Raw genomic sequence first — 56,112 nt, 5'->3', positions numbered from 1 at the left:
TTTTCATTTGAAAAAGAAAACACTAGTCATATCCATGTCTTCTTGGCGACGCATCATTGTAACTCCACAATTATTCGCTTTTGCTATGTATCCGGTGTTCATATTTAAATCGTTCGTAATTTATGGCATAATCGGCAGGCTCATTACGTGTCAGTTCGAATCTGCGAAGAGTTTGTCTTTTCCGAATACCAGATTAAAATGTCCGAATACTCTCCATATCGCAGTGTTATCTAGTTAGATTTTCAATAATTTGGCTTGAAAAAATGATACGTTGTTTCGCACTTATACCGAATTTGAAGGTTGACGTGGGCCTATCTACCCTGTACATTTTTTTTTAATGATGATTAAGCTAGCCATAAAACACCCGGCAGCTATAGAAACGAACTGATTACGAATTTTATTGCTGTGATACGAAAGTGACCCGGCCGATACGGAGACGCAAGGTGTCATTTTATTTTAGCCTTAAACTACTACTACTACGGTATCTTTGATGTCAAAATATTCTCATTTTTGTTGAAAACTAATACAATTAGGGTAATCAGGAACTGTAGTCTGCTTCATCAAAATCAAACATTGCCCTTGGCCACTGAAAACCGGTATTTTTGCTTTGATACAGATGTGGCTCAATCAGCATCATCATTTACAACATCCCAGACGGTTTACATAGCGTAATTCTTGTATAGAAAGCCTATCGTTTTGTTTTATACTTTTTTAGTTTTGGAGAAAAAAAGAATCGTCGATCAAACATCTAACGTTCAAAGTATATATTATTCTATTGCCCCGTATAGCTAGTTCGAAGATTTTTTTGCGTCGAAAAATTCATGTGTATCTAGCACATCCTGGGTGAATTTCGGCTTTTGTAGCTACCGTAATCAGGTAGGAACCTCAATTCTCAACTACCTAGAAATCGGTTAATCTGGTCTTCAGCGTACATTTCATCAAACGCGTGCTTGGCCACTCTTGCAGAAAAATAAGTATTTGGTTCGATACTAATGTAGCTCAATTAGCATAATCATTGTAGCAAAGACAGTTTCTGCTATGTTTTTTTTTTTGTATAAAAATATTGCTAGCGTCCGCCATTTTCAACTAGGGTGGGTCGGTCGGAACTACATACATGTGCATAGGTTCGCTATTCGCCGCCTATGGTGCGGTCTAACGGACGTTCAGATTCACTTAGTCCGTAAATAGTTGGATAATCATGATAAACCGAACTTTACCTCGGTGTTTCCTAGCCCTGCCCATTCAGTCCTTTATAGTGTGATCTGAGGCGATACATGTGTTAATTCGATCAGCCGGTATTTTTTCTTAATACTCCAGTCTAAATTATACATGTTTATCTGAGGCAGTACATGTACTATATCACCCAGTATTTGTTTTAATACTCCCGTCTAGATTATACACGTATATCGCAGTGCTACATATCCGCGGAGCTGCCAACAACCGTTCCTGATATTCAGTATTTGTTACCATTTTATCCGGAGAAATACTTATTTGGTTTGGTTGATGTGCAAATGAAAAAAATGTTAAGGTCTTACTGTTGATTACTGATTAATTTTTGAAAATTCTCTTTCATTTTTCAATGCAATGTTACTGAAAAAAATTCAATTTGTTACTGGCGGCCCAGGATATGCATATTATTTGTGCCGATAATGACGTTGAAAGTGTTTTGCTGTTTTGCATATCTGTGATTTACCTTGTTATTTTTGTTAAATTATGTACGTTGTGTAATAGGTGTCATTCTTCAATCTGCTGCCTGGACCTATCGGACATTCGACGCTTATATTCTAAGCTATTTTTCCAATATTTTTGGATCGTCCCGGTTTTACCTATGCCCGGTTTATGTTTAGGATTGTTCCTAATCAGAAATTAACTCGTCATAGATTTGAAAAGAAAAATGGCTAAACACGCACTCCACAACCTAACGAGTCATTGTCCCAAAGCAATGACTCCACACAACAATGGTGAAATGTCCGGGATGGTTTGAGGCTGCAGGTGGTACGAAAGAGCATAGAGGCCGTATGATAATTATCTCAAAATTTCATATGGTCGCAATGCTCTTCCGTAAGATTCATACCTGCATTACATGAACCTATTGTTATTTATTTATTTGAATCTGATCCGTGTGTTATGAAATTCGTCAAATTCGTTTCATGTGGCTTCGTTAAAATGTACTAAAAGTATCGTGCAAATACCATTTGAGAAGCGTTGATGTACGCGCGCGCTCATGTGACTTAAACTGAACATTAGCTCTCAGGAATTTCGGTTTAAAAAAAAACGAAAGATTATAACCAAACCCGGTCCTAACGGGTTATTCATCTTATTATTAAATGAGTGTGAGATTGCAGCATAATCTGTGTCACCAAGTTTGGGAAACTGTTAATGCAAATTCGTGAAAAACATTCCATAGAGTGGACTGCTTTTGAAATCTTGTATCTTCCTTTTCCATTTCCACGATATGCAATTGAACCCTGTGCCAATGCGTGGTTGTATCGAAAATTGTCATACAGGACTCGGTTCCACAGTTGTGAGTTACAGTTAACTCCGAGTAAGAATTAGTTCATTTTCGATGTTTTCGACTCTGCTTCAAACCTTGACTCCGAACTGTGAAACTGGATCCAGTATAACTCGGTTTGATAATTCGGATCGGTTTTATCCGGATTTTCATTTACTTATCGGACTAAAATTCCAGTCGAGTCGCCGCTAGGTTATTTCTATTCAAATGAGAGCGCGTGATTCGGAGATTTCGAGAAATTCGGACGAAGCTTTCCAGTCCCAGGTGATCCGAATTAAGCGAGTTCTACTGCATTGGCTCTTCTTCGTAATTCATAAGATGTGGGAAAAAAGTCAATGCAAATATATATATTATTATGTGATCTTATTTACATCATGCATATATTCTTGAGAAAATAAAATATCGCCGAAACAAATGTGTATCATCAATAATCACGAACGTGTTATTTATTCTGAATTATCCGTAGAAGTGTAGAAGTTGATTTTAACTTAATTTGCGGAGAAGTTCGGGGATATCGTTTTATCCTCGGCTGCATCGAGAGTTGATTCTGGTGGGGTTTTATCTTTCTCGTTTGAAAAGGTTTATTTTTCCAGAAAAAAGAGGAAGGGTAAACTAAAGGGAATAGAAATTTTGAAAAATTCCTATGATAGGCGTTTTAAAATGGAAGGAAAAGGATAAAAATAATTTTATTTCATTTAATAATTATTTAATTGTTGTTATTTTTTCCATATAAAACCTCTCAAGGACTGCAGAACAAAAATAAAAATGGAGCGAAAATTGTGATGATTTTTTTTCAAATGATGGGAGAAATGAAAAAAACCCTACTTTTTTGCAAATCATGAGATAGAAAATTGTGATGAACATAACGTTTACAAGTAACTAGATTGAAAATCAAGATGGACATATTACAATAAAGTTTTCATCGAAATATTTTGATGAAAACACGAAGGACTAAACCTTTTTGTTTACTTGATGATCAAAGCAGAATTCTGGGAAACGGATCCGTACTTCAAGTTATTAAACAAGGCCTTAATGAAGATGTTGGTAGTGTTCTGATGCCCGGTAGTATTTACCAAAGACTGTGTTACTGTGACTAATGCCGAAAAATACATCGACACGTGTGAACAGTTATTTTCCCGTAGATTTCTTGATAGCATACGACCTCAGCTGAGACCATTATCATATTGACGACTAATTTAAATAACGACTTACATTTTAGTACATAAAATTCATTGAATTCGAAACACCCACACGAACTGCGACTCAAACGACACAAGTAATGTGACGACTTATCCCATGAAGACTTAAGGAGTGTTGAAATGAAATTCGACTGTAGTTTTAGTTTTTGTCATTAGATTATATACGTATTTTAAACCGAGCTTGTGATCTGACGCGAAGTCGTATATGAGTATAGCAATATGAATCGAGGTTCAAAAACAAATGTTTTTGTGTTTGCTGTAACATGTTTTTGTGGTACTTTGAAGTATTTCGTTTGTGGCTATAACTCACGGCGAATCCGTGTACATGTACAGATAACAATATTTACGGTCCGGTGTCGGTTAAAAGCCGTGTTTTTGGCACTGATCGCAAGGTGACTCGGCAATAGAAACGAGCCGTCTGGCGATCAGAGTTTAAAACAAAAGCTTACTAATCAATCCGCTGCCTCCTAATAAGAAAATGTCTATCGACGGCATTTATTGCACCGAATGCGGCTTTGACTTGGCTGCATTTCGCAAAGCAAATCATTGAAGAACGTATTATCCTAGTGAGCCTACAATGCTTTTTCACCCTTCGTCAGAATGGTTCGGCTCCGACTGTAAAGACATCGAGATTTCAACGGCTTATATTACCCACAAACAGTAATGTCTCGCCCACACTACATAATAGTCATTACATTCTTCATCCTAGTGTGCAGTTGTCAGGTCTTCAAAAATTGGGCAATCACTTAGCACGCCATCGGTTTACATGAATAAAACGATATTTCGATACCTGCGCCTGCACTGCCCTGTCTCCAACGGAATTAACGATGAGGTTTGAAAAATTAAGTGACGAAACGCGTGCACCACGAGAAGGTCGCCTAACCTGGCTGTCACCAACCGAAAACATCATTATATACACCCCCGGTAAAAACGATTGCAAAAAAAACATTTAATTTTTTGGTAAAAATTTGTACATTTTCTTTATAAGATACACATATTTATATAACAAAGCCTTTATAACATTTCAACATGAACATACTCATATAATATAAAACAAACAATCATATAGGCCGTTTCAGAAAAAATGCTTCCATAGATTCGAGATTATTGATGGCTCCGGAACTTCTGAACAAACGTCCTTCAAGACGATGCATATAAGGGCATGAAATCCACGAATGTAAATGATTGCCCAGTTCAGGCACCAAAGCTAATTGGGAACCAATTGAAAATTCATGATGCCATATAGGGACTTAAGAGGCGGCCAGTTTTATAAAATGGCTCGTTATCTGGTATCTGGTATTCAGTGGAAACGTCACCTTTTCTTCATGATGTGGGTTTTTCTTCAACTGAATTTCAGACAGTCAGTGTCCATGGAAGCCAACGAGGAAGCCATCTTTTCTGGAAAGGTCTATATTTTACATTCATCAATTTTTTAACGCGAGCAAAAGTTAACACAGAGAAGAGAAAGACGCGGATAGGGCTTATTGAGGGTTAATATGCGTATTGAAGAAAAACTTCCGTTTAAAAATCCGAAACAAAGCTTAGATTTTTTTATTTTTAGATTGGTTATGTATTACGGACTGAGACTGGCCTAGGTCCGATTTTGAAGATATACCCAAAGGGGCATTTTTAATAAACGAGCTATAGATACCGAGAAAAACCATCGAAATAAATTGTAGCTGCGATCACACGGAGACGATTTGACCCGGGCCAAATTAGTACGGATCGGGGCTGGCCCGAGTCAAATTAGGCCCGTGCTCTAATTCGAGAGCACGTTCACACGTAAACCACTCACTTGATACTAAAGAACCAGTTGCAATCCAATCGTTTGCCCTGGTTCGACGTATCTGGTCGGGCCAAACAGGCACGGACCCTATTTGGCACCCGCGTGTGAACAGTTGCTCCAAAAAACGCTCGTGTGATCACGGTTTATGTGGAGTTAAGCAAGGGTTAAGCAATTCCGATACCCTTGATTAAGTAAAAGCCCGATCTTAAATCGGTAGAATTGATATTTTTTCCGTATGGATTTGTCATTACGCGTATAGTAGCAATTATGAAAAGAACAAATGGATTAATTTCAAATGGCGATTTGTTGCAACGCATACACGCAAGAAGAAAACGTTTTTTGATTGAATTTTTCCTAAACTAACGGTCTTTAAAAACAAAAGTCGTCCGCCGTAGTTTTCTGAACGTGACTGAACGTGTGAATATGTTCGAATATTTTTCTCGACGAGGTTATGAAAAATGAAGGCAGATTCCTCGGCCTTGACACTCTGCAAACGATTTTCAAAAGCGACATTGATATCCGTATACGTTTACTCGTCGTGAGCCTACAAACTATGCGCATATATCATTCGAAATTTACACCTACAACATTGTTCAACGCGGTGGTTTCAATAATTCTCTTCAGTAATAACTATCACATTTAAAAAACTAGTTATGATAACGCATTCAGTACATGTGTACATATGTATTTTGATATTTACATTTCGTATTATTATCACAATTAATCAGCAACCCCGCAAAATACACAGGATCCAGTTTCACTAGTCGTGAGATTTATGATTTGACTCTGAAGTCAACAGATTGTAAACGAACTCTTATTTTAACTAAAAAAAAATGAAACTGGTTCCCGTGCATAAACGTACTTTGTTTCTCTCATCCTCAGGTGTTCAGCAGAAATCCCGGACTATGCCGAGGCCTATCTATTGCATTGACTTTCGATTAAACTAACGTCAAGTTTCATGAATTTATGAACACTTACCTTAGAATCCGTTCTTTAAACATAATTAAAGATTATTTTCTTAAGTTTCTGGTAGTCTTTGCTGTTGGATATATATTTTGTATTGGGAAACGATACGTTAAAATAATTAGTCCGTCTTAAAAAAAAGATTTGAGTTATCTTGTCCAGGATCGGGGCCATTATGGTACGTTTTATACTTGACTCTCAGTTCCACAGTTCCGAGTTAAGATTCGACTTTTTATCCAGTCAAAAATATTCAACTAATTTCAATACCGGAGTCGAACTTATTAACGACTATGGAACTGGGGTTCCGTATCTCAATCTCGAGTAAATGTTTTCTTCTTTTTAAATCTAACGGATTTTCGAGGGTCAAGCCAATATCAAAATATAGCGGTTAAGGATTTAAACCATATTCGTAACTTTTTACGTAGAGGAGGATTTAACGCCGTGTTCTCACCGGTGTGATAAGCCTATGGCGTAATGGTATCCATACGTCCTCGGACACACGAACAACCCCCATAAAAGACAACGAACCAAAAATAATGAACAATTGATAAATCGCTAGAAACGCATCACAATGAACGGGGGCGTATATATAGATCGGGGGCGACGCACGATTCGATTATTTTAACCAGCCCTCCTGAAAAAATGCAAAATTGCTCACTTAAAAACAATTTCTTATGGATCAACGGTTTAGCTTTTGCGCATACGTAAATTTGTAATTTTAACTTATAGAATTGCTCTTTCTGGAATACTTATATTATAATGGAAATTTACCATTAAAACAGCAATTTCAAATTAATTGAATTATTTTCTTATTATTTACTATAAATCTTTTGATGTATTTCAAGTATCGCCACTTACTTGTTTGCCTCGAGTGTCGCATTTCCAAATCTAATAATCCAATCGTTGTCGGACTGGCATATTATGGAGTCTGACTTTTCCATTTTTCGATCCCATGGCGCGACGGAAGCTTTACCGCGTGGAAAGCAAAACGGCCAATAAACGGGTAGGTACCGCGCGGTAAGATAACCGCTATCGCGTAGTATCATTTTCGTTGATACGATCATCTTGAGGAATGGCAGAGGAAAGGTGATAATTATTGAGAACACGATGGCGCATATCAAGGATACTTCGTATTACGGACTCTCTTGTTACAGTCTCGTAATGCGAAACACGCACAAAAATATCGAGCACACGCGGGAAGCCAAAGAACTATTCACGACGTTGAACAGCTGAATCTGCCAAACGGAATGGGAAGCGCGTACAACACGTTGATTATCTCCGAATTCGTTATCTCCCTACGCACCAATTTACCCCCGGCGTGTCCGCGTGAACATTACTAACGAAAAGACCGACTGATGTGTTCGAATCGCCCTAGAGCACCACCGGGAAGGATGCGGCACTGGGTATCCGTCTGTTTGATGATACCATAAAAGCACGATGAACGCAGGGACACGATGAACGCAGGGACGCAGTATATAGCACCGCACGACTCGAGAGAAAGCATTCAGCAATTTTGCCCTGGCACCGGCGTGCATCCCTAGCTCTTTGAAAGAGCTACTATCGGGTCATCTTGCGCAAGATGTACACACCTATATCATGTAACCGATCTTTCAAAGACAAACTCACATGGTAATTCACCACAAAACAAGGAACTACACATGTGCTACTGAACATAATCAGGACTGACAATTAACAAATATCTACGGAATCGTTCTACTCTAGCTAATCGACACAAATAAAATCACCTTCGTGAAATCAACATAAGATGCATAATTGATGCTAGAAGAATGGCCCAAAGTACTCCGTATCTTAGAAATCGTAAATGTTTCAACGAGTTTAAACGACCAAGGAAATAAAAAACTTTCCAAAGAAGACGTCAAATTCGCAGACGTCAGCGGTTCCCGAGTTAGCGAGATATCGGAGCGGAGTCTATGGTCCGTAGAATTTCGACCATCCTTCTATATAAACATCATTACAATTATAACGTATATGATATCGAATAATGCACACGCCACAAACCAATGAAATAAAGGACACTAATATCAAAAACACTACGAAATCACAGCACAAAATACATAATTTGACTTAAATAAGTTGAAAGCTAAATTATTTTTCTGGCTTACATTGTTTGGCTTGAGGAGAGGTAATTTGATTTTATCATTATTCAAAAACATCATCATTATAAAGGCTTACTAGTAAAATCGTTGTAGTGGAAGGTTCTTGATTCTACGCAAAAATGTCGTACTTGCTTATCAACACAACATTATCACAGATTATCGACTAATTCAACAATTGCATATAACGTATTGATGTGATGAAATCTTCCAACATCCATTGATGAATAAAAGAAAAAATCTTCATAATATCGATTACAAAAGTAGCGTGAAAAATCATAACGAAATTGCATACGCGCAAATCAAAACTTTGAAAAAAAACTCTGGTTGAATGACCAAACGACGTCGATTACGTCGACTATTCGTTTTGTGTTTATAGTACTCTTTGAAGGTATACAGTTATAGGACCCGTATAAACGAAACAGAGGCAATGGGGATTACAATACACAACGAAAGGCGAAACAGCGAAGTCCAGGTTATGAGGCTACCAATTGCCAGTCGACATAATGTTACTAACAATCTCACCGCACAGGCAGGCGATCCTGTCCTCTCCCAAAATAATCACATATTACGGATACATACTATTTCAGATAGTTCAAGGGTCGGTTGCTCAAAAGTTGGTTAAAGATAACCGGCGCATAAATAGTAACAACGAATGTCTAATTGTCACTATATCCACTGGATAACTCTACCCAACTGGCAACTGGCCCCACATTTTCTGCGAATATATCACGAAGAAAAGCAAACCCAGTCATAAAATCTGGGACGCAGTTTGTCAAAACGTCACGATTCATATACGAAACGCGTGGTATATATATATATATATATATTATACACATAGGTCATTATGCAAAGATATTACTTAATTAACTATACAGACATTACCATATATTGTACCGTTTTGTCATGTAAGGCTCGTACTAACAAACGATTTCGCATAAAACATACATGTATTTATCATATAAGGAAGGCTATAGTGAAAGACGTCTCGGCGCTTTCGAATCTTCTACTATTTTGTACACAACGATTTTGAGCAAATTTAAAATTCGAAAATCAATTATGCAAAACGTTTACACGTCACATCATTATAAATGCGTCTGCATCATTATTCGTGTGGTAAGAGAACGCCGAAAAAGAACTGGTCGGAATGAGAGATCACAAACAGTAATATGAATGTAGTTTTTCCATTCGAATTTAAAAAAAAAGGTTCAACGGGAACGTGAATATAGTAAGAACGCAATTTGTCTTGCAAGTTCGTTATTGGCGATCAACATTAACGGAATGCTTTGATTCTGAATCGGAATTGGCTTCAGATTTCACCTTTTTTGATTTTCTACTTTTTCGTTTATTTTTATTGGCAAGTTTTTTATTTCGTTTACTGACGAGGCCTATTTTTCTGCCCAACCACCTGAACTTCGCCCTCACCTCCTCTTGCATCAATTCGAAACACATTGCTATAAATGCTAAACCGAACAAAAGATACATCGTACACAAAACCTGCTTCTCCTGTGAGGACCAGGAATCTACGTTAGCGCCAGGAACAAAATCGCCGAAACCAATCGTGCTCAGAGTTATAAAGCAAAAGTACGAGCCCTCCAAGTAGTCCCATTTCTCCCACAGCGAGAAGAGCATCGCACCACTGAATATGTACCCTGCCATTAGTAAGACGCAAAGCGAAATCGGAACCGTCACTTTTTCGTCGGGATCAGTCTTCGAACTGCTATCGACGTCGACGACGTCATCGTCGTCAGCTTCTTCGAATATATTGTCGGGGTCGTCATCGTCGACTATGACGGTAACCGTATTTTCGTTGAGCGGTGTTGTGGCAATCGGTACTACCTGCGAGTCGTCGAACCTGCCCTCTACCGTATCAATCGGTTCTGGCGATTGCGGCAAGTCATTTGACGATATGGCAGTTACGGTGGGCGAAGGTGGACAGATAGTTGAGTAAAGAGGGGGTGGCTGAGATGACAGTGAGGGAGACGTTAACGACGGCGAAGTTGTGCTATTCGACGGTTTTCCGTTTTTGTTCGAAAACGTTAACCGAAACATCTTTTTGTTTTTCTCTTTTTCCGCTTCTGCGGGCTTCGTTTTCGGGTTGTTCTTTTTCTTATTGATCGTTTCCGTCCGTTGTTTGACGACTCGTTTCGTATTTTTGCGTTTGTGTTTCGGTTTGGAGAACTCGGCGCCTTTGCCCTTGCACGGAACGCAACACAAACCGCAACAGACGTTCTTGTACAAAAAGCGAAATATATCCGCCATCAGTCCGCCTATGTTCGCCAGACAGAGTAACGTCAACGGGATCCCGATTAAGGCGTAGAAAATCGTAGCCACGCGTCCTGTCGCCGTTTTCGGAGTAATATGTCCATATCCTAAAAAAGAAAACAGAGCCATCTCCATCGTTGAAATAGTTGAAAACTAAAATCTTTTTGGTTGTTCGCTCACTCTCTCGAATGTTACATAGATAAAACCGAGAACAAAGCTCATTTCCTTCCTTTAATCAATATATGCAAATTAAGATCATTGAATGCCAATCACGGACTTAAGTCTTTAATGGAACCGTTTCCACTGTCGGAACTGTAGATGTAAGTTCGCATTTTTGGGAATAAGTCATCATTTTTGTAAATCGGCCACTACATGTACAAAAGACTATCTATCATCATATCTTTGAAAGAATAACTGTTCACACAATAACAGACTTTAATCTTGGTATACTGGCACCGTTTCTACGATTGAAACTGAAAATCTAAGTTCGCCTTTTTTGGCTATAAGTCATGATTGCAAATCGAGCACTACATTACGTAGAAAAAACTATCTATCATCATATCTTCGAATAAATTACTATCGACCATGTGGCAAACGCACTTACATAAACAAAATGTTAATCATTTTAAGCGTGTAACCAAATATTGAATCTCAATGAATATTCAATATTGCATGTTCTTTCCGTTTTGAGTACGCAACAGGTGTTATCAGCAACGAAACACAAATATATATACGAAATCGTTACATTTTGAATTTGTCGATTCAGCCAGTCATAGAATCAAGTATGTATCATTCATTTGTCTATGTTTCAAATATAACGACTCTATACGTTTGAGAAGTCAAATTCGATTTCATTTCAATCGATCAATTCTTTTTCTGTACGTATATCGAAAGAGAATTAGCCGCGATCACACAGAGACCATCACTTGGCACGGATCAGGCCCGAGTCAAATTTGGCCCGTGCCTTATTATAGATAGTTGCGTTCGCACGCAAACCACACTCGATACTAAACAATGCTTAAACAAGGCAAAGTGAGGCTCTTCCGGAACTAGTAACAATTCACACGCAATTATTTGACCCGCGTTAAAAATTGTATCGTGCCTGGTCTGACGTTTATGGCTGGACGGATACGGGCCCATTTGGCACCCGTGATAACAGTTGTTCCGGAAGAGTAAACTAAAAACGGCAAACGGCTAAAAACGCTCGAGTGGTCGAGCGTTACATTGTGATAAATCAAATGAATCTGATTCAGGCCTATAAATGAGGTATATACAGTTTAGGAAACGACAATGTACACGACCAAGAAATAAGTTGCGTCTAGCATATATATCACTTGAATGTAAAATAAACAGCTTATTCTAGTCGTTAAACCGGTCGTTTCTATTCTCGGAATCTGATCAAAACCTGATTGAATTTCTGCCGTAAATCAACAAACGTATAATGCGCGCTTGCTAGAATCATGAACGCGAGACGATCTATCCTTATCTAAGGTTATCCACCCATGCTATGTCGAGGTTGGTTTCTCGAGGCTGGATGAGAATTAGAGTGAAAGTTGTGATTATAGATTTATCACACATTCAGGTCGGAAGATGGCATTACTGAAAGGAACGGGGACGTGTATGCGCTTGTTGAAAGACGCTTATCACCGAAGTAAAGCACCGAAGGCGAAGTACGTCTAACAAGCCAAACCGCGACGGTAGGAATGACGTCTGTAGCGCCTCGCAGAATCATAGCTATAATTTACAACCGTCTCCCCGAGGACAGAAAGATGATGTAAAATACAAATTTATTATCAGCGGGCGACAATATTTTGGGCGGTTTGCGTGGATGTTGAGTTCGGCAAGCAGGTTTATGGGTTGGTTTTTATAGATCTCATAAATAGTGCGATAATTCCCTCGCAAAAACTGATTATTTCGTGCACTTAACGATGGAACTGGGTGGCTAGTTCGATCTTAAAAGGCTAATCCTTTTGACGACGAGGAACATTCGGCCCGGCCGGTGCTACATTGTCGCGACGGCGTCGACGTCAACTAAAAAGATTTACCGAATTGGATGGGAAATGCCATCGGACTGATTGAATCGGTGAAATCGGAAAAAAGGATTTTAGATCTCGACCGATGATGAATTAAATTGAAAAAGTGTGTTGACGTGGCTTGGACAATCATTGCTCACCAGCCGAGTTTCAAAACAAATACGATAGTTTGTTAATCTACTTAAACGGATTTATATATATAGATGGTGTTTTCAAAAATCCAGATGCAGTAATTTAAATCGAAAATTATTTTTATTAGAAAAAAGTACTGATATCTTTCCTAAATTACTTTCGTTTCTGGCCTCACTCTATGTATCTAGGCTCTATTGATATGTTACGAAAAATAGGCATTGATACGTTTTTTGAACCGACGCACTATCGACCGTTTGACGCACTATTGTGCCATTTATTTATTTCAAGAGAGATTATATATATATCGATGTTCCAGATGCCAATTTTAGCTTATACCCATATTTTTCTGCTAAATTTGACCATTGAATGTAGGCCTATTATCGATCAGCTGATAAAATGTTGAAATGCCAAACTTAACGTATAGAAATAAATCTTAATACGCTAACTTGGAAAACCTTATATAAAGTCCCTAGAGATTGAGGGTATTTCAAAAACAGGATGTAGGCCCAAATGTAGGCCCAATCCCATATACGGAAACAAGAAACTCGTTTGCCCTGCAGAATTTGATCCCCGTCTCTGCTGCAATATTTCATTTCGTTTCTGACGTAATGCGCACTTCACAAAGAAGTCCTGCGCAAAAAATGCTTCTGGTCCAATTAAGGCCCAGATCTGTTTATCGCCGAATGTTGTGTTCGTCTTGCAGAATGGTTCGCGTTTGAACCGATATTGCCATCGGTGATGTATTACGGCGAGCGGAACTAATTTGTTTGCTTACCAGATGTTTTTAAACGGGTCTCAAGAACCGATCGTCGACATAACGGAGCTCGCGAGCATTTCCCCGTGGTTCATTTTGTGGAAACACAAATGCATCCGTTCTTTGTTGAATTAAATCGTATTTGCACAGGCATTACAACGATTGATTTCACAAGCGCTAAACAACATTTGTTTTATACAAATTAATCGACTGCAGCATTACATATCCGTCAACTTTGAGCCTGTTTTGGTTATTGTTAACCCGATCCTAAAAAGTTATCATTACAAAGGGACGGAATTAAGCATTCTTCTTTGGCGAGATGTTCGCTAGAAAACGGTTGGCTGTATAGATGAATCATAAAACAATATGTAAGTTGGTTGTTAAATTCAGGGGTCAACTATTGTATCTACCGATAATGCTAATGAAGAAGTCAAACAATAGAAATTTACACGATGAAATTTACTAAAATGAAACCACAAATCAAGCATGGTGGTTTCATTTCAAATATAAGTGGTTTCGTTTCATAGATATTATCTTATAAATTTCCATCATGGGATTTCGCCATTCACCTATAGAGTTTAAACGGATTATAGTGATACAATATAACATATTTAATTTGTCCTTGAATGCCTTTACTCAGGAGAATTAAAAAGTATTTTAATTAACACACTGATTGCCAACATGAGGTATATTGCGTTTGGTTGCCATGCCAATTTCCAAAAAATAGCCGGTTCTTGATTTAAGCTGTTTGATACGCACGTACGTATTGATAACAAAATAATCGTATTCCTAAACGCGTCTGATCAAGGCCCGCTTAATCCCGAACTTTACTGATTTTCAGTACGGCATAAACGAAGAGCTATCTCTAGCTTTTTTTTTTTATTTCATGTGAATCGGTGACGGTGGAATATCTATTTCGTACGCGAGCATCCCGTCTAAATTATAGAAAAATTGCCGCGAAATTCTTATTTATCTGCAAATAACGATAAGCTATATCCGATAGCATCAAACTTGCATTGGGCGATTGCCGTCTTGTTTAAGAAAATGACAGCTTTTATAAGCCGGGCTGATGGATGCATGCTTTCAACGAGCGTCTAACGGCTACAGTTGGCGGTCTCAGCATCCATCTCGTCAACAAGTCAACGAACATTCTCCGCATCGGTGCCCCTTCCCAGGTAGGATTCGAACCTGACGGTACCGAGACTCGCCACGGCACGAAATCCTGCCACACTAGCCAATCAGAAATGTAGTTATATTCTAACCAGGACCTAGTTTCATAAAACGGTTAACTCTCGATTTAATTACTACATCGATTCAGTTTATCTTTAATCGAATTAGGAGTTCAAACGTTTTGTGAAACTGGGCCCAGGGTTTTTCCTTTATAGTTTATCCGTGAAATTTGCCTCAACGATTATGCAGCAGGCAATCTGATTGGTGCCGCAAGTTTTCCTGAGGCAAACCTGCGCATGTACCTGAGCACCCGGTCTAGTGTGGTAGGGTCTCGTGGCGTGGCCGAGTCTAGCGATGCCATCAGGTTCGAATCCTTGTCGAAGAGGAGTAGCGGTGGCGCTCCTCCGCAGTGCAGCCTCCTATATGAACCGCATCCCGTATAAAGCTTTAACGATATTTCTACTGACCATATACCAAAGATGAAAGCTTATTACATATCCCAATGATGATAGACCAATGGTTTTTAATTCAATCAAATGCGGTAATCTTTGTTTCTGTCGCGTCATGTGTGTATAAGGTATACATCATGTGTTTCTAAAAAACGAGAAACCTACTCCTGATTTAGAATTTAGGTTGCATCAGCATTCAACAAGTATTAAACCGAATCGGTATCAAATACCATTTATCATCTTGCCATCGATACGAACTATACTTCACGCTGGATGTGTCACATGTCCAGGATGGGACATTACTCTTTATCACTAGTAAACAGAAGACTAATTTCACGACAAGACAGATTGTGCGGAAGCTGTACCTTCGTCTCCGGGGTCTTGCACTAAATGGACTGGAAATTGTAGATAATGGATTGGCGCTTTGTCACAGGATCTTGTTGAAACATGTCAGCGATCGTTTGTACCCGTTTATGGAGGTATTTATCTATGGCAGCGACGCTGCCGCCTTCGCGAGAGATCTCGGTATATTCTTCGACCGCGCGGAAAAGTTGTTTGTCCTACGCAGACGATGATAAATCTTGCGAACATTTTCATGTTTACTTCGAGATAGAATCGGTAATTGCCAGAGAGATATTGCTCATATATATATATAAGTTCGAGTGAAACGTCCGGATAGATCGCGACGTCGTGCATTATTTGATAAGGATATATTGGCTTCGTATCTTTCGAATATCGACACAAAACATAAGTCACACAAATCACCATTTTTTACATACACATATTTCGCGAGCGTGGGTAGCTTCGAGACCATCTGCTTACCGAGTTTAACCGGTAACAAAATTCAAATGATGGAAATTCTATTTGACACCAGTCACGTCCGCCCATGAGCCACTCACTGATGGATCCGATCGTCCGATTTGGTAACCTAACTCCACATGCGATTATTATCGATGTGGTAAGATAATGACCAAGTGCCGCCTTTCAAAGAATCAAAACGTGACTTAAAAATGACACAGCCTCTAACGGTCACGAATGGACTCCAGAGGTGACCTATACTATAATGAAAGTGATTTCATCGCATTCTTTTAAAAGTTGAATCTTAAGAAACTTTGAAATGAGATTTCATCGCCTTACTGAATTGTGAACCCTCTTAATGCAAAATCTTATACACATTTTCCGAATAAAATATCTTTCATTATACGAAGAACGCGATTTCGCCAAGTGGTGATATTCATTATGTAAGTATTATTGTTTGTAAAATACAACAAAAAAGTTTCTTTTTTTAGAAAAAGCTAATGCCATTGGTAGGCTCTTGGCAAGGTGACGCGGAAGAAATCGATCACGGGTTGTCAATTTCATACCGATATTCCGATGGATTCGATATTACCAGACGAATTCAACAAGACAGAACTAAAAAAAGACAATCGACGCGTACAGACTTTTGATAACCGACGGCGACACCAACAACCGTCTGTCGTAAGTCTCGCGTTTTGATAATACGCTTCGGCGATGAGATTCGCTGATGATAAATCTGCATGAATATTTCCCCAACCGCACAACCGGTAAAACATCATAAGATTAATCATCCTCGCTCTCGGCGTACGGAAGATGATGGCGATGTTTGTTCTTTTCGAGCTCGAAGGTATGACGCACCGTAGGCACGTGCAACGTCGCAAAAAATTCGTGTCCTTTTTAACCTTTTTCATCCCCGAAGTAAAAAGGGCACATTTAGTCGTCCCTATCAATCGCAAAAGTATAGAGAAGGGCACATATCTACAAGACGAGGCAAAAGCACACCATTAATCAGGATTTTATTTTCATTGCCTGAAAATTACATCTCAATGCAGCAAATTTTCTAGAAAGCACTTAGCATACGCACTTCATTTATTGCTTTAAGAATTGCGATACCAAAAGCAGTAAGTTTTTAGTGGATTATGCCCTTTCTAAGTTGTGCTACCTTTAACAGGGGTCCCTAGATCCGCCAAATGGCTATGGATATCAATTACACTATAAACATAATTTTCTTTCCCCCTTTATCTTCTGGATAGAGCTTGTACTTCAATTTTCCAACTTGATATGATTATTTATAAATCTTAAGTCGTTTTGAAAAATTGCCCATTTGCGGCGGACGCATTAACGATATGAATATTTGATGAAACTTTGCATAATTCCCAAAAAAAACTTGAGTCAAAACTGACTTAGGAGTCAATGGTTATACGCCAAGAATGAGCGTGCATTATTTCCTCATGTAATTAATCAACACGTATATGTAACTGATCGAGCAGCAGCTGTGGGATCATTGTATTTGACAGGACGACCGTTTCCAAGTCCCGAGTGCTCTCCAAACGCCGGATTTTTCGAAACGTAGATAGAAACGAGCAATACTTAAAGGGTCCAGTAATACCGAGTTAACCTCGTTTATCACGACTCGCGGCCAATAACCGCACGCTTGTCGCAGACGAGAACATACTCTAGATTAGTAACCGAAGTGGAATCGACGGGTTGTACGATAGTTTGTAAACTTGTACCGGGAATCGTATTTCCCTCCCGCTTGGCCAAGCTAAACAAATATATTATATATAAATAGGCTCTGTATCTAACCGAATAATGTATGACGAAATGTGCAATGGATTTAACATAAGTGTCGACATTCCTGGACCATCCGGAGGCGGATTTAGGGTCCGATTCGGGGAGGGGTGACCCGAAAAGACTCACCGGAAAACATTATCTCAGTTTTGGAAATACAGAGAACAAAATAACTAATTTAAACTTTTTTCGGTATCAGTTCAATATTTTCATTTTCCCATAAAATCTTAGGGCACCTTAACATTTTGAGTGGGGTGCGCACCTCTGCACCCTCCCGTTGGATCCGCCTCCGAATATAGTAATCTGCAAATCAAATCAACGAAATTCAAACAATAGTCAGATGGAAAAGAGAGAATGGGCTCTATTGAGCAGTCCGTGCACGTTTTCAAACGCAACCTAAGACTTGCATGAACAGCAAACATCCTCTACAAGAAAATTCCAATCGCGTATATCATATGCGTAACCGGCGATCTTTTAAGGTATATATATTTCCATCGAGAGACGGGGCCTTGTTTATAGGGCTTTATGAATAATTTACTAATTAGATTCCTGCATGAAAAATATACAATCAACAACTTCGTGCGTGATGTTTTTTCGTGCTCTTTGCCGCGACGAAGAAGCGACGACCCGAATATCAATACGACGACAAAGGAGTTTTATGGTACATATGTGGTTAATAGATAACAATGCGCAATATCGCACCACCGCAAAACAAGCCATTTCGCGACAGAGTTATCGTCCCAGAAAATGGAGTTTCGCGCGATATATGATATAGAGATATATTTCGTAATAAATATATCGCGTGTTCTCGATTTTTACCAAGTGTGTAACGCCACGACGCATACTTCACCAACGTCGCAGCGCGCCAATTACAAGACGCACGGTTTCAATCGCATCTAAGTCGCTACAAGTCGCTACAAGTGATCTCTTCATCATCAAAGTGTGTAAACTAAGTTCCACCAAAATATTAGGATCGTGTGTACACATAATTTCAAATGACTCGGCGCGCGCGCTATTTGGGGCGATAATGGCAAAAAAGATGGATCGATGCGAACGTTTACAGCGATGGGTCAATTTATTTATGTTCAATTAGCCCACATCCGCGAACTGGCCTTTCCGTCGGGATTCGAATATGAGCGGTAAATACAACGAATACATAAACCTATATATATATCCTCAATTAATACAAATGACTGAATTTTCTTTCGAAAATTCCCGGAAAACAAATATTCAGCCACGCACGTCCTTGACAATTACACTGTTGGCTGTTCGATAATCAGCTTTTTGTACAGTTACCCAAATCAGAATTTGGCTCATGTCCACGCCGACTAATTTACGAGAAATCGTAGCAAATCAATCACTTGGAACAGTTAACACCGAGAGACATTGGCCGACCGATTGAAACAATAAGCATGTAACACAGAAAATGGTTGATGAATGGTCGACAGTTTGAGCCGGCGCGGAGTCCACTCACGTCGGTCGCAACAACTCGACGGACTATCAGATTAGTTTCTAGACTCTTTTGTAGCAATTTGTCGCACCGCTAATGACCCGTATTGCGTCTTCCCTCGCGGTTGATCCGGCGTATATTTTTCTCGTAGGTCGCTCGTTGAAAAGTATTTCACCGTCCGCGCGGAAACAAATTAATTCGCGAAGAGAAACGCATTTGATCGGCGTTGCGATTAATTTAATTTCTGTTTAGCAGACGGCGTGAGCGCCATAAACAACGCCGCTGCATCAGTTGTATAGCCGAAAAACATATATCGGCTGCTCTATGAGTAATAGATATGTGTTTTTTCATGCGCTGTATCATCTTCGTACCAATTTTCACCCAAGGGCATTGGCGACATGTATTACTAACCGAAGTATCCGATGGCGATAGTTTTAAGAGGAAAACCAATAAATCCAATGGAAACAACAACAAAAACGAGTGTGTGTCCCGAACTCTGTGATAGACCGTGCAACAAGCCCGTAGGCAGCTTTTAAAAGGGGACATACTATATCGTCGCCGAAAAGTGCAAAAAACCTTCTTAAAAACTTATAAAATGTACAAACTAATCATAGAATAACCACATAAGTTAAATAGAATAACTTAGTCTTAGAGCCTTATTGTACGGTTTAAAAACGAACGCTCTGAAAGAATTGCACAAAGTGTATATTAACAATGGTCAAACTATGGGTCAGGGGGATCATGCGGGCCCGTTTGAACTTAAGACTGACTGTCTGGAAATAATCCAGATAAGGGTCGAACATAATTTGAATTCGATAAAGCGGGCCGGTTTGAACTTACGATCGTCTGAAACTACTTCGAGGTTGCCTGAACTCCCATAAAAGTCGAAGTCGGCCTAAGAAAAAAGGTCGAACATTAATATTCGAATTCACCTGTCATTATATATAATACCAAGAAAAAGTTGGTGGCGTACGTCCTTAATTTGCCTATTAACAATTCGAACCACAAAATAAACCACATTATCCCGAAATATAATGAATGGATCAAAAATGTTTGCAGACATTTTGACCTGGCGCAGTTCGGGTTTATTATATATATCTGCGATTGTCATTAAAAATCGAGAGAACAAACCCCTCGAACCAGAACCAGGTGCGATTCATGCGGAAAAGTTGATGAAAAGTTCATTAAACTCCCATTCAATTTTTGCTATTAGTATTTCGTCCTCCGATTGTGTCAGAAATTTGCTGTTTGAGGTTGTGGCGCGCTTCCTCCCGTTCAGTTACAGATCTGCGCACACGCGAAGAAGGTAAGAATTTTCAATAGAAAATACATTTTTTTCTAAAGACTTGTGTAGGAAAGACTTGTTATTATCCTTTTTGTGTGTGGATATTTTGGATAAAAGTTCTACAAGTGAACAACTAAATTGATTCACGATACACATGAAAAGTGATGTTCTTACCTTTTCTTCACTGAGCAATTGGAAAAGTGCAAATAATGCATAATAATAAATAAATTATGATAGATAAACTCATAGCAGTCGTATGCCAGATTAGGCCTACATCTCTATATATATATCGACGGATTAATATAGATTCCTATTATATCCTACCACCATGTTTATTCTAATTATCTATGTCTTTACTTTTACAGAAACGGTTCGACTTGAATTGGAGCTGTTACTAATACACGATGACGAAGTCGAATATAATTGCTGTCATTTTGTTAGCAGCAGTGCTCGCTACGCATTGTAAGTATCACTTCGATCACAGGACGGTGTCTCCTGATGAAAAACGGCCATTATTTTAGTTCGGGCGGAGTATTCTTATCCGTAGGAGACCATTCTTCCAGTCTGGACGGTGTCTCCTATTGCGTGACTGGGTTTAGTTTGTTTGTAGCGAGCGCTAAGATCATGCAATACGTTATAACATGTATTGAAACCTACGATGATACTACTAACCGGGTTGATATAGTAGACAGTCGTTCCTTGCTAGATTTGTTAATCTATTTTATTCTTGTCAATTTCAGGTGCAAACAGAAATGAACTGCCACCGCGTCGCGCTAAAGTATTAATCCTAGGAGCTGGAGCCGCCGGTATATCAGCCGCTAAATATCTACACGATCACGGAGTCAATGACCTCATCATCATTGACGCCGAGAACCACATCGGCGGAAGAGTGAAAGCTAAAAGATTCGGCGATAAGAAAATCGAACTCGGAGCCAATTGGGTTCACGGTACTGACGGGAATCCGCTATGGGACCTGGCCAAGAAATACAATCTATCCGGCATAATTTCAAACCAAGGAAATCTGATTGTTCGCGATGCGACCGGAAATGACGTAACACGCGAAGCGTTTAGAATATCTGCGAAGTTGAATAAGGCGATGGAGGGCGCTAAGGTGCTCGCGGAGTTTATGGTGAAAAACAGGATGGCTGACATACCAGAAAGCGCTGCGTTACATTTTGGAGGTTGGCCTATAAGAAGAACGACCCTTGAGACGGTGCTCGAGACTGCTCATCTGGCGTACGGAAATGCCGCCACACCGGAAATGACATCGACGCTTCACTATCAGACGATGCAGGACAATTTCGCGCACAAAGATTTCTTCGTAACCGATCAGAGAGGGTTTGGGTTTGTACTTGAGCAATTAGCAGATGAATTCCTAACAGACCGTGACAGACAGCTCGTTCTTAACGAAAGGATCAGCAAAGTTGCCTACAGCTTATCAAGTCGCGGTGTCAAGGTCAAGACGACGTCTGGAAAGATTTTCATTGGTGACTACGCCATCTGTACGTTCAGTGTTGGAGTCATGCAGAGCGACGCGGTCAAATTCATTCCCAGATTTTCTCCGCAAAAACAAGTAGCCTTCGACAGTTTCGGAATGGGAACCTACACGAAAATATTCATGCGATTCGACAAGGAGGTTCAACGATTTTGGGACAACAAAGAATACATCGTCTTCGCCCATCCGACGAAAGGTTATTACACTCTATGGCAGAGTCTGGAAGCGGAAGGTCTCCACCCGGCTGGTACCAATATGTTGTTAGCTACCGTGTTCGGTGACCAGGCTGATAGAGTGTCTCGTCTGCCCGTAGCGGTTGTTAAAGCCGAATTAACCGCGGTTTTGAGAAGCATGTACGGAGCAAAGGTGCCCGAACCCGTTGAAATCATCGTCCCCGACTGGCATACTAACCCGCTCTATTACGGAGCCTATTCTAACTGGCCTCCGTGGATGTCCGCTGAGAAGCACGCTCTTATGGGCGCTCCTTTGAATGATAAGTTGTATTTCGCGGGTGAGGGGTACTCGGCTACAGCGTTTGGTTACGTACACGGAGCCATGCATTCCGGAAATCAGACGGCGCAACAGGTTCTCGCAAAGATTAACAGTTATTAGATTAGTTGAAAGTTTCCTCAACTTAATTCCAATAATGAGGCAAAATTCCAATAACAACCTTAAATTAAAAAAAATCACTAAATTCCTTCAAACAGTCATTCAAAAGTAATAAACTCTTAGAATACTGAATTTCAAATAATTATTTACTGTACTAGTATGTTGTGTGTGAATCTGTGAATGTATGTATGCTTGTGAAGAATGAGCGTGTGTATTGTGGGTGCCCAAACCAACAAGCATTTGCTTCACTGGGTTCCTTCATTTGATATTGGCACATTTTGTACTTGTATTTATATTTATGTATGGGTATCATATTATAAATTGTTTCAATTTCTTTGAAAAACCAATATTATTATCACCATTAGATCAGCCTTGATGAATACCAGTTCCTGAAGCTGGAAACCGCTCGTGAAAACAACCTGCTTTTATTGATTTTGGGTGTCGTTAAAAGCAGAGGTTTCCGATTTTCATTGAAAGTTATAGAATCAATTATTTCATGAAAAACATATCTTGCTTCACAACTTTTTCTATCTACCGTTATTCTTTTTTTCTTTCGTTCGTTCGAACGTACAAACCACCTTCCACCGGGTTTGCCAGCAAGATGGCAAAACGGTACCGACAAACAGGAATTAAGTAGGCCTATACGTTTATAAATGCGACCCACAAATATACAAAATTCAATCGATGTGGATAAGGCGATGTTGATTCTATTTCTATTTTCGAATTAGGTTGAAAACCTATCTGAGAAGGCTGGGAGAACGAACTATATTCCTCAGAGCCAGACAAATCCATGCGGATTCCTTCCGAAAATGAAGATCAATTCACTCGACGAAACCGTTCGATTTCAATTAAGACAGCGAAAGAGATACGTTTGGTCGATGATGGCCGATTAAAGCTAATAAAAAGACGCTATTTGAGGACTCGCAGAAGAAATCAGTTTGTCTAGACGCGGAAAATCATTGGAGACGTTGCCAGCGGCGTGTTCTAAAGATTAATCCGTTTCCAAACTCGATAGGATTTGCATTCGTCGAACGCGCTAGCGCCATATTGAAATGCAAATCTTCTTTTCAAAGACAAATAAATTGATGGATTTGACACGAATTATCCTCGGCACTTTCGTTTGTTACTTGGTGCAAAAGTTTCATTTCGATATCGTCCATCTATTTATCCTCTTTTTTTATCGAGTTCGCAGAAAATTACACCCGACTGACCGACTTTTGACGGCACCTCATACCCTTTTGACCTAAATGCCGGTATACGTAGGTACAACTAAATAACGCAAATGGACAGGAATTCTGTCGCATGCCTATTTTCATAATTGGTTGGCGGTATCAGTGTTGAAATTCATTTCATATCAACGAACATGTTTCAAGACGTCCATCAGACAAATTACTGAATGCCCCGGTGTTTTCTAGATTGTATAACTGGAAATATTGCAGCTTATGCAGCAGCAGAAACTGAAATGTACATTTACGATCTAGCCTACTCCATTTATTCAACGAGCGGAAACATAGTGCATTCAGTTTTAGAGTTTTCCGATTGCTTTTTACGATGCTGCGAGTCTCACAAAACGAAGCTACGAACAAGAAAATTATTGTTTTAGCTTTAGAGGCATTATAGCGACAACGATAATAGCGTACAGACTAGGGCTCGAGCTTTTGAAACTGTCGAGCGTCAGCCTTCAATTAGATCTTCCGCAACCCAACGGTTAGTTTCAGTGATTTTTTTGCTTTTGACGTCACGAATGTCCGTGCAATTCTCAGTCGACAATAGCCGTACACGAAACGGGATCACGTAAAGCAGCGCCGCTAAACGTAATTTTTAAAGGCTCCTCGTTTTAAGTTTTAAACAAATTATATCGAATAATGGTTTGTTTCGAGTAGTAACTAATAGTTTTCCGATTGCTTATTACGATGCTGCGAGTCTCAAAACAAAGATACAAACAAGAAAATTATTATTCTAGCTTTTGAGGTAATATAGCGACATTACGATAATAGTGTACTGCATAACCGACGAGGGCTCGAGCGCTTGAATCTGTCAGGCGCCAGCATGGATGAGATCTTCCGCAACGTTTGCGTTTAGGTTCAGTGATTTTTTTGCGTTTGACGTCACGAATATGTCCATGAAATTCTCAGTCGCCAATAGTGTTGTACCGTCATCATAAACGATATAGCGGCGCCGCTAAACGCGATTATTAAAAGGCCCCCGTTTTGAGTTTGGAACAATTTCTCGAAGAATGGATTGTTTCAAGTGGTAACATAAGTTAACTTCACCCTGTTGTAATCCTGGACCCAGTTTCAAAGTTGTTAGCTAGAGTTAACTCTGAGCTAAAGTTCGTTCATTTTCAATGAGTTTACTCTGAGTCAAATCTTAACTCGGAACTGTGGAACTGGACCCCGGGTATCGAATTCTATTGCAACGTTGCTAAATTTGAACAAGAAGTTAGGTACATAGCCGCCAAGTAGCCTAGACCACGAGACACCGATAGGCCTTCTAAATTCACTCCCAATGCGATGTAGATGTTTGGATAGTTTTGTGCCCCATTTATATACCTACTAATCCCCTGAAGAAATTTGTCTTAACATTCTGTGGAAATTAATAATTCCCGTGTTTGTCATTTTCATAGACAGTACTGGTTTACTAATTTTGTATGTCAGGAATTTGAATACTGTTCGTTTTTAAAGTAGGTGCGGATACATTGGGTAGCATCAAGTTTTTCCAGTTAAGGAGTCCAACGGCCCAAATTTTTTTGAATGTTTATCATTGGTTGAAAGAAACACCAATGTTTGGAAATTGCATATCCAGGGGCTTATTATCGAAATCTTCCTGGGGGAGGAAGTGCCTCTGCAATATTGCCCTTTTCTATCAGGTGCCCTGGATCCGCCCCTGTAAAGGTAAATGATAACATTCATTTAAGCAAAAAATATGGGATTTTTAATCACAATATACACATGTATACGTATATATCTTGTTTTGGTAATGATATTCGTCACGGTTGCGGTAGTTCTAATTATCGCGTAACGGTTTCGAGCATACGATTACGGTTTACTTAATGCAAACGGACCGTAACCGTCCGTCAGGTTGCGGAAGTTGTCTCTATTAAGGCAGAAGTACCGGGACGAGCGTTTAGCGGCGGAACGACGATTATGTTTAATCTGACTGGACGCAGGCGGTTCGATAGCCGCGGTAAGCGAAGACTTGTGGCGGGTGATCTATGGTAATACGGACGCGAAGTGGCGTTTCGTGATATTAGCTAGAATCACGCGATTATTTCTTAAGTAACATAACATAGCATTATCGATTATTATGTGACCACGCGTGCAGCAAATTAAATTTCGCTTTGGACGCCTGTAATATAGGCTATGTTGAATAAACCAGTATCATATTTGATACGTCGTTTTATATTTTCGATCTTGGAATAGGGAATTGCCCCTCTTATTCAAATAGTCGATTGATTTGTAAGTTACGCCAGTTTTTGCTGTGGGTACATAAAACCTGCCGGGAATGAAACACGGGGTTTGATTTCGGAAAATTCAAAATCGGAAATCGAAGTACTAATATAGTGTAGGATGGTCGGTCTCACATGAACTATAGTCCGTGGTCGAATGAACACAAATTTTTGTTTTAATCTAGGTACGTACTTGGAAATTTCGGTTCCAATTGTCACCCTCACTTACCAGGGTATGATCGTCTCTCGCCTTAGCTCACGTCAACACAACGGCCGTCTATTGGACCGATGAAGGAACTGGGGCCAGGGTTTGTATTGGCATGAGCTACTGCGGGAGGCAAACAAACCCTGGTAAGCGAGGATGATTCGTGTAAGCAATGTTCCATCTAGCCTGAACCGACAAGCGACTTATTTGGGTTGATTTTTTTGCCGGCTCTCCAATTCGATACATCGAGATTTGAAATTAATCATAAGCCTATAAGATTTCATTTCCATTTATATATTTTTGTCATTTTCCGTGTGTAAATAGCCCGAAAGTATTTTGTAGATTTTCTTTTCAAATATTGATGTAAATATGTTAGCAATAATAAAATGATTTTCTGGCATTGAAATCAATTAAGAAATAGAGCACGGACCAATATAACGTTATCTTGGTTGCGGCATGTGTATATGGAGCCTGTATTTTAAGTGCTCTTCGGGTGTATGCAGTAACGTGATATGCTACGGAGAAAACGTTTTCTGAGACAAAGATGAACGAATGAATAACAAGTAGCAGTTTCATTGAAGAGAAGTGAAAAAGAAATTGACTATACGTTCCGAATAATGAGTACAAAAGGGGCGAAACCTAATTTGTAGACGATTTTTTTTTTCTTATCGGAATCGTCGGCAAGAGTGCACAGTTCGCAAAATAGCTGTCGGTTCAGACGACAGCAGAGTAGTTGAGATAGAACACTAATAGTTTTGCTAATTTTTTTTTTGTTATGTACGAATCGAACGTTCTACGGATTCTTCTAATGAAACAGCAACGTTTATAGGCCAGTTATTTCACAATATGGGTACCGAATTATCAAGGCTACCGTTTTGTGTTTGTACATACCGCCACCCCCGATATCGCCAGGATTTCTCGATATATGTATCTATACAAATACATAGTAAAACACCCCCGATATACCGCCATACTCTCTATACCGCTTAAATCGTTCTGCACCGACGTGGGTGGTATATCGGGGGTTGGTTGACTGTATATTAGAACGATCGTCTGGTATTGATAAAGCTTTTCATCAAGTAAAATCGAACCAATTTGTTGCTCGAGGCTGAAAGCAGTCTTTGGCTATACAAAAACATTAGAAATACCTATAAATCTCGGGTTCAATCGTGAAGCCCGTAATGGCGTCGTAAATATTTCACTTTTAATAGGAACACGGATGGATGGATGGATGGATGGATGGATGGATAGACGTTCGCCTGTCCTCACTATAGCTCAAACCGACAGCGACAAATCACCCGGTAAAAATAAGAACGATGGCGATTGCTCGAAAAATCCGACCACTAATCACGGATCGGATTTATCGCTGCGCCGACCAAACGATTCATTTGTATATGAACACAAATTATCCATCGAGGTTTTTTTTCGGTTGATAACGACGGACAATAATAAGACTTGTGCGTCACGGGAAATCGTGTTCAGTACAATGCTTCCATCGTCATTTCGATAACAGCTTCGAAGAAGCGGGCAAGCCGTGAAAATGTATTAAGAGCTGCAGATAGAAATATTCTATTCCGAACGGGCTCGGGTACGTTCAGCGTATTACGATTTCATTGACTGGGCAAACAGATAATGGCGAATATGGCTACGAACCTCGTACCGCCTGCTTCCCTATCATCACCTCCTTAGAAGCTGTTTTTTTTTCATATCAGTCGTAGGACTCAAAATTATTCTCTAATTGCTCACGAACCATCGCGTGGCTACAAGAAAAACTCGGCAAACTTGTGATGATTTAAGCATCAATAATTACGCGCAATATTTGCTTTAAACATAAATATATATATTTTTTGTTAATATACGAGTATTCGAATAGTGCACATTGTATGCAAAGGGACTGTGTGAGAGCATAATCAAAAGTGCTTTTATTGGTCATGTGAGACTGGGAAATTTTCTAGCGCGCGTTCACTTATTATTAGTAATTATCTCCTGACGATGCAACAGTCGTATAGTCACATATTCGGTCGATACATATATATTATAACTCGAACTGCCCCGGTTCATTATTTGTTATCGTCATTTTCATTGCGTCGTTCGGTTTCATATAAATTTTTCATCGAATATGATTGTTATGTTGCGGCGTTATACATTGAGAAGAATTTGGCGTAGTTCTCGCTTCAGTCGGGCCGCAATCAAATGAGTATTATCAGTTTGAATACATTGCTTTTATCAATTCTCTTATCACTTTGTATGACTAAAATCAGCCATCATACGAATCAGCCACCATATAAAGCGTCGATAGATTTTGATATGTTGTCAGACCTTATTCAATCCAATAGATACAAGTTATACCAAATACTGAATGAAGCGAAAGGTGTGGATTCTTACGAAAAATGTTCTTCATATGTTCAATAGAATTTCCAAGTGTGATTCATAAAATAATTTTCAAATCAAATGGTGATTATATATAATCCCTGACTTACTATTTATTGAAGCAATGCCGTCAATTCTTACAGAGAATTCGACACTTTCAGACCAATTGATTTCAAAACAACTTTGAAATGTATAGAATAAAATGGCGCCTAGTAACAATAATAATTACTAGTTACTGTAAACCTTTTAATTATATTTCTAAATCTTCTATTCGACAAAAATAGCTACACTACTGAATAATCCCCTCTTCCTTGCAAATATATATTTCATTTCTGTTAGAGCTGACAAAATTCCGATTTTTCTGACTTTTTGACCTCTATGATTCAGTCTATGATAATTTCTGCCCAGCTTAAATGCCGTACCAGCCGGCCGCCTTTCTACCACTACATTACTTTTTTGTGATCACGATCAAGCTAACCATAACAGACTCGGCATTTATTGAAACGAAATGATTACAAATTCCATTGCAGTTTACAAAGTGACCCGTCTAATTAGGAGAAACGAGAAATGATTCTCATCAAGTTTATTTTTTCTTTTTGTTGCCGTACGCTTTTCGCCGCTGAAACTGCTCGTTTCATTTCATTCACAAATCTATGCGTGCTATGGATGACGGCGGCTTTCGAATATGACGTCTCTGTAGTAAATTAACTTACAGAACGCATTAAAGGGAGGCATTAATTTTTATATCCGATCAATTATAAATACCGTACATTTTGTTCCTTCATCGCAATCAGTTCTTGCTTGATCGATCATCACGAGTCTTAGTGACTTTTTTTCAGCGATTAATTGCAATTATCTAATTTTCTGGACGACCGATGAAGTTGTTGTTTGCGCGACCGAGCGAAAACATTGCGACTTACTACTGAATGCACGTTATTCGCGAATTATGTATACAAGCGTCCGTTTTCAAACGTTCCTTTTTTGAGAGAAAATGCCGCAGTTACCGATTGCCGATTTCATGGCGACGTTGATGCGTACGCGTGCGCATAGACAGCTCTCTCCTCAGTAATGCGCACATCAGCTTCGAATCCCACAAACATCAACTTTTAAAGAATCGATTTTTACTGAATCTAAGATGACGTTAAACATTGAAATTGGCCTCAGAAAAAAAGAATCTCGATAAGATACTCCTGTTTAACGAATATTGAATAAGGTTTTTGTACGAAAACGTTCCGTAAACGTTTCATAAACCGTAGCTTTGAAAGTTTTGAAAAAAGTTTTCTAAACGTTCCATATTAATTATTCTTTTTTTTAAAAAGGAGGTTTCTGGTGTAGAATAATAGTAGAATGCATGAAAATGTGTAGTTCTGATGTTTCTTATGATATGCATCATATAAACAGAAAGTTAAAATTTCGATAAGTTTTAAAAATGTTTCAAATAACGAAACGAAACCGAAACCAAAATGAAACGTCTCATGAACGTTTTGTGTAGCTGGGTTTGTGCGAGAATCGAGTAGTAGTCGTGTCAAGCCTCACTCGCGATATTTCAGGCCCGAAATACATCGGCTGATTTCAGTTTCTGCACAAGTAGGTGTACAGCCATAGCGGGCCTTCTGAAAATGCCCCCATCCCCAAAACGGACAGAATATTACATGCAAAGGTTTTTGATTATCTATAATTTTCATGCTGCCCTCCTTTGTGCCCGACTTTTAGAAAATTGGTTAACTGAATCGAAAGGAACGTAGCACATTACCTATGACCACAGCGAGCGATTCATTTATTTACGCTGAAGCTATAGCTCATTATATTGGGGTCGATTCGTGTGAGGAACAGTACCAACGTTAATGAGATGATCCCCTTAGATCGCTCGAACCTCATCTATCATTCAATATCAGTGATACGGTTGATAATCCAGTTTACGCGGCTCTCTGCGCGAACGAAAACGCGGAAATTAGCGTTCCTAAGCGGATTAATGCACAACCTTTAACGCCGCAAATGAGCATGAATTTTTCAGAAAGGCAGGGAGCCCATGTTCGCTGTTCGCTGTTCGCTGAGTGCGTTAAGTCGTCACTGCCTAATACTGTGTGGAAGAACGTGATTAATTTTACCAAAAATACATGAAGATAATAACATAATCCTCATTATTCATTTTTGATTTCACGCATCGACACGGAGAAGATATACAAATACTATAGCAAAATACTTGTATCTCAGTTAAACTTGGTCTTATCATTACCAAAGTTGGTATCTAGATTCGTCTCATAATCTACGATCCTACAATCATTTAGAAAAATAGAGCATACGATATGATACAATACGATACGATACGATACCATCGGATATCAGTAACTCATTATCGCTGCTTTGCGGCTATATTTCCATTTTTAACACTTACCTTCAGAAATGACGCGATTAGAAATTAAAGAACATTCGTCAGAAAAACAAATGAAACGTGGACATTTTTGTTGGCATCTTTTAGCCATATTTCAAATGTATGCCTAACACGTAACTTTATTTGGCAATGCTGACCACGTGACTATACTGACTGCAACAGACATCTGCTATGTAGTCATATGAATAAAACGTTACGTTGACAGCCCACTGTCTTCTCCTACGCAAGTTTTAATGACGTTTCTTAAGAAAGAAAAAAGAAAGAAAAGCCGATGTCTTGCGCATGTGACGTTGAAAACAATTTACCGTTATCGTGTCACTAACGTTGAAGATGATTTACTATTCGATCGGATGTCGTAACTCTTTTCCGCAATTTGAGAGCGAGATTGCCGAGGTGTACGATAACCTGGTGCCGATGATCGAAACGCCTTTGCACGCAGCGGCATCGTTTCCTTTCCTCGGCTCGTTAAAGTGTCGAGATAAGTGATCAGAACGACAGCCGATGACGAGCAATTTACCGAGTGAAGTAGTCAATTTCAGACATACTTTTTGCCGGCCGGTTCGTCGAGCGGATTGCCTTTCTTCTCACCCACCCGACTGACGATATAGCGTTTCGTGACGGCAATTGCTTTTTTGGTCGGACAATTTTCAAATGGCGTCAAAACGTGTGGCGAATTCACAGCACATGAAGCTTAATCAACGCACGGCACTTTATCACGTCGAAAGTACTGCATTTCGCGCAGCTCTCGGAAAAATGCGGCCTAATCTCAACCTATGGAAATGGATTCGATGGGAAAATCGAGCTTTCGTGTACATTAACTTGTATCGCAAGTCGGGGATAAGTTGATAAGCGTAACGAGTTAATTCAACGTCGTTCATGTTCAAAGACAAAGTAAAATGGTATTCTGAATGCTCCGGATATGCACTCGTGTGTTCAGAATTATAACATATCACTCAAAGCTGATGGTGTTTGCTAAAAAACATGAATCAAACTTATCGTTATTAGAACGAATTTCAACTCGTTTTCGCGGTGAGATGGGAGAAACCGAATACATTAATCGCAGACTGACGAAACCTGCACGCTCGCAAGACCTAAACACCCCGAATAAGGCTGCATTCTTTCTTTCTAAAGAAAATGTTAATTTTGCCCAAATGAGGATCGTTTCATCAATATACCATTCGCAATATACCAATAAACAACCGTGTCTAGGCTAGGCATTCTTAAATGAAAATGTTTCTCAAATGGTGACAACGTATTTATTATTTAGCTCCTACTGGAAGTCAGCAGATAAAGGGATGTATGTTCAATTATTTATGATGGCGAGACGAGATAAAGAGATGAGACAAAATTCGTCAACTGTTTCGGACTAGGTTTCAGAGTTCCATCTTGCATTGAATACGCCGTGACAAAGTGATTCGACAAAATGTTCAGTTATATGATTAATTTGGTACTTTGCCGATCCGTCTTTATAGAGATACCATTGAGTTTTCTTCATAACGGTTTCATTCGGGTAGCACCTCCCTCGTGGAACTGATTATGTAAATTTTTCGTTCTTTCGAACTTTATCTATAGTGACCACTAAACCGTATTTCATTGATAAAACGGCTTTCATATCCAACTAAATACAGTGAGTGACCTTGAACTCTAAAAAGAACAGTCGCGAAGGTTCCCGGTGAAAATTCGATATTTCGAACTTTTGCCTTCTTTTCGGACATTGATAATCATCACCGTATTGAAACTTATAGCCTGGCGCTATATGGTGAGTGTATATAATCGAATAATCGTTCATTCCACTCGAATCGTAGCTATTAATTCGAAATGTATTGAAAAACGATAAATTAAATGTATATCATAGGCAAACATGCTTCATCTATATTGCAACAGTGACAAGTTCATCGAGGTTTCCGATATAGGTTATTCGCCGACGTCTCAGCCAGGTATTGCGCGCATGCGCATCACATGCATCATTGGATAGCAACAAACTGAGTTTTAATCCGAGTTAGCTGTTTTTGCTTGGCTGCCAATATGACGCGGCGTATCGCCCGGACAGAATTTCTACTTTTTGCGCCCGTCCATTGTGGCGCGCGATTTTCTGTGCAGACGCGTTATCTCGGCATTTGCCGGTAAACAGTTTGTCCGATTCTGCTAATGGAAAGTCGTTGACACGCACTACAGAGACATATTCAGTGCATAAATTGCAATGGGACTGTTCATACAACTTATCCTGTATCGCGGACACGGATTTCCCAAGAATGCATCGGCATTATCCGATACATTGGTAACGATTGCTCTGTCGAAAGTAAGATGTCACCATAAGCATACAATTTATACGTCAAAATAGCAAATTCTACATGTCTAGCATATTTGCATCAAATCTGACCTAAAACAATGCGATAATTTTTATGATGCAAAAACCTTTGGAATTGATTTTCATAAGCTTAGTTCTTCAAGACTTATGAACACTCACAATCCCAATTCATAACAAATACAAGAAAACATACTAATTTGATATCGTCTGTATGGGAATAATTTTTGCGGACCTGCGACAAATTAGAAATACGAGGAAACGGAAAATCGACGCCAATCATGAATTAGGCTAATTTTTGTCGTGATCGGTCCCTACGCGTGTGTGTGACGATGTTTTTGCTCAGAGTTTTCCATCAAATCAGTAATTAATTGAGTAACCAATTAAACTAAATTGGATGTGTGAGGGAAATGTGATTTTTTGCCGTTGTATTTTTTTATGGTACCGACGAAAAGCTAGAATATGAGTTTAAGTTTTTCGGCAGTGAAGTGTAGTAGTGAAAAATATATGTCGACGGATCGATAAGATACTGCTTAGAAATGTAGCGTTTTTAGCTTTTCGGTACGGGCAAGAGAGTCTATAATATAGTGTGTAATTAATTTTTCAACCAGGCCAATTTTCGATAGATTTTAGCGGAAGAAAAACAAGGCAGTGGCGACTTATGAATTTTCACTCGCTCTGACAGCTTGCACATATAAAAGCGCATTGTATGCAATTTATTAATTCGGTGCCATACTTATATTATAGAAATGATGATTTGGTCAATTCTCCAATATCTGCTCAGTCCAGCGCGATGTATCTCATAAATGCGATGCGACGTGTTGTAGTTGAATCGGGTCGATAGTAAGAAAAAATCACGTGCGGCCCTGTCACCGGGAAAACTTTTCAAATTTTTTCTTCCCGTTTACGTTTTCTTCTATTTGCCGATTTTTTTCGCATAGCCTCTATAGAAGTTCTAACTTACGCGATGATCTAAGTCGGTATCTTCTCGCAGAGACACTACACCCGGCAGTTCCCGAAAGGTTGTACCGCCCCAAAATTGTCTAATCAGGAAAGACAGTAGATGTGATCACACCCGTATCGTTGAAGCCGTCTTTTTCGTCGCCGTTTCCAGTGACAACACTTCAACACTTTTCGGTGAGATAAATGTTTAAAATATTTGGAATCTGTCTGCAGGTCTGATTATTCCCGTATCGACGAAGCGGTCTTTTCGTCGCCGTTTTCCAGTGGCAACATACTTCGACACTTTTCTGGTGAGATCAATATTTATAATGTCTGAATTTGTCTGGAGGGATGTTGAATAATTCAACACACAAGTCTGAGGGTTCAGCGTGAAGACGAGTGTGATCTCAAAAGTCAAGATCAGTTTTGTTGTTTTTGTTACGCAAAAGAAGTGTATACTTAAAACAGAATTTTAATCATAACTATCAAATTCCACTCGCGTAGGCCCAATATGTCATTAATGGCGCCTACGAAAATGAAAATGAACGGAATGATGATGGAAAATTTGAAATACTTCTCGATTATCAACTGCAGCAAACATGAAAACTGTCAACTCGTAATATTGTGCAGATCGGGAATTTTCAGTTCGAAAATCGCTATTAGATATCTTATTTTGGCCTACACCTGAAATATATATAGAATACGTGCATTACACGAATGGCACCCTGGATAATAGGGTTTTTGTAAAGTGTACCGCTTCATTGCGGTGCGCAGCCATTCAATACGATTGCAGCATCAGCAATATCCGATGAGAATGCATTGTAAATACCTTACGAGTACTCCTCTGACGAATATAGCAATATACGAAAAGCGGCCGACGAAATGCCGATACACGAGTGTGCGATACGATGACAATGGAATTGCAACAGGCGAACGCAGACGTATCGATGCTGCGCAACTTGTTGTATGGTCATTAAAAAGCCTACGAACCGTCAAACGCCTACGATCCCATACACAAGAATGAGAAGTACAACAGGCAGAGTTTTTGTTTTGCAAAATCACAGTTGTCAAAAATATAGAGATAGGTATATAAGTAGCCCATCGAAAGCCTATCATTTGTCGATTTTCAACGTATGCCATTCTAGTTAGTCATTTAGTTAGAATGGTCTGTATACCATAGATGGCTATAATAACTACAACTACAGAGTCAACAGATCATTTCATCCATTTCCACCAACCATGGTTTACAGATCATGCTAATCAACTGTTTCCATATAGGTAGTTTATACCTCTATTCAAATATCATTACGTATATATTTTGGGATTTGGTTTAGATCAGTAAAGCCCTTTCTAGTTTACTGATCGGGTATACACCAAGGCATTCTATTTGGAATTTGAGCCCGTATTAATTTTTGAGCTCGCCCGTTTTCAATGTCCCAATGATTTGAGAATTTGATTGATATATGGAATAGTCGAATGAGAGAATCTACAAATTTAAACCAAAGCACAAAAACACGGAATATTGCTTAAAGTTTCGTAAACTAAAAATCGATTTTTCGTTTCGAAAACGCACGTTTGAATCATGGTCTCTTCTCGATCTTAAAAAAATGGATTGTACCGGTTATTTATCTAATTGGTAGATTTCGTTCGATTTGTTTTGAGTTGGTGTCCCTTACAAACTCATCACACCTACCGAAATCGATCGAAGAGTATTTTGAATCAATTTTAGTATTTCATGGATGATTTTAAGTAGGCCCTATATGAATTGAGCGCTAAAAGTTCTTAATTAGAACTCCGATAAGACATAAATATGCGTTAAAATCGACATAACTTGGAGGAGGTTGTTTAATGAATTTACCAGACGATGTGACTGGTCTCAGGTGACTCGTGTGCTGACAGGATTGAATTACAGTTCGTCGCCGAAACGACGATACAGTCTTCGTCGACTACACCACAATACATACGGGATTTATCAGTGTATTATTTCACGGAGTTTATAGCAATCTGCATATGGGGAAATGCTACGAATAATTGCCCATAAAATAGTATAAAGTGTTCGCGATCGTAGTTTATAACGTTCTACGGGCAACGCCGATATCGTGAAGCACTACACGTATCGATGAATTTATCGTAGTAACAAGAAAACTAACTCGAAAGTTTATCAACGCCATGAAAAAAAAACACATATATCGCGTAATATTATCGACAATGAATAATACAAAGTAAATTATATATATCACATTGAGGATCAATGAAGTTATCTTAGATTTGAATATATCGATAATTGAATTGAATTGACCGGCAACCAGTCTAGCCCGGATGGATAAATGACGTTAGCTATCCTCTCAAAATTAATCATCAGAATTTATCGATAATAAAATAAGAGTAATGAAATATATTCAATTACAAAATAACCGCAAAAATTCATAATCGTATTTGTTATTTTGAAACACCGAAATTGATGACGTTGTGCGCATCTACTCACACTGAACCCTTAAAAACGCTTAGTAGGTATCAAAAGTATCAATGTTTGTATATATAAACATTATTGTAACGGTTTTTACGGGGTCAAAAGCCGCATTGAATAAACTGTATATTTGTCGAATATGCCGAAAATTTCACAATGTTCATGAATATTTAAAGCAACCAAACTAGAAAATTATAATTCATCAATTCCCAGCATAGTTAACCGCTAAATCTGGCGTTAATTCCCCGAAGAGCTACAAATCAATTTGAAAAAGCATTTTCATAAGCCAACATTAGTTAAGTCGGTTAGAAATTTCTATCAATTTAAAAATTATCTTTGCGAGCGATGAGCGATTTGTGTCGTCCGCATGTCTATATAGTATTTGATCTTTTTTTGTAAATACACGACAGATCACGTCAGGTTTTTTTTCCAAACATACAATCGTGTACCGTTAATCGCTCATCGTTTGTATCTCCTGATAGTACTTCAACAGTCGTTTACTATTCAGTTATTGCACGAGCTCTAGCCGACTGTGTAAATATTATATGCGATGCACCTTTTTACAGCCGGCAATAATGTTCTGCGCGCAGGCTTGAATAGTAAACGTTACGACCTGTGATTCTATTTTTTAAATGGATAATGATGCTAATACCCGAGGGATTCTCCCATTTCTGGCGTTTATGTCCGGGTTTTTTTTATAAAGTGTAACGAATACGTCACATTATGTTAGTTCTGTTGCATCCATCCCCCACCGAAATAGGTTCGAACGCTCGTTAGACACTTCCGGAGAAAATTCGCCCATTTCGAACGCCCGTCTTTATCCGAAGGAAATCACTTCCATCAGACATCGTCTCACAACGTCTGAATGTACTTTTCTGTTAACTTCACGCGGTTATACTTCAGCCCATGAATTAACACTTTAATTCATCGAACAAAATAGAACCGATAATTAAGATCGTTTAAAAACAAATTGTTCGGCTATATTAAAATGTTTAAAGCCGATACGTAGTTATACGTGTAGAGTGCACTAGGACAAAGAGAAACGTCTGAACATGTGAAATCGCAGTAGACCCCACAGTAAATAGAGTCTGTAAGTCACTGTTTGACAGGAATAGAAGTCAGGCATTAAAAGCTATTAGCGAAGCGACGTTTTGTTTAAGAGCAAACACAGTGCATAATAACGAAAGCGCTTTATATCAATTTTGGCTGGATAATATTCCACGCAGACCGAATTGAAAAACGATCAAAATCTATTATAGAATTTCAAAACAACTAAATATTACGTCCGCCACCTTCTGATGATAATAATGAAATCGCCGAGTACAGTTTATGAATCTGAGTCAGTGAATATAGTGATATTTATTCGGGAATTTAGAGTGAACATTTCATTTCATTCTCGGCATAGTTTAGTATTAGGCCCGTGCAAGGGATTCTGTGCGAGTCAATTGTAAATTTTCGCGTTTATTTTGTGATCAAATATATTTCATAACTCTTATTTTTTTAATAGATTTTGATAATTATTTTCAAGAGGATGTGCACTACGTCATCAATATATATTGGGACTAGACTGGATGCCGGTCAATTCGATTCAATTCAATCATCGATATGTTTAAATCCAAAATAACTTGAGTAACAATGTTATAATAATGACATTGATCCTCGATATTATATGATTTACATAATAATATTTTATTTTTGACAAACAATATAGGCCAAGGCGTCAATAAACTTTCAAGTTAGTTTTCCTGTTAGTTCAGTTAGCCACTTGAGCTTGGCGGCCCAAGTGACGTTCAGGCGCGTTCCCTCGATAGTGCTGAGTGACTCCAAGCATTTGCATTCGGAATATTTTTCAATGGCGAAACATTACTCGATAGTTATTTATTTCAACTGCACGATAAATAAAACGCTGATGGATAGATAATGAGATTTTCTATGTTCATTAAACGGTTTCGAGTATTAAGCCAGCTATGCGAGATAAGCGATATTGACGGCGCTTTATCGTACTAACTCGTTGATGTGCAAAGCCATTATCATCAATCAGATCGGCATAAGTTTGTCTTGGGCTTAAAGTCGATCGTATTAATCAAATTAACACCCCATGTCTGAAGTAAACTCATTGTGCCCTTACGAATAAAGCAAAATATATTGAGTCGTCTCTGATTCGCCGTGATTGCTTCTTTCTCGGTCGTAGTTTTATGGGATTTGAGAAGTCTACGCTGTTCTAACGACGTTACTTAATCATTCGACCGAGTATTCGTTTTTTGAAGTAAACATCTATTTGGATCTATCTATTTTTTCTTAAATATAAGATTTAAACACTTTTCAGAATTTTACTATTCAGGCGACCGTACTATTTGCACTTCTGGTACTTTTAATACGGAAAGGTATAAGAAACGGCTCGACACCCGTTATACAGTTGAATCTGTTTAAGACGAAACGCGTTTATCACGATGATTTCCAGGGCCATCTTCGGTTATCGGACCACTAGGTACGAAAACCGAAGTTCGCCCAGAATTTCCCAGCTGAGATTATTACGAAGCCCGTTTAATACGACGTTGTTTCATTTTTGTAACAGTTTAACTGTATTAAAGATAAACTGTCATAACAATGAAATACCCCTATATTAAATTCGCTACCTGTTAGGCCCACATTGCATTTTATCCCTCTTTTTTCTCTCGATAGCGATTTTCACGTACGATCTCGTACTATCTTTATAGTATATGTATGATATGTATTATATATTTCTTGATATAAGATATATATTTTAAATTAGCGTGATGGTATCATATCTATACTAATTTATGTACCTACGAAAAGTCCTGTGAAATTATTTCTGGTATTATGGCCATCTTTTTGGCCACCTTTTGATGAAAATGTATGACAGCTGTGCTTAAAGAATTTTTTTTGGGTAAAATATGGAGCATGTAAGATAAACTTTGCTGAAACTTGTTGAATAGCCTTTTCGTGTCCGCTTCAAAATGAAGGAGATATACTTGCTGGCGCGCGTCGTTGAAATTTCGAAAACTGGAACCACTCTCGAAATCTAGGTCTCAAAATTCATTGTTTATATGCACGAGGCGACTCTTCTTTGACGGATCAATTTCATCAGAGATGCGCGATGAACACGCACCTTAGAGGAAAGCACTATATACCAACGACATGATTTTGATCATTATCACCATTTTAGAAACTACACGAGACCACATTTCGCACCAACTTATTGATTTGAATAATTCATTCGAATAATTCAGTTTATGAGAAATCAACCTAGAAATTGAAATAATTCTGAGCAATGATCACCATCCAGAATTTGTTATGCGTGATATTTTACGATTTTGACCTCGGCATTCGGACATTATCAATTTATTGCACGTCGTCATACAGCCTCGACGGGGTGCTCACTACTTATGTTCGGCCAATGCACCGGAGAAATACAACAAGTATCAGCACACACACACCAAGACCAGTAAAGCCATCTCGATCAGAAATAAATACTTTCATGAAACAAGTGTTCATTAACGTCGGCTTTTACTATTATGTCTCACTTCAATGTAGGAGAGTCCAGCGGGAATTTGTTAATTCAATACCAGCGACACCAAAGTCATTTATTTATTCCTATATTTCGTACCATCAGCTGACGATCAAAATTGCATTATCTTAGTCGCAATGGGTTATTATTCGGTGTATTGGCTTTAAAATCGATAAATGACCAAACGAAATTCGAAAATGGACCAATCCCGCGTCCATTGCTTCCCTAGTAACACGCTACATTTACAGGGTTTAGATCGGTGTTTCTCCCTGCGTGGAAGAATGCCCTTGTACAGCGATTAAATCGACTAAAAATACTCGGGAAAGCCAAACGACATTGTGAAAAGAATCCAATATCACCGCACATTGGAAGCAGATGCCTGTCGCGATACTAAAGCAGGCGATATGTTCAACCGTTCAGACAAGATTCACGGCCTTGATTCTATAACTATCATTTCAACAACGAAAACGTGCCGTCTCCGGAAATGGATTCAGCGGTTCCCCCGATATCAGTAGGCGATTTTAATCTCGACGCAGATTTCGTCGTGTGTAACACATTGTTCCTCGGTAAACAAGAAGTCTAATTTTTCATGAGATTTGAAGAGACCCGCGTCAATATTTACTCTGCTGAATTTGATCGAGCAGTATACGCGAAAAAGTATACGATCGATGCGAGCTATTTACTTTTAACGACCAAGCGTGTCGTGATAAACATCGGCTTGTAAAACGACTAACTATCGCCATATAGCGTATTGCATAATGCTCTTTTATTCCATTGTAGGTCATTGATATTAATCTAATAATACAAATTACCATTTTTTTATCAAATACGACGCAATTTGATTAATCGGGGGAAAATTATACGGCATATGCGTTGATGTAAATGGTTACGTTTTTTTTTCAAGTACTTGAACGTTGATTTATATAATGTTTTAGACAGTAAAAAGTATATCCTGATTTAGAACCATTGTTCTTAAGTTACTTCCATTTGCAGCTATCTTGCAGGGGTGGATCCAGGAATTTGGGCAGAGGGTGGTCAAACGCGTGTTTGCCCAGATACAATCTTCTTCATATTTCAATGACAAATTCTCCTGAAATTTGACGATCAAATTTGAAATAATCGTGCATTACCTACGGTAATTTCTGGCGGACACCGAAACAGCAATCGATTAAGATTAAAATTGTGGTCAGTTTCATCATAAATACGATTGATTTCACTATCAGAAAATGTTCTAACACGGAGTAGGGGGTACGAGACCCCCTACAACCCCCTTCGATCCGCCCCTGTCTTACCATTATCTAACTGAATTAAAAAGTACCCGACCTTGGAGTAATCATTCTGAAGTATTAATACTAGCCCCGACGAATACTATGTATACGTTACAACACTAGAGTATACATATATATAGCGCGAATGATGCGTAATTTATAAACTCTCGAGTTTTCAATCGTAACTATTTGGATATTGGAGAGCAATCTGTGTAAATTATGTTTATATATCGGGCGCGTAAATGGCCTACTTGAGATTAATTGACACTTTTTACGCCCAGTAAAGTCGTTTGCCGAAGTCATAGTTTACGCACTAGACGCCGATACTCCGCGGCGTTTACTGCTAGAAAAATGCTAGAAAAATACAGCCATTCGATTGTTCTAGTCGCGAAACACAACCGATTATCGCCGGCGGATCGATTAGAGAGGCCCACTCGAACTGAGGCACTCGAAGCGAGTGATCAAAATACGTTATATCCGTAAATGCTGGATAGGATGTAATCCAATAGGATTGAATGACAATCGACGGATTTCTGCATTGTCTTGGTGTTAGTACGAATTGCCAGGCAATTTTTTTACGGTGATGTCGGTGCTAAAAGCCCCCTGTACCTGGTGAATCAGAATCGATTTATTGGTGATATGATTACCCAACCTCTGGACTGTGACATTGCATCTAGCAAAAACGATTGATTCAAATTTCGATGTTGTCTGTTAAATTTGGTGGCAAGAAAGCATAATAGTCGATAAATTGGGGGTTGCGTTTAAACAAAAATGCTATAAGTCCCATACGACCCCTGCCGAACAACGACTCTGTCTGTTCTGCGACTTAAACAAAGTCGACGACGAGTAACACCTTATTACCCACTGCCCTTGCTTCTCCCATATTAGAAACCTCCACTTCCATTCAATTTCCCTGATTGTCCCTTCTTTTCAGCATCTTGACGCCCCGGAAATACTAAAGTTTATATTGTTAACAGGGGGCGGGGACATAGAAAGTGCTAAGATTATTTTCAACTTTGTAAACGATCTCATACTTAAACGTGATAATTAATAGTAATCGTTCGTCTTTTTTACTGTTTTCGTTGATTGTAATCTTGTAAATGAGCTTTTATCCAAATGTGATTAACATAAGTAATCGCCTGTTTGTACTATTCCAATGCGTTCTTTGTAAATAGATGTTTTTCTCTCTCCTATTATGTTACCATTTGTCAGTGTCTCTTTGCATTTATATTTTATTGCCGTGTCCTTCCTTTGTAATTTTGTTATTATACGGTTGCAATAAATTTTGAATTGAATTTAATTGAATTGAATGTACATATATCCAGTATTCGTTGAACAGTCATAGGAATAGTAACAAAATAGCAAGATTAGAACCTGATGGCATGGCTACACTCATTTCATTCGGTGGCAATCTCGATGCCATCAGGTTCGAATCCCTGCCGCGGGAGGGATTGGGAAAGGATAAGGTAATTCATCTGAATTTAAATGGTTTCTTGCCTTCAATCGGCTCGCACTTGTCGTCCAATATGATGAGGCGCCAGAGTGGACGTTTAAACTAGAGATCAGACGTCTAGATTTATACGTCCATGCCTACACGTAGGTGTATATTATTGCGACAGCGATACATTTTTGGGATTCACATACAAACATTGATGACCTGTTCATACATACTAAGTGAATTTGAATAGTATCTAGTATTAGATTTTTTTGGGCTGGGTAATATTTGGAGCGGGAACGTGCGTACTATTCATAGGGTATAGAATAATCAAACGGAAATGCAAATTCGTCTCCGATCACGAACAAAATCGGAACCAAGTTTGCGAAACAACTTTTCACTCTAATCGATTCATTGACTAATCTACCACACTGAATTATTCGAACCAGCTGTCAAATTCTACAGATCTCTCCGCACTCGCTGTATCAACCAGCGCTTGGGGGAGACGCGAACGATTAAACCCGAGAAATTATACGATTAATTGCGTTAACAATTCCTCGATGGGTAGTCGCGTACGGATAAATTGTTACGAATCGAATTCTAATCGGGCGAAGTTGGTCGCTCCGTCAAAAATTACGCGTATATATACGACGCGTTTATATCATTCAGCGTTGGCAATAATGAACATTGCATAAACAATCTATCAGAGGAAACAGGTTTTAATGACGATAGCAATAATAAAAATGATCATCTTTAATAATGATAATGTTTTGTTTCTCGTACAAAACGGCTTAATAGGATTAATTTCACAAAAGGCTCGTGTCGCTTTACGTAATATACAGAGTAAACAAAAGCTGATAAAACATATGAAAATACGCTGAGCCGTTACAACATTTCAATTATGGGTTTCATTATCAACGTGTGTTCTAAGCCTCATCTTAGAAATCAATACAGACTCACTATCCCGAATTAGTCGAATATTACAGAAATATTGTAAGATGAATTCTAAAAGAGTTTCGTCGACCGAAATACATACGGCTAGAATTTTTGGTATCATTGGTTTTTCCGAAGACTGTTATTCAATGGGCTTCGAAAAATAAGGGATGACACAAGTACCCGTAATTTTCTCTTTCTAGTGTATGCAGATTTGATAAGAAAAAAATGCAGATTGCGAACGCCTGTAGCACTATGCACAGTTTGTACGTATTTTCAATTTTTCCATCATGTAATCGAGTCCACCGTGCACCTGGTTAAGAACGCGCTCAACACAGAAGCTGCAGCAAATGTATGCATCATAATGTAAAATAATTCAAACACATTCTGGTCTGGTCGTATTGACAATATACATATATTTCTATGTATATGTATATATCTATAATGTAGTATTCACAACAAACATGTCTAGACTTCCCACAATTTCCTGTACCCTTTTGTTTCCATTTCAATGTGACTCTTGTGCCTGGAAATTGCATTGAAAATAGCATTTTCCGAATTTAGCCTTTAAAACAGTTTGTTTCCTTTTTCAGTTTTTTTGTGCTCACGTCCAAGTCTGCCACTGGACCCACCCCTGCCCTCCTTGATGGACTCTTCACGGGGAGCTGGTCAAATTGGGTCATTAAAGCCAGGCCAGGTTATGGGTAACGTTTCGAATCCTGGCTTCCTAACACGCACGCGCAAAGACCTTTTTTTTTAAATTTCACTCACTTCATTTTTTTCGAGTAATCTAAGATGCTTCCTCGATATGAATCAATCCTGTTTGTTAATTGCAAACCCGTTACCTCGAAAAGGTAAGTTCATACGCACAAGCGCGGAGTCCATCGCACACGTGGAAGCCGAGGCAGCGAGTAGGCATCATGTAATGACAATATTTACTGCATATATCCTACAGCATTTTCAAGTAACTTTCCGCCGTCAAATTCATCTGAATATAAAGGATTTCGCCTGTTCCTATTACTGCTCCATCAGAAAGAAATCAAGATTGAAGGTCTAGTCTGGATCCAATGCAGATTTATTGAAAACGCATCTAAAATGGCTCGAGTATCGATGCTGATGAGATATGTCAACATATTCCAAATTACGCGCATATTCAATTTAGTATTTGATCTCTTTCGCTGTAATAATGCGACATGTCTATAAGAACCATCAATATTTTTTTTTCGCTGACAGAAGCTATCGAGAAAGATTGATTATTAAGGTCCGTCAAAACAGAAGTATTAGCAACTGGAAAATAATACCACTTATGATTCGTCTCTTTTGGATTGATTACACCATCAGCTGAATACGTATCGGCTAATATGTACATCGGCAAATCCGAGAGAACCCGAATTACCTACCTAATATAAAGCCCCATAAACCAATTCATTATCTGAATAGATCTTAACCAAAAATGAAATAAAGAGCTATTCACGACCATGATAGCTCTAATAATTCAAAATATCAAGTTAATTAAGTCGATCGAAGTCGGACAGTACGCAATTGATACGCAATTTCATCACTATAACGGGCAAGTGGAAAGTGTAATTCCTGCGGTTGGTCTTTGATAGAAAATGTAAAAGTAGGATATTTTTGGATTTTTTATACAATCCCAGCTAGTCATTCCCCGTGTTTTAATCTAGTCTCAGCCGGCAAAAGAGCCTTCGCGTACTCTGCCCCAGTACTCTGGAATACTGAAACTAGTCCAATTAAATCAAGTCCTTCAATCGATGTTTTTAAATCTAAGCTCAAACCCATTTGTTCATCACAGCTTATATTCTATATGGATTCTAGGCTGAATTAATTATCATTATTGGATTATTATTACTATCATTACAATATTTTTTCAACTTAGCAGTAAAGATTGACCTCTACTAGTGATTTACTTTTGATTTTCCATGCGCATTTGGTAAGGCCATGGAATCTAAAACGATTCGTTTTACAGTCCATGGTTAGGCCAAGCTAAACCCTACGTACGTAGGCGAATGTGTGAGCCGTTTCGATATATGTATGATATATATCTTTCACGAAAAAACGATTTTATCATATGTTCTATTTTTTTTCTAATACGCTCGGGAGTTCTCCGGAGGGGGCAGGTGCCGGATTCAATAGGCATTATCGTTCGGTGACAGATGCTCAAACACGTTCTCAGATATAGAAAAAAATCAAATCGTTCAAACAGTTCGTGCAAACATAATACGCTCTAGCGAAGTAAGGGAATATCGCCTACAATTCAGATGAGACCAGGTATATATAACGCTCATGCATAGCATAATAGCGGCTATGTATTTTGTCGCATAATGCTCAGATGATGCTTGACAACAGAGAATGTCCACCGTATAGCACTCCCCATTAGGTAATAGCTCCAGTCAGACCTGACTCATTAATATATACATGGATTATATAGCCTCATCCCACCAAATACACTAATGAAAAAGGAAAAATCATTTTTCATCATGTAACTATATTTATTCATGTAACACAGATCTATGTGTTTTTGTGAGTTTTTTTTATGCCATTACCACGATTACTGATACATAGGCGTATTAGGCCATCGGATTCTTTTCAAACCTTTGGTCGCGTAATGGGAGCCTGGACGTCATACGTGTGGAATTGCGATTGATTTTCCGAAAAATATTTTCGTCGAATTTTACACTACCAATGTCTCTTGATAGTTCACATGGTTATGTCGTGTGATCGGACCATAAAATTAGGCGGAATTACGGGCGCTTAGTTTCGTGGACGTGGTGTCGGGATGCGTTTATGTTAATAAGTAATCCATTTCAACGGTCTCGTGGTGTTCTTTATGAGTTACGATATTTTTTTGACGTATCTATTTGTCGCACATTTTCTAATTGGAAAAGAGCGTATCCCCCTCGACCGAAGAATTACGAGAATGGCCTCTAATCAGTATAATATCATCTAATACAGGTTTGCCCGGGTTAGGCTCCATTCTGCGGCGAAAACCAATGTTTGTTGGTTTGTTGGTTTCCATTATCATCGTGATTTTTTATTTAACTAGTGTTAATGTGCTTTACAAAAAAACCTCCAACGTATAATCAGTAGAGCTTTGGTGAGAAGCCGCGATATTGCGTCCGACGCGTAAGTCCGAAAATGGGTTAGACTTTCATTTATCAAACTGATGATAATTTGAAGATAAAGATCTCATCGTAATCCTCGTCGTCATTTATCCTGACTCTATTCATACATGTAATAAGTTTCCCATTACGGAGTATATACTTAAGTTAAAAAGTCTTGAAATTCATGGCTGAACAAAAATAATACCTAGTTTCTCCTAATCGGCTGGGTCATTTTGTAAAATGCAATGATATTTTATAAGCAGTTCATTTCTATAGCTGCCAGTCTGTTATTGTTAGTGATCTTGATTTTTTTTAAAGTGACAGGGTAGATAGGCGGCCGACTGGCTCAGTTGAATGGAGAAACACTATTCTCAAACACTCAATATTTTGAAATATACAAATTTGTTGCAGTGGTGCTGGTATTCCCTTTGGGAAATCATTTTAACGGCCTTAAAAAGAAGTGTAGAGGAGGCAGAAGTATGAAGAGAGAGGAGTATTTTCATATAGTCCTTCGAAAAAAAGAATTATAAAAGGGTTAAAATTTGACCGATATGACGTGATAATGTTATACAATATTTGTCAAGCCATTTGGCAATTCCACTCAAGACAAGAGTTGTCCAGGAAGTAAAAGTCAGGACTTACCGATTGTCGTGATGACGGTAACTGAGTACAACAGCGCACCAGCGAACGACCATTGTTTGTCTTTCTTGACGTCGCCGTTCCAGCCTTTATCCTTTGCCGCGTAGAACACGTCGTTTTGGAACTCTTTCAAAACCGTTTCCACGGCCGCCGTCCAGTTTTCTTTGTAGAGCACGTTGAACTGTATGGTTAAATCCCAGATTCGTTCGACGTTGAACTTTCTGCGAATTTCGATGTGGCCGTCTTCGTGTGATTCGTGCGGACCTTCGATGCGCATGAAAACGAAGCCGCCCATGATAGAATACGCGACCACCAGACAGCAAAGGCCCACGTGCGAGAACAGAAAGGCGACGAACTTCTTGCAGCACTGTTTACATTTCCTGACTTGTTCCGATCGTCGTGATTGTTTGAAGTCGTCGACTTTGGCAGTGGAGTTCATCGTGGGGTAGCACCGAGCCCTGAAAAAAAGCAAACACAGATTCGCTATAGATCAGTTTAACACATCTCAGACTATCAAACGTATGTATACGTTTTCGATAACGCGGCAGACACGAAAGAAATCGAACGATCATTAATCAACGAACGTTTGTTCTCCTGTTAAACCTATCGATGAATCCTGATAAATAATATCGTTGTTACTTATTGTACATGTCTCGACAGCGCGCTTTCTAGACGTTATAACTAGCGGCTCAGTTACTGGGATGAAATATGATTTATATTTGAATATGAATGCTTTTTCATCACCACATAATCATTAGCAGATGGAAAATTTATAGCGATTTTATATTTCGTCGAAGTTTACGAAGGTATCCATTGCGTCATTATTATTCCCCGTGTAGCAGAGAGAAGAGTCGAGAGAGAAGAGTCGAGAAAAGAAGAAGAAGAACCTCCTCGGTAGTTTTGAATTGCAATTATTGTAGTAATCGGAAACGCAATCTCAACCTACTTCACGATCTTGCGACGCAAGAAGGTTAAATTTCACGTTGAGATTTTACATTGCTCACCGATGCAAGAGAAAAGGTGGATTGAGTAGCGGGATAGATCTCTTGATGAGCCATTTTAAGTTTGCATCACACGGGCAGTAGAACGGGGTAGGGTATAATGTATGACAGACGACAAACGACGCTGTTGATAAACGGCTAACTTGAATTGCAAATCGGCCACTGTTCAAAGCGTTGGACCGTGCTCAGCATCGGTGGTAAAATCGGTTGTAGCATCGATATGGCGGCTGCGCTACAGGTCTGTCTATATATAACGTATTGATAATCAATTCTAGGAAAGTTATTTCACTAATTAAGAACATTCATCAGACTAAGACGTAAAGATGTCATCGGAGATGATGAATTATTTTTCAAAAAAAGCGTTGACAGTTTTTACGACTGTGTATATTTGCGCACGCAACGGGATGTCGTGTAGTCAGTTGACGTATTTTCCGTCTCCAACCGCTTCAAGCACCTTGTCAGACGGAGGCCAGAGTGAAAGCGCACGAAGCCAAGAACATGATTGATCCGCTCGGCCGGAGACATTTACCGGCACTGCCAGTGGTGTTTGTATTTTTTACGCGCCGATCAATTCCATGTTTGCGATAAATTAGAAAAAAAGAGAAACTAATTACATTTACAAGAGAAACAGCCGCAGTTGTCCAGATGATAAATGATAATTGCGGCTATTGTCCGTCCGCGGAAAGCCAGTATCATCCATCGATAATTCGTCTGTCCAGGGATTCTGCGTGCCGACTTATACTCTAGAAAATGGACAGCGCTGATTAAGATAACGGAAAACATAGACGAAATTGACTACAGCTGCTACTCAACTATTGATATATATTCGTAGAATATTTTTACGTGACATAAACCAGTTTCCAACAGGCAAACAGACGATCGCTGTGGACAAACCGTAGTGGTAAATATACATTCCTAGAGTGTAGACATTTTACATCAATTAACGGCACTCCATAGTGGACTGGCGCAATACAAATTTGCGTACAATAATGGCCATAAAAGATCGTCATCATGTGCATGACAATGATGTGATATCGTCTGGTGATGTTCGATTTTCTGACATCAAGGCGTAGTAAAAAACGCGCATAGGCTCCATTATCGTATATAACCCCGTGGACGAAACGTGAAGGAAAATATCATCAAGTTCACCTCATCCGACGGCTCCGACCACCGACGCGTGAAGCGAAGAGCCAAGCCAACAGCATGGCTCGTGTAAGACGACAAATTTTCAAGAGAGAGAGATAAAAAGTGGAACGACGACGATGAATCGTGAGGCAAAGAAGAGAAAAAGATCGAGAGACGATCCATAGAAATCAAGCTGCATCTATATTGGAGAAATTCAAAAGCTGTAAAATGGTTAGCTACAAGGCGCTGTCTGTAGCTGTATAGGGAAATAAATGATGATATCGCCGAATGATTTATCTCTCGACTTTAAACAAAATGGAAACCTGTCAGTGATGCGATAATCGTCACAGCGCCACGGAGTCGAGCCAACAGTTCAGTAGTTGCTTTTTCTTGGTCAGCATTTAGGTAACAAAAATGGTTCATCGAATACGCAAATGCTTTGAGAGAAATAGATAAGATGGATCGAAGGTTGGTTACCTCGAATGAGGATCAGCACATAAAAAATGGTCACGTTGTTTGGTGCATTTTATGTTCGAACGATTAGCCCTTTGAAGCCCCGACCGAAGCTGATTGAAGGTGAGCGTGGTGATGGCACGTTTCCCATCACCTGCCTTTAATTAGTTCCCACCGTTAGTGGGCACCATCCAGTATGCTCGGTGGGGACGGTATATTAAACACAACACGGACTAGGCCCAATTCCCGACCACCTTCATACTAGATGTTGACTCAAAAACACCTTTGGGCTTTACACAAGCAGCTATAGCATCCATGCAGTAGTGGTTTGAATAGAGCCTCAATATTGTTTCGGTAATCGGCCCGGAAATACTGATATATTATGTATTCTTGTGGGATCTTAATTTCTGGAATTTTTTTTCCCAACATATATTTCTGCACGCCACTAAATTGTGTATGTGAAATAGTTCGTCATATCGCCGATAATTAATAACGAGTTTTCCAACAATAAGCCCGCGGAGAAAATATACCGGTCCATCCGCATATTTCCCGGAGGAACGAGACGTAACACGCGAACACAAAACATTACATCATGCGCACATGCACTATCAGTTTTGTAAACACACAAAATGCGTCGAATTAGGAAATTGAAAGGTGCGTTTCAGCAATGTATACTTTATCCAAAAAAAACTAATTGTGACAAACTGGTAAAACAATGAAAGTGATCCCCTCGAAATCCAAATGATTGGAATACATGTGGAATCATTAGGACGTCTCGGTTTCTCCGTACGAGAACAGTCACGCTTAGAAGTCAATATACGCAGTCGTATTCCCGACTGAGTGGTGACAATGAAGCTAGGGCAAACTTCGGGCATTGGAATGAGTCGACTATAAACATACGAATGAAACCGGTTAGGAAGTCGGTTAGGTCGGAACTATGGTCGACCTCACGGGATTGAGCGCGATCGCTGTAGGTCGGACCTAATTCTCAAGATGGCCGACACTGTGCAATGCGTTGATCAAACTAAGCGCGTTCGGTAAAACCAGTGCCAACCACAAGTCGACTAGCTAAGAAAACTGAGGTTCGCCTAGGCAAGGCAGACAATTGCTTTTTCACCGATGGCAGTGAACGAATTTACCGAAATCTCTACACCCAATCACATGCGATCATCTTGAAGCATACACGTCACTATACATCAATAATCACGTGATATCACTGATGTGTCCGATTGGTGGAATATGGCTCGCTCGACGAGCAGGGCAAACTTCGATTATCGGAGTTAGTCGACTATAGTCGATCTAAATGAAACCGAATGTCCGTTTTGTCGGAACTATGGTCCGGAAATGGTCGACCATTGAGCACGGATTGAGCAAGAATTGAGCACGGTCGCTATAGCTCGGACCTAGGTTCAAGATGGCCGACACTGTGAAATACGTTACGATCGAACTATAGTGCGTTCGGTTATTTGCTCCGACGACTAGTCGACTAGCTACTAAAACCGAAGTTGGCCCAGGCGAGCGTAATATATTACTTCAACCAAAAATATCGCAGATGACTCAACCGGACGAACCGGGCGACACCGTTGTACACTCATTATCCGAGCTATACATGACCATAAGTATTTTTTGTTTGAATTCGTACATTCTATTAGATTTCATTACATTTGCAGGTCGTTTAACGAGTATATAGTATACGGATACAATTACATCATTTCGTTGAGCCGAAAAATTGCGATTTGAGATGGCATAGCTTTTATATCGGAAAACACATTATGGTGAAATGAAGTTAGGCAGATGATATGAAACACAAGACCAACGTTGACATATAAACGGTTTCAGCGCGCGAGAAGTGCCGCTGCAGCACTTGATCGGATTTTTTTCAGGGTTAGCGCGCTCTACGACCCACTAATGTTGGAAAGTGGTCAGACAATATTGCATGGCAAGGATCGTGTTGCTCGCTTGCGCCACGGTGTACAAGAGGAGTCGCTAATTACCTACGTTACGGCATTTTTCCATCGCGGTCACCTTTTTATAGGCGAAAGTATAATCGCGCACAGGAATAAATTGGCTTAATGCCTAATGAAGGCTCGTATTAGCCACGTTCACACTACGTTATTTAGAACGGTCTAAATTTGGCCCGTTCCGATTTAAAAATCGAACCAAGCGTTCACCCTAGCAAAAGTCCGTTCCGAATTGGTCCGTTCCATTTTAGACCGTTCCAATTTCGTTCTTAATTTCAGAACGGACTAGATTTGTGTGTGTGATCAGAAACTGCCCTGCATGTTTTCACTGCAGCTCCCTCTAAATCGTACTATGCAGTATGAGCTGTCACCAATCCTGTCATCCAGCTGATTAATATTGGCCTATGTTAGATTTATACATGATGTGATAGAATCTATATTGTGCCTATTTTGAGGCAGGTGCTTCTCATGAAGTTATCTTCATTCTGTTAAAATTTGGCCCACGAATACGGGTAAGGGGGAGGGGAGGAGGGGACCAGTTCAGTGTTGATGCAATTCCATTGTTATGCCCCGCTGGGAAACCGATTGCAACCGGAAACGGCGTCGGCTGTAACTGACGCTTATCTCTATGAGTCTCGTCGTTTTCGACATCTCTGACTTTCGATACCGACAGGAACGATCAAAGCGACGACAATCTATTACACCCTCATCACGTGACCGCGCTAAACGTTCGATATCATTGAGAAAAAAACCTCCTAACCAACTTGAATATCAATTTGAGCGTCGCTCCCGAGGGATCGCGCGATTTCGTTATAGGATTTATGCTGGATGAAATGAGATTTATCCGAAATTTATTTCATTGACATTTGAATCTTCGGGGAGCTCCGATTGGGCGAACATTCAGCGCGATATCGCCGTGATAAAAATCTCTTTTAAAAGTGTCCTTCCCCAACCGGCTATCATAGCCTTCAACGCGGCTATCGTGACACAAACGTCACCTATCCTACTAACGCGCTTCAATTCGGTTTTGTAAACAATCTCCGGTCCGGGTTCAAAGTGTCATTCCTCGCACCCGGCGTCCGATTTTATCTAAACCAACGTCAGAAATTGAAAGCCGCTCGAGAATGTTACATATGGCGCAGTTTTTATTACCGATTTCCACACGTTAACGCCCGTTTATTTCCTGTACAATTACCTTGAAGCTCGTTCAAAGATCACGACCCGCGTCCACCGGCGGCCTTCCAATAACAGATTAACGACGCGCATTCGCTCTTAATTTGCCAGTTATGGAGCTGTTAAACCGCCATACAGTCGTGTTTTAATTAACCGGTCGCTAATGCGACTTATCGAACTAATATAACTTTCATTAGGAAACACTTTCGTTGTGATTGTTGCCGCCCGGTTCACGACCCCGTTTTCACAACCAACGCGACGTCAGGCTGCGACGCGACATAAATAAAACATTAAAACGATATTCTTGAAAAGGATGTATTTTTGCTATATCTTACACGTCCTAATATCGGCTACTTATCCGTGTCCTAATTCAGGGCTACGCTAACCCAAATTGAAACATAGAGTGTTAGATTTGTGGTGATGACTAAAGAATTTCTAATAACAAAAACAACTATTTGTGTTTTAGTTCTTTGTTAAGCGTTCATGTTTTCAGCTTTTCATCTTGAAGACAGTTGCACAGGCAAGACTAGTGAAAATGTCTGACAAACGTCTAATTGGACGTATAAAACAATCTAACAATCTGAAACCCAGTCTTCATATCCAATGCCCTATTTTGACGCTAAAAATGTGTCCCGATCATAATATCTGGATAAAGATTTTTTCGTACGTATTTGAAAATTTGTCTTCGTCATATTAATAATGCAGAACAGAACATCAGACGACAAAGTAATGATTAATAGTTATCAAATGGCTTCTGCAATTAATCTCGTTTACTGTAATGAGAAATACTTAGCCGAGGATTCAACGGAACAATGAGTGAAATCAGCAAAGGCCGATGAACTAATCAACGTAGATATGCTCATGCATTTATTTCAATTACAGCTCACCTTGTTACGATATTTATCCAGATACGACCGTTTGGAACTTTATAAGCGTTAATCCAAATTTCGATCCCGCGAATCCACGGCGAAATATATGTGTTTCGTGGTATATATACAATGCGATATCATAAGTTTGTAATACAAATCTAGAAGAGAGCGGCGTTCGTAGGAAGATCACAAATGAAAGGACTTTCACGACGACAAACGCGCTTGAAGATCATCTTAACCTGTTGAGCATTGTGAAGACGAGCCAGTCCGTAAAGGCCCACCGAGCGAAATGCGTGCGCGCGCGTGGCCGTCTTTTAGAAATCCATCGGCGGTTTTGCTTACCGCCCCGCACCAGTGCAAGCGAGCCTCGGCAACGGCTGAACACGCACTGACAGACTGACTACAGCTACGACTGCTAAGCGGAATTTATAGCAACTTGTCAATACGCAATAATGCCATCCGATCCAAAAGCAGTCACGGCGAATGTAGTTATACTCATAAAATTCGACGAACAAATACAATATGATAGTTTTACGAATTATAACAGAGACATCGGTATCCATTATCATTATGGTGATGATTATTTGGGGTCAGTAACTCTATACCAGGAAAACCTTCACCCTATATATCATCATAATATAGATATTGGCATTTTTCGCCGAACGTAAATTTTCGACGGCGATGAAAATTGCTTCGTTTCGAAAGTTTTCGTGTTTTGATTCGTGCGCATGAAGCAGCGCTTTTACGTCGGTAAATATGCCGATATTTTATATTCAACGTTTTCATTTCCATATCAATGTGCGCGCGAAAAACTTCAAACCCATATCGACATCGTGCGGATGTTTGGAACATGATATTGTTCCGGGTTTAAGAGGAAATCGACCATCTCCACAAAACCGCAATTGAAGACGGATGCAAATTTTGGTGAACGGTTGCTTTGACTTGTAGCGCACGTAGGACGCGGTATTGTCCAATGTATAGAAAATCGATCGATATCCGAGAAGACGGCACAAGTTTAAAAGATTACGCGCGCGCAACTCGCCGGCTTTCTCGGTTGCGTTCAAATTAAAATCGTTTAGAAATAATGTATTTTCAATGGGGAAATTTAAACACTGCTATTACACTTGAGCAATCATCAAGTGCTACTTCGCAATTACTCTGGCTTGAAAAATATTTCAGAACCAAAATTCGATTTTAAGTTGCCGATATATCGACAACAACAAAGACAGTCGACCGCCTCGCGTATCCGCTCGCGTTTCAGTCGAGTTTTCACACACGCACAATCAATGAAAAATTACGTGATGGCGTTACTTTAAAGAAAAAAGCAATAAAGTCGAATATAATAGTTTTCGAGTTATGGGCTGCGCTACGGGTCATTACTCGGCTATACTGTTCACGGAGTAATTTCAACTGTAAACGAATTCGCCGACACATTCGCAATACTATGTATCATCCTTAATTCGATTCCAACTACGTGGATACGAAAGCCCATTATACGATATGACAATTCAACATTTACGAAATGGCTGCAAAATATACGATTTCATCGTATTATTTGTGGCTGTCGCGCATCAGTGCGAGCATTTGAAGTCGGTGTAGTTCAGTTCTCTCGTGAAAGGGTTTTTAATCTACATCGGCCGTCGCTTGTGACTTCATTTTCGGTCGGGATTATT

General features: G+C 39.3%; 1 protein-coding gene across 1 annotated transcript; it reads right to left on the bottom strand.

Moving 5' to 3' along the window:
• Window positions 1-9,831: 9,831 nt before the first annotated feature.
• On the bottom strand, window positions 9,832-48,296 carry LOC141899005 (potassium channel subfamily K member 18-like). The gene is made up of 2 exons (XM_074785155.1): window positions 47,861-48,296; window positions 9,832-10,946 (listed from the first exon to the last, which is right to left on the bottom strand). The coding sequence occupies exons 1-2, from the start codon at window positions 48,294-48,296 to the stop codon at window positions 9,832-9,834; spliced, it is 1,551 nt and encodes a 516-aa protein (XP_074641256.1).
• Between the last annotated feature and the right edge of the window lie 7,816 nt (window positions 48,297-56,112).

This window comes from Tubulanus polymorphus, chromosome 2 (assembly GCF_964204645.1).
Source record: "Tubulanus polymorphus chromosome 2, tnTubPoly1.2, whole genome shotgun sequence".
In the NCBI taxonomy this organism is placed as follows: Eukaryota; Metazoa; Nemertea; class Palaeonemertea; order Tubulaniformes; family Tubulanidae; genus Tubulanus; species Tubulanus polymorphus.
Note: the sequence above shows the minus strand (reverse complement) of the source record. Positions and strands in the feature narration are given on the sequence as shown.

What these genes read in the sequence shown, in the direction of transcription:
- LOC141899005 (XM_074785155.1), bottom strand. Translation starts at nt 48,296, where the DNA reads ATGAACTCCACTGCCAAAGTCGACGACTTCAAACAATCACGACGATCG. An exon ending in TACCGTCATCACGACAATCG is followed by an intron (nt 10,947 to 47,860) that starts GTAAGTCCTGAC and finishes TTTCTTTTTTAG; the next exon opens with GATATGGACATATTACTCCG.